The sequence below is a fragment of the Aspergillus brunneoviolaceus genome, assembly GCF_003184695.1.
Source record: "Aspergillus brunneoviolaceus CBS 621.78 unplaced genomic scaffold BO95scaffold_9, whole genome shotgun sequence".
NCBI lineage: Eukaryota > Fungi > Ascomycota > Eurotiomycetes > Eurotiales > Aspergillaceae > Aspergillus > Aspergillus brunneoviolaceus.
Genome location: NW_020290739.1, coordinates 1 through 62,006, shown reverse-complemented (window position 1 = coordinate 62,006; position 62,006 = coordinate 1). Strand labels below are relative to the sequence as shown.

At 54.1% G+C, this 62,006-nt stretch overlaps 22 protein-coding genes across 22 annotated transcripts in view; 10 read left to right on the top strand and 12 right to left on the bottom strand.

Annotated features, from left to right (window-relative positions):
* BO95DRAFT_381691 (exoribonuclease II) overlaps positions 1-1,589 on the top strand; it is a 3,552-nt gene extending 1,963 nt beyond the window's left edge. Inside the window, exon 3 of the mRNA XM_025583373.1 lies at positions 1-1,589. This exon is cut by the window's left edge and continues 1,212 nt beyond it. Coding sequence (XP_025445932.1) covers positions 1-1,459 — 1,459 coding nt within the window. The 3' untranslated portion in view covers positions 1,460-1,589.
* Positions 1,534-4,022, bottom strand: BO95DRAFT_381689 (acyl-CoA synthetase). The gene is made up of 5 exons (XM_025583372.1): positions 3,628-4,022; positions 3,246-3,556; positions 2,231-3,171; positions 1,916-2,148; positions 1,534-1,838 (listed from the first exon to the last, which is right to left on the bottom strand). The coding sequence occupies exons 1-5, from the start codon at positions 3,962-3,964 to the stop codon at positions 1,798-1,800; spliced, it is 1,863 nt and encodes a 620-aa protein (XP_025445931.1). The 5' UTR covers positions 3,965-4,022; the 3' UTR covers positions 1,534-1,797.
* Positions 4,023-6,048: 2,026 nt separating this feature from the next.
* BO95DRAFT_439329 (BolA family protein) lies at positions 6,049-7,139 on the top strand. Its single transcript, XM_025585712.1, has 2 exons — positions 6,049-6,628; positions 6,787-7,139. The coding sequence occupies exons 1-2, from the start codon at positions 6,246-6,248 to the stop codon at positions 6,959-6,961; spliced, it is 558 nt and encodes a 185-aa protein (XP_025445930.1). The 5' UTR covers positions 6,049-6,245; the 3' UTR covers positions 6,962-7,139.
* A 495-nt stretch (positions 7,140-7,634) lies between these two features.
* Positions 7,635-9,313, bottom strand: BO95DRAFT_283734 (syntaxin). Its single transcript, XM_025581671.1, has 5 exons — positions 9,096-9,313; positions 8,862-8,964; positions 8,320-8,789; positions 7,985-8,264; positions 7,635-7,927 (listed from the first exon to the last, which is right to left on the bottom strand). The coding sequence occupies exons 1-5, from the start codon at positions 9,099-9,101 to the stop codon at positions 7,866-7,868; spliced, it is 921 nt and encodes a 306-aa protein (XP_025445929.1). The 5' UTR covers positions 9,102-9,313; the 3' UTR covers positions 7,635-7,865.
* Positions 9,314-12,626: 3,313 nt separating this feature from the next.
* On the top strand, positions 12,627-13,633 carry BO95DRAFT_283540 (uncharacterized protein). The gene has a single exon (XM_025581670.1). The coding sequence runs from the start codon at positions 12,948-12,950 to the stop codon at positions 13,473-13,475; it is 528 nt and encodes a 175-aa protein (XP_025445928.1). The 5' UTR covers positions 12,627-12,947; the 3' UTR covers positions 13,476-13,633.
* Positions 13,634-14,225: 592 nt separating this feature from the next.
* BO95DRAFT_283525 (peptide MFS transporter) lies at positions 14,226-16,428 on the bottom strand. The gene is made up of 3 exons (XM_025581669.1): positions 16,274-16,428; positions 15,820-16,151; positions 14,226-15,764 (listed from the first exon to the last, which is right to left on the bottom strand). Exons 1-3 carry the CDS (start codon positions 16,306-16,308, stop codon positions 14,383-14,385), a joined length of 1,749 nt encoding a protein of 582 aa, XP_025445927.1. The 5' UTR covers positions 16,309-16,428; the 3' UTR covers positions 14,226-14,382.
* A 3,130-nt stretch (positions 16,429-19,558) lies between these two features.
* BO95DRAFT_283519 (uncharacterized protein) lies at positions 19,559-20,761 on the bottom strand. Its single transcript, XM_025581668.1, has 3 exons — positions 20,076-20,761; positions 19,744-20,021; positions 19,559-19,665 (listed from the first exon to the last, which is right to left on the bottom strand). Exons 1-2 carry the CDS (start codon positions 20,446-20,448, stop codon positions 19,810-19,812), a joined length of 585 nt encoding a protein of 194 aa, XP_025445926.1. The 5' UTR covers positions 20,449-20,761; the 3' UTR covers positions 19,559-19,665; positions 19,744-19,809.
* BO95DRAFT_439324 (eukaryotic translation initiation factor 4E) lies at positions 20,657-22,238 on the bottom strand. The gene is made up of 3 exons (XM_025585711.1): positions 21,740-22,238; positions 21,605-21,676; positions 20,657-21,545 (listed from the first exon to the last, which is right to left on the bottom strand). The coding sequence occupies exons 1-3, from the start codon at positions 21,929-21,931 to the stop codon at positions 21,075-21,077; spliced, it is 735 nt and encodes a 244-aa protein (XP_025445925.1). The 5' UTR covers positions 21,932-22,238; the 3' UTR covers positions 20,657-21,074.
* A 496-nt stretch (positions 22,239-22,734) lies between these two features.
* Positions 22,735-23,746, bottom strand: BO95DRAFT_439322 (Mpv17/PMP22 family protein). The gene is made up of 5 exons (XM_025585710.1): positions 23,565-23,746; positions 23,439-23,493; positions 23,249-23,354; positions 22,884-23,189; positions 22,735-22,834 (listed from the first exon to the last, which is right to left on the bottom strand). Exons 1-5 carry the CDS (start codon positions 23,573-23,575, stop codon positions 22,791-22,793), a joined length of 522 nt encoding a protein of 173 aa, XP_025445924.1. The 5' UTR covers positions 23,576-23,746; the 3' UTR covers positions 22,735-22,790.
* Positions 23,747-24,071: 325 nt separating this feature from the next.
* On the top strand, positions 24,072-25,421 carry BO95DRAFT_439321 (40S ribosomal protein uS5). Its single transcript, XM_025585709.1, has 3 exons — positions 24,072-24,380; positions 24,566-24,823; positions 24,882-25,421. The coding sequence occupies exons 1-3, from the start codon at positions 24,114-24,116 to the stop codon at positions 25,137-25,139; spliced, it is 783 nt and encodes a 260-aa protein (XP_025445923.1). The 5' UTR covers positions 24,072-24,113; the 3' UTR covers positions 25,140-25,421.
* A 1,612-nt stretch (positions 25,422-27,033) lies between these two features.
* Positions 27,034-29,315, top strand: BO95DRAFT_283474 (cytochrome P450). Its single transcript, XM_025581667.1, has 4 exons — positions 27,034-27,608; positions 27,670-27,704; positions 27,762-28,562; positions 28,621-29,315. The coding sequence occupies exons 1-4, from the start codon at positions 27,218-27,220 to the stop codon at positions 29,140-29,142; spliced, it is 1,749 nt and encodes a 582-aa protein (XP_025445922.1). The 5' UTR covers positions 27,034-27,217; the 3' UTR covers positions 29,143-29,315.
* Positions 29,316-29,664: 349 nt separating this feature from the next.
* Positions 29,665-31,633, top strand: BO95DRAFT_507983 (uncharacterized protein; the record flags this gene model as incomplete). Its single annotated transcript, XM_025591278.1, has 5 exons — positions 29,665-29,767; positions 29,869-29,935; positions 30,005-30,312; positions 30,421-30,970; positions 31,059-31,633. 5 exons carry the CDS (start codon positions 29,665-29,667, stop codon positions 31,621-31,623), a joined length of 1,593 nt encoding a protein of 530 aa, XP_025445921.1. The 3' UTR covers positions 31,624-31,633.
* Positions 31,634-32,002: 369 nt separating this feature from the next.
* BO95DRAFT_439318 (opsin family protein) lies at positions 32,003-33,992 on the bottom strand. The gene is made up of 5 exons (XM_025585708.1): positions 33,511-33,992; positions 33,387-33,453; positions 32,799-33,286; positions 32,605-32,739; positions 32,003-32,552 (listed from the first exon to the last, which is right to left on the bottom strand). The coding sequence occupies exons 1-5, from the start codon at positions 33,642-33,644 to the stop codon at positions 32,471-32,473; spliced, it is 906 nt and encodes a 301-aa protein (XP_025445920.1). The 5' UTR covers positions 33,645-33,992; the 3' UTR covers positions 32,003-32,470.
* A 358-nt stretch (positions 33,993-34,350) lies between these two features.
* On the bottom strand, positions 34,351-39,313 carry BO95DRAFT_450235 (isoleucine--tRNA ligase ISM1; the record flags this gene model as incomplete). Its single annotated transcript, XM_025587999.1, has 3 exons — positions 34,351-37,384; positions 37,720-39,187; positions 39,250-39,313. The coding sequence occupies 3 exons, from the start codon at positions 39,311-39,313 to the stop codon at positions 34,351-34,353; spliced, it is 4,566 nt and encodes a 1,521-aa protein (XP_025445919.1).
* Positions 39,314-39,841: 528 nt separating this feature from the next.
* Positions 39,842-43,447, top strand: BO95DRAFT_479345 (putative kinesin family protein (BimC); the record flags this gene model as incomplete). The annotated part of the gene is made up of 1 exon (XM_025590102.1): positions 39,842-43,447. The coding sequence occupies one exon, from the start codon at positions 39,842-39,844 to the stop codon at positions 43,445-43,447; it is 3,606 nt and encodes a 1,201-aa protein (XP_025445918.1).
* A 269-nt stretch (positions 43,448-43,716) lies between these two features.
* On the bottom strand, positions 43,717-45,126 carry BO95DRAFT_439314 (uncharacterized protein). Its single transcript, XM_025585707.1, has one exon. It carries the CDS (start codon positions 45,048-45,050, stop codon positions 43,878-43,880), a length of 1,173 nt encoding a protein of 390 aa, XP_025445917.1. The 5' UTR covers positions 45,051-45,126; the 3' UTR covers positions 43,717-43,877.
* Positions 45,127-45,219: 93 nt separating this feature from the next.
* BO95DRAFT_283291 (anaphase promoting complex subunit 11) lies at positions 45,220-46,019 on the bottom strand. The gene is made up of 2 exons (XM_025581666.1): positions 45,776-46,019; positions 45,220-45,711 (listed from the first exon to the last, which is right to left on the bottom strand). Exons 1-2 carry the CDS (start codon positions 45,915-45,917, stop codon positions 45,479-45,481), a joined length of 375 nt encoding a protein of 124 aa, XP_025445916.1. The 5' UTR covers positions 45,918-46,019; the 3' UTR covers positions 45,220-45,478.
* A 262-nt stretch (positions 46,020-46,281) lies between these two features.
* Positions 46,282-49,547, top strand: BO95DRAFT_450231 (thiosulfate sulfurtransferase; the record flags this gene model as incomplete). Its single annotated transcript, XM_025587998.1, has 3 exons — positions 46,282-47,261; positions 48,176-48,333; positions 48,391-49,547. 3 exons carry the CDS (start codon positions 46,282-46,284, stop codon positions 49,545-49,547), a joined length of 2,295 nt encoding a protein of 764 aa, XP_025445915.1.
* Positions 49,548-50,500: 953 nt separating this feature from the next.
* Positions 50,501-51,398, top strand: BO95DRAFT_283225 (RPEL repeat-containing protein). The gene is made up of 3 exons (XM_025581665.1): positions 50,501-50,759; positions 50,834-50,934; positions 51,028-51,398. Exons 1-3 carry the CDS (start codon positions 50,611-50,613, stop codon positions 51,204-51,206), a joined length of 429 nt encoding a protein of 142 aa, XP_025445914.1. The 5' UTR covers positions 50,501-50,610; the 3' UTR covers positions 51,207-51,398.
* Positions 51,399-51,508: 110 nt separating this feature from the next.
* BO95DRAFT_354558 (translin family protein) lies at positions 51,509-52,503 on the bottom strand (the record flags this gene model as incomplete). The annotated part of the gene is made up of 3 exons (XM_025582217.1): positions 51,509-52,148; positions 52,216-52,233; positions 52,316-52,503. The coding sequence occupies 3 exons, from the start codon at positions 52,501-52,503 to the stop codon at positions 51,509-51,511; spliced, it is 846 nt and encodes a 281-aa protein (XP_025445913.1).
* Positions 52,504-52,849: 346 nt separating this feature from the next.
* On the bottom strand, positions 52,850-55,913 carry BO95DRAFT_439311 (glycoside hydrolase family 2 protein). Its single transcript, XM_025585706.1, has 5 exons — positions 55,531-55,913; positions 54,525-55,475; positions 54,047-54,477; positions 53,762-53,997; positions 52,850-53,716 (listed from the first exon to the last, which is right to left on the bottom strand). Exons 1-5 carry the CDS (start codon positions 55,662-55,664, stop codon positions 52,937-52,939), a joined length of 2,532 nt encoding a protein of 843 aa, XP_025445912.1. The 5' UTR covers positions 55,665-55,913; the 3' UTR covers positions 52,850-52,936.
* Positions 55,914-58,794: 2,881 nt separating this feature from the next.
* Positions 58,795-61,263, top strand: BO95DRAFT_428478 (putative C6 transcription factor; the record flags this gene model as incomplete). Its single annotated transcript, XM_025584846.1, has 3 exons — positions 58,795-59,018; positions 59,053-60,190; positions 60,244-61,263. 3 exons carry the CDS (start codon positions 58,795-58,797, stop codon positions 61,261-61,263), a joined length of 2,382 nt encoding a protein of 793 aa, XP_025445911.1.
* Between the last annotated feature and the right edge of the window lie 743 nt (positions 61,264-62,006).

Here is a 62,006-nt window from a genome sequence, read left to right as displayed (position 1 = left end):
ATCAGACGACACTTTCTGGATTCATATCCATGTTGCCAACCCCACCGCATTCTTGGATCACGAATCGAGCATCATCAAGCGGGCCGCATCTCGAGCCGAGAGTCTTTACGTCCCTGAGCGTAGTTATCCCATGATTCCCGACTCCGTGACGCAGAAACACTTCAGTTTGGGCCCGAACCGTCCCACGCTCACATTCAGCGCCAAGATGAATCTCCAGGGCGACATTCTGGACACTAAGGTTGCAAACGGTACGATTCGGAAAGTAACATACATAACTCATGACCGACTACGCCGCATCTTCAAGCCAGACACCGAAGCCAACGATAGCACTCAGAACCTATCCGTGGGAGGAGAATTTCCCGAGCGAATCGCTGGTCGTAAGGGAATCACAGAAACGCTTACTCCTGAGGATGAGGAAACCTTCCACATTCTCCGTCAGTTGATGGCGGGCTGGCGTGAACGTCGTCGTGAAAATGGAATGCTGGAATTCCACTACCCGCCCCGAGTTTCCGTTTCCATGTCAGTTGGCTCCGTTGCTCTACCGCCGCGAAAGCTGGAAGCTACCGAAGGCCGCTATGTCCTGGGCGACCCGGTGATCCGACTCCGCCATCACAACATCGACCTACAGGCGGTCCGCGACGATACGACCGACAACCTGATCTCTCTTCTCATGAACTTGGGATGCTGTGTTTCCGCCTCCTGGTTGTCGTCGCGCAACATCCCCGCCGTCTACGACGGCACCCAGTACCACCCTGAGTATCGCAAGCTTACGCGGGAGAACATAGAACAAATCGGCGGCCAGGAATGGCTGAACCTGGCCTCCCCCACGGGCATCTCGCTCTCCCGCCCCATCCGGCACGTCTCGCTCGGCCTCGACGCGTACGTCAAGTCCACCAGCCCGCTCCGTCGCTACAGCGACCTGGTAGCCCACTACCAGATCGAGGCAGCGCTGCGGTTCGAGCATGCCCACAACCGTCGTTTGGACGCCGCCGCCGCATCCGAGACGGAAGGCCGCTCCGTCCTCCCCTTCTCCGCGGCCGACGTAGACCGCTGGCTCGCGCGGTCCCTGTCGTTGCGCCTTCGGCTGCGCGAGTGCGAGCGCGCCTCCATGCAGTTCTGGGCGTGTCTGCTGTTCTTCCGCGCGTTCTACTTCGCCGAGTCCCCGCTGCCGGCGACCTTCCAGTGTCAGATCAGCAAGCGCTATGATCAGGCGGACCTGGCCAGCACGTTCCAAAGCAGGGGCTGGAACGGCGTCCTCTCCGCTTTCGGCGTCCGGTGTCGGGTTCTCGTGCCCCCCAGCATGCCGGACGCGGACCAAGTGGATGTCATGAGTCTGGTGGAGGCCAAGGTCACGCTTGTCGATATGGACCGGATGCTGGTCGTCGTGGAGGCGACCCGGTTCATCTGTGGCTCGCCCGCGCAGTCAATGTTGGGGGCGTATAGACCTACCATGGCTTAGCGGGATGTGTGTGTGTGTGTGTGTGTGTGTGTGTGTATGTGTACAATCTGGCTTCTGGGTGTATATTGTTTCATGCCATTGTGCACCATGTAAGATACATAGTATACCATATCTCTCTCTTATTTTAGCGACGTCGGCACAACTGTCTTTTGGAAGTACTCTGTAGGTGTATTTGCGTAAGCGATATCCACATGCTGGACAACATTCTATAACAGTCAACCACCCGGAAACTCGGTACAGTAACATTCCCTGCATATTCAAGTATATTCAACCGTGAGCCCCACGTATGCTCTGAGGGAGATATACAGCCCAAAAGCTACCTAATCAAACCCATCAACTCAAGCACCAAACACCTCCTTTACGAGCGTCTTCTTATTGACTGCAACAGAATTAGCCACCGCCCTCAAGAAGAAGAAGAGAAACAGGAGAACAGAGAAGATAGAACTGGGGACATACCCTTGCCCATGGCATTCCGCGGAATAGGTCCACTCAGGACCTTCATCTCCTGCGGCAGCTTGTAATTCGCCAGCCGATTCTTCAGGGCGCGCCGCATGTCCATGGCGCCCCAGGGCTTACCGTTACGGCCGCCCGTGTTCGCGAATTCCGGGTTCAGCACCACCACGGCTGCGACCTTCTGGCCCCATTGGTCGGAGGGGAGGCCCACGACAGCAGCTTCTGAGATTTGAGGGCTGTGCCGCGCAGCAAGAGGGGTTAGCGTGGGGAGAGGGGGAAGACTCAGACCAGGGTTGGGTAAAGGGGTAGTATACGTACAGCGAAAGCAACTCGCGCTCGACCTCCAGGGCGCTGACCTTCTCGCCGCCGGTCTTGATGATGTCGACGCTGCGGCGGCCCTGGATGAAGTACATGGGGCCCCGGGCCCAGTCGCCACTGGCGCCGGAGCCGGCGCCCTCGACGAGGCGGCGGGTCGCGACGTCGCCCGTCTTGAACCAGTCACCCCGGGTATCTTCGGCGGGCACGAAGGACTCGCGCGTGGCGGCGGCGTTGGCCCAGTACTCCTGGAAGATGGTGGGCCCGCGGAGCTGGATCTCGCCCTCGCGCTCGCGGCCGGTGCGCGGGTCGATCTCCTGGCCCGGCCGGATGACCTCGTCCGTGTCCGTGTCGACCAGCCGCGCCTCCACGGACGGCAACGGCCAGCCGACGCTGCCGTCGACGCGGTCGCCGACCGCCAGCCCGCAGCTGATCGCCATCCCCACCTCCGTCATCCCGTAGCGCTCCAGCAGCACGTTGCCGTCGCTGAGGGCCTGCCACGCCTGCTTCGTGGGCGTCGGCAGCGCCGCGGACCCTGAGATGTTCAGCCGCAGGTTCGCCGGGCGGATGGCCGTGCGGGCCGCGGTTTGAACCTCCGGTTCGAGGGTGGGGAAGGACGAGAGTAGGCGGTTGTAGATGGTCGGGACGGCGGTGAGGAAGGTGATGATCTCCTTCTTCTTCTTCTTCTTCTTCTTCTGTGGGTCAGGCACCGACTCCGGAAGGAACGGGGCGGCGAGCCGCTTCCACACTGCGTCCGTGTTGAACGGGAACATGAACTCGATGGACGAGCCGGCCAGGACCGGCGTCACGATCGCGTTGACCGTGCCGTGGATGTGGTGCAGAGGAAGCAGGTGGAGGAGCCGGTCCTGCGCGGTGTACTCCCATGCTTGGAGGAGCGAGGCCGCTTGCGCCGTCAGCGCGGATTGCGGGATCAGGACGCCTTTCTGCGCTGGTGTGTCAGCACCGTCCCTTACTTTCTTGGAGGAAGAAGATGAAAAGGAAAAGATAGCTTCCGTACCGGTCGGTTCGTGGTCCCGGAGGTGTACAGCATCATCCCACCGCGGGGTTGCTGTCCTGTAACGTCTTCCAGGGTCACCGACGAGGAGCCCAGACTCGTGGCTCCCACTTCGATCTTCTTCTTCACGTCAAGGATGGGTTCCCGGTCCAGTCCGGCGTTCAGGACGTCCTGGGCTTTGTTGGCGTACTTTTCCGTGGCCAGCAGGACCTTGGCCTGCGAATTGTCCATGATGTACTTGAGTTCGCCGACCGGGAAAGCAGGGGAGAGGGGGAGGGCGATCGCGTCGCTGGCGAGGATCGAGAGAAGCGTCACTGCCGTCGCGGTCAGTTCAAGGACCTGTTCTCAAGTATGCGGAGAGGAAACAGGACAAGCCGAACAGTACCTACGTAGTCGTAGCTGTTCTCCGCCAGGAAAGCAACCCTCTCCCCCGACAAACTGCCATGACGCCCTCCTCCAGATTGTATGAGTTGCTCCTTGGCCTGTAGGACATCTGCGACCAGGTTGCCGTACGTGAAGGAGCGAGACGATGCGCTGTGGACGACCGCCAGGTTGGATTGGTCGTGGTTCTGGAGGGCGCGGAAGAGAGGCAGGTTCGGCAACGAGGCGAGCGATCGACGGCTTGCAGGTGTCAGGCCAGCTCGAGCGCGAGCATGGCGGACCAGACGGGGAGAGGCAATTGAGCCCCGCGACAGGACTAAGATCAATGGGCGGCCTGGCATGATGAAGCTTGGAGAAGCATGCAGTGCATGTTCAGGAGTCTGGGTGAAAGATGCTCAGAAATCACGAACTGATGTCATTTTCAGAAGAGCTCCCGCGGAGGTTGGCGGAGAGTCGGCGGTCTCGGCGCTGCGATAAGACCCTTTGCTCCGGTTATCGGCGGTTCCCCATGTCTGGAGCTTCGTCCGGGGAAGCGATCACGTGTATCCTTCTGGAACTATAAAACAGTTAGATCTTCGATTTGTATAGGTCGCGGAGCGTCCGAAGCCTTCTACGAGGAAATACGGGGGAGAGAGTTACCCCTCGCTGGATTATATTTAGAACGAGCTTGAGTCTAGCAATGGCAGGGGGAATAACCTCGACTTTAAGGTGCACTAAAGATCCCTGAACACAGAATCACGCCGCTTTCCCTTGCACTTTTTGGTCAGTGGCTCGAGTTCGAGCCGTTTCTTTGCCTTTCTACCTTTTCCCTCTTTTTAAGACATGGCTTGCAGGCAGGTGAAGTGGGTTGCGGTGAATGAAAGGAAGGAAGGGGTGTTACAGGAAGGTGGATGTTCTCGGATTCTGCAGATGAATCAAGATATGCTTTACTTGCGGATGATGATGGGGTATTCGAGAGGGTATTCTCTCTCTCTCTCTCTGCCGGGAGAAAATAGATGAATTCGAAGACGATAGGCTTGGGGCACGTCAGGATTACATACATTACGGTGGGTGGGTGATCTTACAAGTGTATACTAGAGCAAGAAATCTGAACAAAGCCTTTGAGATATCACCATCTTTACAATGCCATCTACCTAGACAGTGTCGGTATCTTATCTTATCTCGAGAGGTGGTCTCACCAACAGTAGAAGAGGCCATCTGCCTTGCTGCAGCAGGAGCGCAACCAGGATAGTGAAGTCGAATAGATGATTGCCTGTTGCGCACGTTTATAAGTCTTTATATTATATAGGGCTATACTTCATAGCTTGCGGCATGAAGTAGGTGTGGTATGACAAACACCTACCCACAGCCTTGGCTCACTGTCAGCGTGTCAGTGAGATTGCATAGAAGCAAGTGTTTCGTCCCACCTGGGCCCGTTAGCCTAGCCTAGTCGCACCATCCTGATCTTGATACTTTCTGTACAGCAGCGTAAATCTGAATGCTTGCAAACACAATCTTGTGTATCCAACTGAAGGCCTTGCGATCATGGCCGATGGCTATCTGCAGCTCAATGGCGGGCTGACGCTGCATCACTGGCGCGTCACTGGGCGCATCACCAGCCTGGCCTGGCATTCGTCAAATAACCAAATAGCCACCCTAGCCTGTATGTAGCAGTAACTTGAGGAATGTCGACAGATCTGGTACATCCAGGCAGCTTAAACGGCTAGGCTTGCGATAGTTCTTTTGTCGTAGGCTTGCTGCCATTAGGATTGACCTTCAAGTAGGTTCCTAAATTTACCACCGCTCACCAGACTGGGCCTTTTCCTGAGATGTCTGCCCAATGAATGCTTCACATTGGAGCGCTGAAATACATCAGTGACGGGTGGGAACCAGCCATACTCATTCTGGAATGCTTGCTGCGGAAGACTGGCGGTGCGAGTGTCCTCGATGTATGACTGTCAGCGAGGTTAGCGAAGTGCTCTGTTAGTTAACAGCCAACCAATCCGTAGCCCGGGGGCACAATAAAGAACACCAACAATACTGCAATCCAATTCTCCTGCATATAGACCCCTACGAGCCCGGGACCTTTCTACTTCTTATTGAGGGCAGACTGCTCTTGAATGCTCGAAAATAGGATAAAAAAAAGACAACAGTCTTGACCACCGTTTGACTGTGGGAACCATTGCCCTGTAGTTTAGAGTCTAACAGACATGAAGACATGAAGCGATGCGATCAGGTTGGCCATTGACTTGTTATAGGCATGGTACGATGTACAGCAGGTGTACAATAGATTGAAAGTCCGCGGAGACACTGCACTGCACTGCAGCACCCCGCTAATCCCAAAGTAGCAACGCATCAGCCTGCCGCGGGCCCGGCCAATTACCGCCATCGGATTCTCAGCGACCCCCGGTACCATCCACTGACTGCACCAGTTCAAATGCGATTAATTCCATCCCGCTCCAATTGAACCCTCCGCTCGACACAACAACCACACCCTCCATCAGTTCCACTGCATAGATCTCTACAACCCTCGGCCCATTCCGCCTCTACTCCGCCCAGTCCTCCATACCTCAAGCAATCCCAATCTCCCACCTCAACCCCCCACGGCCCTCACCTCCTCCGATCCAAGAGAACAAGAAATCAATGCTTCTCCGCACCACCCGCCTCCCAGGCCTCCTCCTCCGACCTACCAGCTGCAGCCGCCAGTTCTTCTCAACCACCGCCACCGCCACCGCCAAAATGACCTCCAACACGCCAGTCGAAGACCTCATCCGCGAAAAGGTGAGTCGCCCTTCCCCCGAGCCAACCGTGCCTGGCACCCCAAAACCTCCAACCTCAAATCAGCCCACCAGAATCCAATCCCCAATCCCCCGGAACCCAACCCAACCCACCCACACTAACGGTATATCCCGCGAACAGCTAACAACAGCCTTCACGCCCACCACCCTCTTGATCCGCAACGACTCGCACAAACACGCCCACCACGCGCCCATGCGCGACTCCACCTCCAAGGAAACCCATTTCCAGTGAGTCTCGGCCCCAGCCCAGCCCAGCCCAGGCCATCGAACATCGAACATCGAACATCGAACATCGGACATCGAACATTGCCAGATGCCAAACCCCAATCCCAAAGCCCCAACCCCGGAGAAAATAAGCTCAGACTAACTCGAAACTCTGACACCAGCGTAACAATCACCTCCTCGTCCTTCGCCTCGAAACCCCAACCCGCGCGACACCGGATGGTCTACAGCTTGTTAAAGGAGGAGATGAGTCGGGAGGGCGGGATCCATGCGCTGCAGTTGCGGACGAAGACGCCGGAGGAGGAGGGGCGGGAGCGGGAGAGGGCGGCGGCGCAGTAACTTTCCTATCAGCAGCATTGTTTATGAATATACATCATTGGGACGGTTCAATTCGGAGGTAGGTAGGGTTGGCGGGTGGGGGTTTCGCAATAACATAATTTCCAGTATGCACATACTCTCGCATGCTAGACATACATGCATGGAACATTTGATCAGTCAACGAATCTACTTACAACAGCCAAATAAACCAACAAAGGGAAGCATCATTATTATTAGGATAGTCGATTATTACGTAAAAAGGATTGGGACAGTGATGGTGGTAGTGGCGGTGGTGGTTTCTAGCGCCCAACGAACCAAAGGCACACACAACACACAACACACAACACACACAAGAACAACAACTCTATTATATACACTGCGATTAGCCATCCTGCGCGGATCCCCTAGCACCCCCCGAAAGGGGAGCGACAAGGGTCGAGTTTCATCATCAAAGGCCGCATAACGCCCCTCCCCTTCAAAGACAGATAGTTAATACCACCAGCCATACAGGCCACACAACATGGAAGCGAAGACGCAGGGCACGAGAGGGAAGAAGCGGAGGGGCCGAACGGAGCATAGGGGACCGCAGAGCGCAGTGACGGGCGTGCTTTTTCAACCAGAGAATCAGAAGCAGCGAAGAAAAAGAAGAACAGGGTGGTATTCCAACAGAAAAGAAGAAGTAAAAAAAAAGACTCAAAACTGGAAATAGCAATCGGCCCCGTGATTGTCCAGTTGTCCGCAAAAGCACAAACCTGGACTAGGACAAGGGGCGCGATCAATGGATTCGTTACAGCCTGGCGTAAAAAGTGTGACAACGGGATCGGTCATAGGGATTTAAGGATCGACGTGAATAACCGCATCGATCCGACCCAAGTCGGCTGGTTCGAACACGGCCATCGGATGTTAACTTGGAACGAAGCCGCCCTCATTTCTTGTTAGCTTCGGTGACACCAACGGCTACACCAACGACGATGGCGATGATGAGGACTGGAGACATGTCAGCTGCGTCTAGAGCAATGATTTCGGCGATGGAAAGCTACTTACTGACGACCAACAGGGCGTACCACTTCCACTTTCTTGCCCGGCGAGCGCTGGCAATGGCTTCCGTGATCTGAGTGTTGGCATTGGCGACGTTTCCAGCAACGTTCTCGGCGTCTTGGCTGATCTGCTCCACAGCAGGCTCCTGCATGTGAACCAGCTCTGCGACCTCCTGGTACAGTCGGCCCAGCTCGATCATATCCTGCTCAATCTTGCGAATAGCGGCCGAACGCTCCAAGGCCGCCTGTCTGGCGTCGTTGGCCTGTCTAGTACGGCTACCAGTAACCTAGAGCACTGATTAGCGAGTCATCCGGAGCAATCGCGGACAGGGCCCACCATACCTGGAAGCTCTGCTCCTGGCCCAGCAGCACACTGTCGACACCCTGCTCGATCTCTTCGGGAGTCGCCTCGGGGTTCGCGATCTCGTAACGTCTGCGAACCTGCTCTCTCAAGCGCTTCTGGAAGTCGGACTGGCATCGCTGGTACTGTTCGATCTCGCGACGGAGGTTGCGGCTGGTGACGTCGACCTGCGTCTGGACGCGGTTGTCTCCGGAGCCCGGGGTCTGCTTGATCTTCTTCAACAGATCACGGAGGTAGCGGAAGCCGTTGTTGATCTCGTCCTCAATGTAATCCAGAGTCTGGCGGGCGACCTGGTCCTCCTTTCCAGTGCTGGAGTCGAGCATGGCATTCTGGGCGGCGGCCAGCTGACCCTCGCGCTTGGCCTTCAGGTCCGCGATACCATCGTTGATCTCCCTGCACTTGTTCAACAGCGTGGTGGCGTCGGCCGGCTGTTCCGCGATCGCATTCATCTCTGGTGGTGCGGAGAGCTTGCGTTAGAAGACTGGTTGTTTCGCATGACGGGTCCGAGCTGCGGCGCGCTTACCGTAGGTGCCGTTACCCTGGCCCTGCTCGACGGCATTGGCCTGGTCATAGGGGTTCTGGTTGTAGCCCTGCTCGCCATAAGGGTTGTACTGGCCGTAGCCACCCTGATTACCTCCGTACTTTGTTGTTCACAGGTCAGCAATGAAGGTCGAGGTGCGCATGAGCTCAAGAGTCAGGGGAGGGGTAGCAGCGGCGGTCGCGGAAGGTCGTGACCATGCTTTAAACGGAGACATACACTCATTGTGATATTATTTCGAGGCTATGTATATTTGAGATGGAAGTTTCGTAGTGATAGCGTCACTGGGAGTTATCTTGCGGAAGAGTCAAGTCGCAGGCTCGAAGGGACCAATTCGCAAAGCGATCGGAGCTCGGGTCGTACGGGAAACGACGACGGGGGTTAATAGCGCGATCGACGGTAGATAGGATGAGGTGAGTTCGTTCCGACAGGGAGGAGGGGTGGAGACGAAGGAGGGCGTGTAGGAAGGACGAAGGTGGGGTGAAATGAGGAAGAGAGGTCGTGGATGAAATGGACGTTGGAAAAAGAATAGGCAGTAGTTTTTGAGTTGAGGTAAGAATTGAAGGGCAAAAAGAAAGAGTGACGGGTGAGACACACACTGGCGGCGGCTGCTGAGCCACGGGCGCGGAGGCGGTTTGAAGGAATGACTGATGGTTGGTTTGGTTAAGGATTGGATGGCTTGGAGGGCTCAGAGGGCTTGGATGGACGGGCTGGATGGCTCTGGCCCGCAGACGGCAATCTCGACAAAAAACAACAACACGCACAAATTCAACCAGAAAATGAAGGTAAAGAAAAGAAGATCAGTTAAAGGAATGACTGAAGAGTAAGGTGGTTAAGTTAGTTAGCAGAAAGAAAGGTTTTGCTTCAAAACAGCAGTCTCCTCTTCTTTTTCTCTAGGTCGGTCACAGACTCACAGGTAAGTCAGGGGGTGAAATCTGCGCCCACTGCAATTTTTCGCCCAATGTATAATTAGTAGGGGGGGCCTTCCAAGCTACTGCACAGACCAGTGGACGATCCTCGAGTCCCCTTTTCCCTCCCCATGAAGCAGGAGGGCAATCAAAACAATAATCTAAGTTGAGGACTGGTGAAACAAGGGAAGGACTGAGCTGCGATGGGGCTAAACGGCGGGTTCGAAGTGCAACAACCGGTGAGGTCGACAGATCGGATCTATGGACTAAGTACTGATCGGGAGGCAGGCAATCAGGTAGTCTCTATACCATAAATTTCTCTGGTCATATGCAGATAGGGATTGTAGCTTGTTGACCCGTGCAGCTCCAATCCAGATGTGTATGTGCTGCACTCAAGTTCCGGGCGCCAAAGTGGAAGATGACGGCGCTCTCTCCAAGCCCTCGCGACCAATTGAGCCCTGGAACAAATTACTACTACAAACAGCCCCAATGCTTGAGTGAAATGTTTTAGCAGTCCAGCACTGCGCGGACTCTATACCCACTACGTACCACACACAGTATACTCAAAAGCATATTCCCCGTCCAGCAGAGGAGGGGCAGGAACATTCTGCACGTCATTGACAGGACACCAACTCGATTATGCTAGAAGAGCTTGAACGGTCCTCCCCACTCTTGGCTGGCCCGAACAGTCAATTGGAAACTACCGTGTCAATTGATTAACTACTCCGTAAGTTCCTCAAAAGACCATAAGCAAAACCCTCGCAGACCGCTTCTCTGCGGACACAATTCCCCACAACCAACAGGCGTCTCGAAATATGAAGTGAACCATCCCGTCAAGTTTCACCCATCATCCCACAATGCAGTATTGTGTCGTTTGAACGAGATGCGAGTCAGGTTCGCCTCAGAGACACTTTCTTGCGTTATCTCCGCCACCATCAGTACCTTTCCACCAGGCAGGCAGCTCCACAATCCCCGGAGACCCTGTGGCCACTGGCCTGGTTTGTCCGCACGTCAGAGATGGTCACCTATAATTAGCAACCCAATTCCCAACGTGCAGCCAATCTCGTAGGTTGGAGAACGAGTTCGCTGAGTGTGGTGGAGTGGAGGGGCACTGCCCCGTTGTAGTTACTGTACACCACTGACAACTGGACACGCCACATTCCCTGGTGACTTCTAGGTGGCTCAGCAGTCGTTGTGGCTGGAAGACTTTCGCTTGTTCATACTACCATCTCGCTTGTTATATTGAGTACTGTACAATATTCTCTCTGCCAACTGTATCCACTCATAGAAAACACATCGACATCGGCAAGTATCTCGTAGATCACGATCGGCCAACTATAACTTCCGGCTCAGTAACAAGTTCCCTTTCTGCTCATCAGGTATAGCAACCGGTGGAGAACAAATCCACGGCCAGAGACATGCTTGTAGGCCCAATCACAATCTGAACCGAGATCTCTCGCTCATGACAACAAAGCCTAGGAAATCAGTACCACTAAACTACTACCAACAGCACCGTCCACACCACCATCTGATTCCAGCAACCGTGCATCAAAGGGCCTAGTACCCAGTATGCCATCCAAAGCGTAAATCACTACACGTGAAAAGGAGTGCAACACAGAACCTGCAAGCATGGCCACCTTGCATCTCGAATCTACATATCTGCATGCAAGGATCCACCAGAATGCACGACGGGAAATGAGAGCCCGAAGCTCTGGTCTCCATGCCACAGGGATTGCAGATTCGATCTGCTCAACTGCTAAACTAGGGCATCGCTATGGGATAGACCCTGCAGTGCTCGAAACTGCCTTGGACTTCCCTTCTTTCATATCGAGATTCACACACTCATTCATCTATAACCTCACGACTAACAAAATCGTGACCGCTGTCAGAAGTACCCGAGCAAGCAAGATATAAATGGCATAGGCATTCTCTCAGCGAATCCCTTCGGTCTTTGCCTGGAGACTAACTGAACGAGTAACTTACAGACGAGACTCATCGTGTCATTCTTAGAGAACCCATGTAAAGCGACTGACTGTATAGTTTTTTTTTCAGGTATCCCACGGAGTAAGTATCTCCCAAATTCCCGAACAAGCAAACCACTCTTCAAGCAGGTGGATCTGCGAACACACGTTTGAAGGGAATTTCAATATAATTTGTGATATTCAAGAAGCTACTTATACTTGACATATGACCCATGGCTACCGTCTATACAGTCACAGCCCGCGCAACCGAACACCTCATAGAGCACAACCGTAAAGCTTAAGCGCCCCACAATCATAAAAATCGGCTCTGATCATCGTATGAACCCTATATCCAACGATGGAAATCGTAGACAACCTCTCAGGGATTTGGGTTGCAGGTTGCAAGGTTGCAGGTGACTGCTTCAGATCAGCGTGCTGCAGGTGCCATCTCTCTTCAAGTACTAGCTCTAGTATCTCTGCGAGCAAGCAGCTTTCCTCTCTACAAGCCTACATCGAACAGTCAACTATCTCCAGCCGAAATCGCATGGCCAAGGACCAGGATTAGAGCGAATATGCCCCTACGATCCCGATATCCGTTGCAAAGACCTAGACATCGTAAGCACTACACACTACACACAGCCATACAATACAATAGTTCCAAGAAGTATGTATATTCTCTGCACTCAAAAACTTCGAACAGCCTCTTCCACAGCCCGACGGATCAGCGGGTTATCAAACACCTTTACCCAAGACCTCACAATTGACAGCTAGACTCCCCCAACCAAATTACACCCGTGCCTGCGAGACGAATCCATCAACACCCATTATAAAATCTGGACAGGCCAGCCAAGAACCAGCCAGAAAATCCACCAGAAGTATCACCAACCCCAGTAGGAGAGGGCGGAGGTAAGAGTCACCGTTCAGGAACGGGCCTCTCCAGACCGAGCACAGCGGCACAAGTCCGAAGCCACAGACCTACAACCCGATACAGCATCTACAGCAGTCCAGTACAAATGCACGGCATCTCTGAGGCATGGAGGGAGGCCGGATAGACCCAAGCCAGCCAAAAACAGCAAGCATGACCAGCACCGTGGACACTTGACTCATACATCACTTGCACGAGTCCCGTTCTACGAACCCACAAATCCCAGGTACGGTGCCAGAGCACCCACAACCACAACCATAACCACATCTACATCCACATGGTGTGTGTGGTGGACATCAACATCCTCGTGGTGTTAACAACGGTAATCCACAAGAGAGACGTCCCAACCAATGCAAATCAATCCGATGCAATACAATCCAAACCCAGAACCAGAACCGAACCGAACCCAGACCCAGAACCACAGCTTTCTAGAAAAAACAACCCCCCACCAGAAGAACCAGAAGCAAAAAAAGAAAGAAAGAAAAGAACAAACAATCCCATGGAACCTATCTCGAACGCCCAGCCTTCCAGTAGACTAGTACTTCCAGCACTCCCTCCCACTCCCAAAGGGAATACTAGCTTACTGTGTAGTCTAGTCTACCATCCCAGTCCGCAGAATTTCCGCCCACCAGCGGAAAGAGCAAAAAAAGAAAATATACTCCGTACTTCGTCCGTACTAGGTATACCAAAACCCCGACCCGGAGATTCCCGAAATTCTAATCCGTACCGCTACCATCCAACCCAATATCTTCCAGCATTGGGAATGAAATCCTCACCATCATCTTGGACTACAAACACCACTTAAGTATATGTATGCATCATCGATCCCAACTATCAAGAACATCCAATGATTTCAATTAAACGATACTTACCTAAAAAAATCCCTCCATGGTGGTCCGAGTCAACCTGCTGAGTACAACCTACAACAGCCAAGAGCAAGAGCAAGAGCAAGAGCCGCACCAGCCAAACAACACATAACACTGCTAGCAGTCCAGCGCTGGGGCACCCAAATTGCAACTTGCAAAAAGCAAAAAAGAAAACCATTACCTAACCATGAGCAATGCTTATTATGCAACCACAACCGCAATCCCACCGCCAAGCCCTCATCTCATGATAAGACATGGGCCCCACTGCACTTACATTTGTCCAAGTCCAACTGCACTGCATCCATCAGGTGGCGCCGTGTTGGGTCCGCGGAGCCAGTCAGGCACTGTTCCGGAAGCGAATAAGCTGGGAAAGGCCCCCGGGCCCAAAATGCCAAGAGATGCTAAGACAAACTACTGCAGGGACGGGGCCGGAATGGAAGGAACAAAAGAAAAAAAAGAGAGGGCCCCATCCGGATAGAGCGGCCTCTTCACTGAATGGGTCATGTGGTCTCACACTGACGCGGTTGAGGTTGAGGCGATACTGGCACAAAATGTTTGAGTAAGTGAAATAAGAATTCTGTATATGCTAACTAGAATCTATACTATATAGTGTAGTAGATAATAATGAAAAAAAAAACGTCAATCCGTACACCCTGCATATATACACACATGGGGTCGTCATACCGCATCTGCTCATCAAAGGGCTGGGACGCGAGCCTGCGCGAGATGATCAAGTATATCACGTTTCAAAAAAAGATCAAAACGCCATCCACGAACATCGCAAAGCTAAACACAAAAGAATTATGATACATTAGAATGGGGGGGGAGGGGATTCCGATCAGGAATCTAGTTGTGCTCATCCTTCTTCTGCTCCTGCTCGATGGGGGCAGGAACCTCGGGATCTTCCGCGTCCAGGGCGTTCATCTCGTCCTCCTGGTCGTTCAGGTGGTGGTAAACCATCCAGAAGATGATACCGGCAATGAAGGAGGCGCAGGCCAGACCGACAAACATCCACATGATGGCGGGGTCGAACGCAGCGGGCGTCAGAGCCTCGGCAATAGCGGAACCGAACGCGTTGGTGAGCAGGTACATGGACTGCACGAACGACTTCATGGACGGAGGCGCCTTGGTGTAGGCGTACTCCAGACCGGACACCGAGGCGAAAATCTCAGAAACACCGATGAAGACGTAGGCAGGCGTCTGGATCGCGATGTGGACGTGGTTGCCAGTGGCCGCACCATCAACGATGGAGGCATCACAGAGGGGCTTGCCGTAGCAAGGTCCGGCAGAGTAGATCAAGTGCTGGACAATGGCCGCGTACATCATAGCAAGGGAGGCGATGACGAATCCAACGGAGATACGGGTGATGGGGCGGAACTGGATGCGCATGCGGCGGAGCAGGGGGTAAACAAGAGTCTCCAAGACCGGGATGAAGACAATGACAGAGATGGGATCGAAGTTCTGCATCAAGTCGTTGGGGATACCGTGGCTCTCCATCTCACCGGCCTGGGTGACGAAGTTGCTGGAGAACTGGCCGTAGACAACCCAGTAGACGGGGTAGAAAGCGAACACACGGCATGCGACCAGGGCGCGCTTGAGCTCATCAATGAAGTGATCATCCCAGGGCAGATCGGGTCGGTTGCCTCCATTGGTGGCTTGCCAGCTAGGCTTGGCTGCGTCCATGTTGCGGTTGACGATCATGATTCCCAGAGCCTTGAAAGCATCCGTGATGATGGAACCCTGAGGAGGACGGACCACGTAGAACTTGCGGCCGAAGATAAGGACACCAGTACCGACGGCAAACATGCACAAGCAGAGCAGGTAGCCAGACCAGAAGCCGATGTACTTCTCCATGTAAGGCGTGGCGATCAGGGACAGGGAGCCAATGTTGATGCAGGCGTAGAAGATCATGTAAATGCGCTGGATGGTCAAGGCGGGATCGATGATGACCCGCTCACCCTTGGGGGTCGTCTTGATCGCCATCTTCTTCCGCTTGTATTGGTCGGCAATCAGAGGAGCGACGTTACTCTTGATACCGCCGGTGCCCAGACCAATGATCAAGATGGAAACAATGAAGCCACCAACACCCGCTCCATGGGAGAGAGCAGTGGGGATAGACGTGCAAACCAAGATAAGGAGACCGACCAGGTAGATGATACAGAAAACCACGATCGTCTTGTACTTGCCCAAATATTGATCGGCAACAATAGCACCAAGGATGGGAGTAACTACGGACCGAGGTCAGTAAGAGGAATGAGGACGGACCGAGCCAGAATGACTAACCATAACACCAGAACTGGAAGAAAGTGGTCAGACCAGTGGCACCACGTTGGCCCATGCCAAGGGCACCACGACCCTGACTGCCATCGAGAGGGCGTTGGATGTAGTTTTGGAACATGCCGGACATTCCGTAGTAGGTGAAACGCTCGCAAAGCTCGACAACAGCGACGAGCCAAGCAGAGACGGGCAGATGTTCGGCGACATGACGGAGGGTTCGGACCTCTTCCTGGTTGGGTTCCTCACCATCAGGAGTAGCGTCGAGAGCCTTCTCCGTCATGTAGGCCTTCTCGTTCGAGGTGACCTCGGTGATAGTGCCATGGCCCTGTTGGAACGGCCTGGAGCATGACATGTTAGTCTCGAGACGGTAGGGCAATGCTTGATGACTCAGCAGGCGCTGCGCTACATGGCAGGCGCACAGAGACACAAGACAAGAATAAGAAAGAAAAGGAGCACATACTGAGCAATATCAGCCTCGCGATCTCCGGAAGACATGGTGGCAGAGACCAGGCAAGGGAATTGGTCCGACAGGAACGGTCGCAGTAGGGCAGATTTCCACAGGAAAGAAGACAGAAAGACCAGCGTTGAGGAGGGAAACGGCCCTCACCTTATATCTCCCTCGACGGTCGACGATATAGGAACAGTAACCGAAGCGGACCCATCTTGTCCCCGAACCAATGGCCGCTAGATAGATAGAGGAGAGACCCCATCGGAGGGTGGAAAGGAAGGCAAATGGCGACGGCCGAGGCAGGGGAGATGCCGATGTAACCCCAGGCTGAAAGCAAAATGTTGATATGACAAGCAGCACCAAGCATGACCTGAGACAAGTGGGAAAGACGTTGATTGGCTTGTGGGGGGAGCAAAACCCGGCTGCAGTTTGGAACGCCAAGAAGGTCGGGCCCTGCCGGTGAGTGCGGAATGTTTTTTTCTTTCCTCCCTCGAACCAAATTTCCACTTTTCCCTCGTGGCGAAAAACAGTTCCTCTCGCAGTTTTTTTCCCACCCCTCGCTTCCAGTCCTTCCCTCGCCCACTCGAGATCATTGCCTGTTTGAGCTTTGTCTTGCATATCATCCGATTTTTCATGGTTATGCGCCACCACCCCTGGCTGGCCTTTCAAATTTGCAGAGAATCATAGTGTCCGATGAACTGACTGACGGACTGCATGGCCAGCCAGCTAGCTAGCCGGCCTAATCAGGACCCGGGAATTCGTTTCGTACAGAAAAGTGATCCAATCTTTCGTGCCGTCGGTTGGACCACCGCAAGCGGAACATGTTAGGTAACATAAACACTTTTAGCTGTAGGCTAGCAGATAAGCATGGCGTGTCTTATTCGTGACTCAAACGGAGTTGGAAGGAAACTCCGCCGCGTTTCTCAAAGGGCGCAGAGGGCGCGCGCGCTGACTGTGGCCACTGGCCACCTTTCGTGCGTTGGAAATCTTGTTCCCCCGCCTGTCCATGCGAGGATCAGCACTCAGCACGATTGCAACGTCGGGCTTCCCCGCGTGTGGTGTGCGAGCAAATGAGTCAATAGCTTGTGACCTATCATCAGTGCATCACAAATCAAATCAAGTCATTCGACAGGAGCAATGCAATCGCCCTTCCGAGATATCCCTTGTGTCTCTGTAACAAGCAATGCTTGTCTCAGCCCACAGCTGTGCTTATTTCTGCTGCCTCCTCTGCCTCTCCCTTGCCCTCAAGCCGTACAAGCCGTAATCGGAGAGTTCGCAATGCCATTGAACCCATTCCGCGTAGATTAGGCGATGTTCTCGAAGGGGCCGGCGAGTGGAACAGAGTTATCGTCTATGGGGGAGCCGACGGGGGAGCCGAGGCGTCGGCAAATCCCCAGCTTAGCTTTCCCTTAAGATATGGGGATGGAGTCGGAGAAACATTGCTCGTCTGATGAGTTCTGATCGGATCATTGCTGTACAGGGACTGGGCGTTGTTGACGACGATCGAAGGCTTCCTCATTGGGGTATGGTTCCATTCTGATCGGCTCCAGCCGCCAGGGCAAAACCTGGAGAGAGACATCTGTCCATCGTAAGACACCTTTCTTCCTTGTCCTATTCGTCTTGTCCAAAGATATATGAGGTCAGTGAGGTGTCACGGGTGTTCTGAGGTGGTGAGGGGAAGAAATGCTTTTGGGAAGCGTTCCTTGAGAGCGCGCGTGGGGTGGGGTAGTGTCTGTTGAGGTTAAGTACCTGTTCAAGGTCCGACTTCGCCCTCGGAAAGCCTTCGGCCACCAACTGGTTTGGTAGTGGTCAACACATCCCCCTGGCCATGATTCTCACCGCTCGACTCATGACTCGAAACACTCGCTGACCTGGAGACATAACAGTTCATATATCAAAAGGCGCAAAGCCTCGAAGGGCGTGGCCGCCTCGTTTTCGTCCTCTTATTCGGCCGTTGGCGCGCTAGACTCCAAGGCAGAAAGGGCTCCGATCTTCCTCCGATGCCTTTAGGGATGGCGTGCTAAGCACGACCGGGCCAATCAAGCCGACCCTGTTTATGACTCGCGACGGCGACATTCCGTGAGAGTGTTGCCAAGCGGAGAGTGACTCAATCAGCGACCAGCATCTAACGTGTATACGATAGGCGGAGGCCTCTTGGCTGGACTGGGCGGCGGCCGTGATCGGCTGGATTTCCCGTGCTGATGATCTGCACGGTTGCTATTCTGAAGATGCTCCCTCCCAACTCAAGCCATTGCGTTGCACCTTTGCGAGATAGTCGGAAGGGGACCACAGTCTGGGTTCGCAGGACAGTGTGGATCGGACTTCTTAGCCGGCTGTTCGTATGAGGGGATCAAACTCTGATAAGGCCAAAGCAGGCCAAACTCAGCCTGCCATCATAAAACTCGAGGCGTATAAACCTCAAGGCGCAATGCCAGTTTTCATTTGCAGTGAAAAAAGGCTCCTTACCAAGCATTATCTGTGACCTTCCAAGCCTTTTAAAGTAGACGATCATATCTTGTCACGGATCCACAGTTCCGCGCAGGGGTGGATAAATGGTCAACCGTCGGGCATTAATTCGCTCGGAATATGCGGAAGCACTCCTGTTTTTGACCCAGTGCGCGTTTTTATCGAAGGAAAAATTGGAAAAGCAGGCAGCAGAGCTTCAGGGTGATGAGGTGGATGGCTATTCTCGCAGTACGGTGTCGAAATCGTAACTCGGAAGGCGCCATCTCAAGCTGTGCCTGTGACTAAGGGCAGCGTGACGATGATCCTACTGGTCGACAAGATAACAGCATAGCGGGCGGGCATGCATTCTAGCATGGCTGGATTGGATTTGAAACCAATTAAGCCCGCCGCAGGTTCCAGCTGTTGCTTATGGTCCATGAAGAAAACGATCCACCGTAGTTCCTTCATATGCCATCCATCCATTGACTGTAACTCTCAATGTTTTCCCTCTTTCTGCTTAGTCTGCTCGTGGCTGTCATGCCAGAACTTGCCAAAGAGCACATATCTATTATGATATGACATCGAGACCTTCGTTTCATGGGTTCATGAAGGGCAGTATAGATCCTTTGGTAGTTTCACCTATGATGATTCTCGCCACGACGTATAGCAATACACGCCAGATATCCCTGAATCCTTCACACTGGGGACCCCTTGATTAAAATGTCAGCGGGATGCGGTTTTCTCTCGTCCAAGACAGCATACTTTTCAAGAGAAGACTCGATTTGCAGATTTACAGAAGGAAGCAGCTTAGCATACCACAGAGAATCACAACAGAAGACCACATCTACCAACACAACCACAGAGACAGAGTGTCCACCTTCATTATCCAAGCAAACACACAGGCACCATAAGCACTTGTCTCCGAACTAGCCACCCCAGAGCCACCCTTGAAAAGACATCTATACCAACCAAAGCAGATCAGTAAAAAGCCCCGCCCTATCAACACACCACAGAACAAATTGAAGAAACTTACTTACCAGCTCCAGGTTAGACCCTCCCTTTTCACAGTCCGCGAAGCACACAGATATAGCAACATTCAGAAGTCAGCATCTACTGAAGCCCACCACCTCCAAAGCAGGAGAATAACTTACCCTTTCGTATTTGGAGTCTTGTGGCCCAGGCCCAACCCAACCACCCGTCCATAGGCCCGCGAGAACTTGCAAGTGGAAGTCTGGAGGTACGGCAAGCTCAAAGTTTTTTCCAGTGAGCCAAAACCTGCTTGCGCTGTCACGAACAGATGCTCGATCCGGCACAACTTACGAATAAGAATAGACCGTTAGCGACCGGGGACAATGTTGGGGTCACGTACCTGTCTCGGGGGTGGTAGGGGGGAGAGAAGATGATAGGAAGAGAAGGGGCAGAAAGAAGGGTAGGGGAAGGTTGAAAAGGATAGAAGGAATGATGAGAAGAGAATGAGAAGAAAGAGGATGAGAAGAGGGAAGATGGCAAGAGAAAGGATGAGAAGGAGGAAATTGGAATGATGGTGGTGGAAGAGAACGAGAAAGAAAGGGAAGAAGATGAATGGGTGGGTTGGGCAGTGGAGTGAAGAAGCCTGGAGGGAAGATGTTGTGGGGGAGGACTGACGAGAAAGGTGCTTTATGAATCCGAGGGACTCGACATGATGATGAAAAGCAAAAGGCTGGTGGGTTACTGCCCGGCCTGGTAGGGACACCGACGCTCATGGCGCCTCATTCATTCACTTCAAAATTTCCTAAACAGGAAGTCACTATCAAGGTCACTCACCCCACGGGCAGGACCGCTAACCACCTCCGACTCCAGTTGTACTCGCTACCGAGCCCTACTTGACCCGTGCGGCATACAGCAAGTTGGAAGAGGAGGTCATCCACATTGGATAGCCACCGAAAATAAAAAGAACATCTGTACTGTACTGTACTCGGTGTATACACGGCCCGCATTGAGGTTTTGTCTCGATAACGGAGCTGAAGGACAGCAACGTCACCATGCAAGCAAAAATCAGACAGGTCAAGTAGATGCAGCAATTCAAATCATTTTCTTGTATTCTCCGATCCCAAGAGGGACAACACTGAAATTTAACAGAATATGGTATAAACCTCGTCAGAAATACGTCTTGAGGAAAAGAGCTGCAACCAGATCATCGCCTCACTGCGAAGTGCTGGCAAGCCAGTTTGGAATATGTCTCCTCCCACAGGCAATGCCTTGTACTGATCTTTTCCCTTTCGTTACCGCGCATCATCACGGAGCCCTTTTCCATTAATCCATAGCAAACAAGCGAAAACCACCGCGTTATGATATCATAAAGCCAAAGCGACACAAGCTAGCAGGCGCTTCAGACAACAAACTTGGCCTTGGCTCTCGTGCTGCCGCTGTGCGCGCTGTCTGTGTGTCCGGAGAACTCAACGGCATCCGCCTCCTTGAGACGGAGAACCTCCTTGAAGCGGCGGCCGATGGCCTCGAGGATGTCCTTGCCCTGGGCGGGCGTACGGGTGTTGTTCTTGTCTCCCGGAATGGCCTTGCCAACGGTCCGTGTCCACAGACCCACACGGTAGAAGCCCTTGCGTACGTTCACGACGACGCCCATAACCTCGCTGTCGCCATCGCTCTCGAGAGTCTCGCCAATAGCTGCCAGCTGAGCGTGCAGCCACAGGTCGTCAATGGGCACGGAGCGCTTGTCCTTGAAGGAATATGACCACTTTCCGCCGTGCTTGTTCTGGGGGTCCTCCCACTCCGGTCTGACGCCCTTCTTGAAAAGGTGGTAGTCTGCTTTGAGGCCCAATTCGGAGGTCGGCGTGATGTTGTTCTAACAAAATCAGTTAGCCGGAAAATCCCACTTAGGGCACAGCACGCGACATAACGTACGTAGATTCCCCAGAATTCCTCGACAGAGTTGAAAGTCACAACCTCCTTCAGAAGGTCGTTCCAGTTATCGCCCTATAACCACGGATGGGTCAGATGAATGTTGAACGCAGTCGATCGAGTCGATCGGTCCCTTACCTTGCCACTGGGGGGCTTGGTAAACCAGAGGGTCCACTCGTGCATCAAAGGATGCTTAACGTTGAAGTTTTCGGGGTCGTGGAATACTGTGACGGAGTCACCGTTCGTCTTTTCGGTCTGCTCGGCGGCAGCGACGGGGGCGGCATTCTCATCGGCCACGGGTGCGTGGCCGTTCTCAGCGACGGCGGCCATTATGGTAGAGGGAGTATGAGGTGAGGTAAAGTTCAAGGTGGATGAAGAGGGTCGAGCGGCGGGGTCGGGTTGATGAAGAGGCGAGGGGTCGTCGGAGGGGAGAGAAAAGTGCGGATGGCAAAATTTGTTGTTGTGATGAGAGGCCGTCAAAGGAAGGCGCAACTCGCGGTAAGAGGTGTATGTGAGGTAAGAAGGGAAGACGCGCAAGTGGTTGAATCAGAGTTGAGCGTCTGCTCCAGGCAGAATCACGGCGAATGTCGTGGTCGAGACTGTATGGGGAAGATGGCGGAAAATCCCAGCATCAAGTTTTGATGGTTTGGAGATGCCGCAAGGTCGGGACCAGAGTGAAACTTTTCCCTTTTGGGCAACCCTCCCTTCCAGACCTCTAATAGGCTGCCGCCGCCCAACCCAGCCCTAATGATGATATCTTGACAGAGAAGTGAGGTAGGTAGGAGTCACTCTCAGCAAACCATAAAAGAAGGTATTTTGCACTCTTTAGTTAGTCAAGTGACTCGTAGTATTATATTTTTCCTCTTTGCAAGGCTTTAAGCCCACTTCATACGCACAATGCCACAGGTTAAATAGAGGCAACGAGCCTGATGATAGACGCCTGCGAAGTTTGGATATGGATAGGCAGCGTTCTCTGCCCTCAATATGTGTAAACACTATATGAGTTTCATTTCTATTCGGTCAAGCTCGGTCTCGACACATATTTTTGAGCAGATCTAAAAACAGTACTACTAAGCCAATCCAGGAACCAGGAAAAGAATGAGTCTAGGGAACTTGGTATTAAAATGTAAAGTCATGGATTCGAAGGGTATCTATAGTTCAGTGCTAATCAAGAGAGATCTTTGTCTAATCATTTCTCGCCGCTATTGATCAAGCTCAACAAGCAGTTCCAGCCTATTGTTCTGGTCAGTTGTTGCTCGGCCAGAGATAGAACACTACTTACCCAAGCTGACCAGGTTCACGACCAGGACACGGTACTCCAAGGGCACTATGGCGAAGTTGACACCTTGGACCATGGGCCAGATCGTAAGGTTCGCTTTGTAACTGGGGACAAAGCTGCTGCGCAACTTCTCCATTGGGTCAGAGCCTTCCAAGATGGCCATGGACGACAAGAAACATGTCAGGTGAGTGGGCGTGAAGAGTAATTGATCGGCAGCGACCCGAGCGGCGGTGGTAGCGATGGGGTTCTTAAGAACAACATGGCGTTGTAGAATGCCATACCAGGCCGTGGCAGCCGGGCCGAAGATTGCTTGGGACCATTAGAAAAGGAACTTGTTAAAGACAGCAACGCCCATGGCCAATTCTTACCACCTCCATACAGAGCCATGCGTGCAGTTCGTGCCATATCGTGCTTATCGAAACCTCGGCGATCAACGAGCTGCTGAGCAAGGACATCTCCACTGCCAAACAAGACCTGGTCGTCAATGGAGTCAGCGGAGTCAAGAGGAAAGCGAGTAATAGAAATTGTTGGAAGCGGAACAAGACCAGGAAGACATACAAAGCTGGTGACACTGGCGGTCAGGATGGGCTGTTTGGCCAGCTTCGCTTGGTACCTGAAGCGGATAAGTCAGTACAAGGCTGGAGGTACATGATTGACCGAATCCTCAATGTAGGATCGACATACCACCGCAACATCTTTGTCTAAGATATCGATGGGGGTATTTTTAAGAAAATACACAGAAAGGGATTGGCTAGAAATGATGTATGCGACCAACGAACAAGATGCTGAAGAGGAAACAGAAGAAGGTGGGTTGCTGGCATAAACTCAGGGAGCGATGATGCAGGTATAAGTATCTGGTCGCAGACTGCCGCTGATAAGGGAACAGGAACAACAGACAGCTCCAACACTCTAATCCACCCCCAGGGTAAAAACCAAGCAAATGCGCGACAATCCACGCCACTCTGGGCGGCTATTGGAGAGCAGCAGCTCGCGACGGGGTAACCCACTTATCACATGATGTACCCGGACGGGGCTCCGATCGGGTTGCCCAAAACGGCTTATCACGTAGGGCATAGGGCTCCGGGCTCGCTTAGCGCACCCGCCCGCGAAATTTCCCTCCGTGCCAAAACAGTTGTGGATAGCGAGAGAAAAGTCAACTCGACGTCGACAACCCCTCCCACGACACCTCCTCTCGCCCCTCCGACCCTTTCCCAATCGCCATAACTATACAACATGGCTGACGCCGCTCCCCGTGGACGTGGAGGATTCGGATCTCGCGGTGACCGCGGTGGTGACCGTGGCCGTGGCCGTGGCCGCCGTGGACGCCGTGGTGGCGCGAAGGAGCAGGAGAAGGAATGGCAGCCCGTCACCAAGCTCGGCCGTCTCGTCAAGGCTGGCAAGATCACCAGCATGGAGCAGATCTACCTGCACTCCCTGCCCGTCAAGGAGTACCAGATTGTGGACTTCTTCCTCCCCAAGCTCAAGGATGAGGTCATGAAGGTACGAAGCGAACGTTCAACCAAAATCACCCGGAATATCGACGTGGAAAATTTTCGAATCGGCGCATGTGCTAGGAAGTGGACGCGCAATTGGATTGGATGCGGGATTGGGAATTGGACAATGTCGAACGGGAATTGCTGCGGAATGGTCAGGTGCTGACGGTCATTCTTTCTTTCTCTTCGCAGATCAAACCCGTCCAGAAGCAGACCCGTGCCGGTCAGCGTACCCGCTTCAAGGCTGTCGTTGTCATCGGTGACTCCGAGGGCCACATCGGTCTCGGTATCAAGACCTCCAAGGAAGTCGCTACCGCCATCCGTGCCGCCATCACCATCGCCAAGCTGAGCGTTCTCCCCGTCCGTCGCGGTTACTGGGGTACCAACCTCGGTGAGCCTCACTCTCTGCCCGTTAAGCAGAGCGCCAAGTGTGGTTCCGTCTCCGTCAGAGTATGTCGCAATCGCGCCAGTCCGACTCGAAGCAACCCGTTGACTAACATGAATCCAGCTTATCCCCGCTCCCCGCGGTACCGGTCTCGTTGCCTCCCCCGCCGTCAAGCGTCTCCTCCAGCTTGCTGGTGTCCAGGACGCCTACACCTGCTCTTCCGGCTCCACCAAGACCCTCGAGAACACCCTCAAGGCTACTTTCCTTGCCGTCGTCAACACCTACGGCTTCCTCACCCCCAACCTCTGGAAGGAGACTAAGCTCATCCGCAGCCCTCTTGAGGAGTTCGGTGATGTCCTGCGCCAGGGCAAGAAGTACTAGGATAGTGCTTTGATGGGATAAACTTGCATGATTGTTTTTTGAATCGAACTATTTTTTCTACGGACTTCAAAAAGTTGCTCTTTGGCTGTAGGATCGGAATTCTGCACAGATTACGACTTTCGCGCCTACCTACGCTAATTAACGGTGTCAACGGATGTAATGATTATAAGGAGGAGCTTCGAGAACTTAGCGCAAGGTCAATTTAACCTCCATTTTCGCCAGTGACTACCGGGCGGTTGATATGGTACGGTGCGCCCACTATCTACTCTGTGTACTTCTACGGTCTCGATCTGGAAAGCAAGCATTCAAGTGCGGAGTAGATAAAAATAGAGTAAAAGAACGCATTACGAAGACTAGATTTGGCCTGACTGTCCCTTACTGCCCCTCGGACTCGGGATTTGCTATATGTGACGTCGCTAGGGGTCGGGCCAGCGCCGTCTGGTGTTAATGCCCATGTGCTGCAGAGGCCCATTCATTCAATCGGCCCAGAACTAGGGCGAATAAGGTTGTCATCTAAGCCTGATCCACATGAGAGGTTCAGACGCATTGCTCATACCCGGTTTTCCCTGCGCGCTCGCTTCGGAGCACCTAGCACTATCGGTGATACTACATATGTTCTTGAAGTTCCGTATCCAGCTTCTTTCTCAACAACTTAATGACTAGGTAACTATTTTTCTACCAATTCCAGCCAAAGGGCGTTGGTCCTCACACCAGAAGAGTAGAACGCCATCGATCCGCGTGTTATACATCTACATACTAATCAGAACACCATCAGGCAGTAGATCTAATTGCCAGACTTCAAGCCATAACGAGGACTGTCGTTAAGCCCTTCCGTATGCCTACTACTGGGGAGTGACTTGGCCAACCCATAGCCTACTGTTCTCTGCATGTTGAGTGGAAATTCAGCTCGTGGGAAAACATACATCATGAGAGCACTTGTCAAACCCTCACCAGAGCTCCTCTGCTCCTCGATCTGGCTCTCGTCTATCTCTCTTACGAGATTGGCTTCAGGTAGGACTTTGCAAGTACAACCTATATCTCCTATCAACATGAGAACAAAGCATTCAGTTCGTCAATCTCTCCCTGCCGGCTGAACTCTCCTCGCCGCTGTTGGTACACGTGCATCCCAGACTGCTTATCCGCTTCGTGGGTCCCCGCACTTGGAAGTGGTGTCAACTATACAGTCCTCCTTCACTTGACAAAGCCGAGAAAAGGAGATGACGACCTCAAATGCCCGGGTATTGCCTGAAAACTTTGTCTGGTTGACTATTAGCCGTGAGGTTATCATAGATGGATGCTGCAAAACCGCCGGAGATATATTTCTGGAGGGCGGGGATGCACGGTCACATGATCCTCTAAGTTTTGAGTCTCCGGCACGGTCGCTCACTGTAAGACGACCCACAACTTTATTCCAGCTTCTGAGTTACCTCTGACTCCTGAACAACCCAAGCCTATGCGATTAGAGTCCGCCACGAGGTTGTAGTATGTCTGCTCTTATGCATGTCGAGGAGGATGGCATCTCATTGAAGTTATTGTCCGCTAACTTATGCCTAGGCTCGAGCACTGGCGACATACTGTGGAGCCGGGCATCGCCAGATCCCCACATATTCTGGTCATAGCGTTAAGTTGCCTGCTCTCCAACCTCATTTGACCAGTCGTTCTGGCGAGCTAATCGTGAACCCCGGTTGAAGAAGCTTACATGTAATCTAGTTAAAGTAGGTAGGTAGTGTTAGCAAGGGTGGCTGGTGCAGAGCCTGATACCTAATACCTGGAATATCATAGGCCACCTCAGTATGACAACAATGACTTTCTCAGTGCCAATGTAACGGAATTCCATCCACTGTAGCGAGCGGAACAGGCTTCATGTCTAAAGCACATGTCAACCTGATCTGGCACCTGGGGAAATAATGATCCGCGTGCACTGGGTTGTGAGCGGAATGTGCCTGCTCGTGGGGTAAATTCCCCCTTAGGAACTTCTCAGAACAATAGCCATTGTCACCGCCTCTCTTCCATCCGCAAACCTCTGTCACCGGACGGCATCAACAACTCGCAGCAGAGGAAGGTCAACAAGGGCTACGATGATCTGGTCCACGGTCATCCTCGGTCTCCTCGGCCTGTACCTCGCTGACCGTCTACGGGATCTCTTCAAGCATGTCCGCGTCGCGCAGCGCTCGGGGCTTCCCTATGTCGTGTCTGTCTTCTCTCCAGGCATCGTCTCCATGGCTTTCTTCGATACGCCCTGGTTCTCCTATCTGGTCGAAAACTGGTTTCCCGCCCGACTGGCAGATATTGTGTACGATACCCTGATCAATTATCGCTGGAGGGCCAGGGATCGACAAGCAAGACGATATGGCGATGTGTACTTGCTTGTCTTCCCGGGAGGCATCTTCTGCAGCGTCTCCGATGCGGCGGTGGTTTCCCAGATCGTCAACACTCGGCAGAGCTTTACAAAACCAGTCCATCAGTACGGTGAGTCTTTTCCCTCTCACTCAATTGTGGGTATGTGCTCACGAGGCTGATGCTCCTCCAGCGGTGCTGGACATGTACGGACCAAACGTCGTCACGGTGAGTGCGACACCACCCTTTGTAGTCACACATCATGCCCATGCTTATTTCAAACAGTGTGAGGATGCAGAATGGACACACCATCGTCGATACACGGCAACAACCTTCAACGAAAAGAACAATGCTCTTGTGTGGGAGCAAGCTATAAAGCAGAGCCAACAGCTAATCGAGTACTGGCACGAATCAAGACCGAACGAGACCAGTGACAGCTTCGTGGCGACCGACACGAGACAGGACACCCTCAAGCTCAGTCTCAACGTCCTGACTGGTGCCGGCTTCGGTGTAGATCTGCCGTTCAAGCCCATGCCCCAGCATCTGCTCAAGGGCCCGGATGACATCTTCAAGGACAGCACCCCGCCCCCGACTGGGTTCGATTTTACATTCCGGTCAGTAATGTCCTACATGAACGAGCATATCAGCACAGTTGCGATAGCCAACAACTTGTTACCCAAGTGGATCCCCAGAGCGCTGGTCCCCTTCTTCAGGCGAGACTTTGCGGCGCATCGGGACCTAGAGGTGTATCTGCAGAGGTTGGTTGACAAGACCGAGCGAGAATTGGAAGACACAGACACAGCACACCACCTGGTGCAAGGAATGCTTAATCCGCGAAAGTCTCAGGACCAACAGACTTTGACAGACCGGGAGGTTATCAGCAACCTGCATATTATCACCATTGCGGGACACGAGACCACGGCAACCACGCTACGATTCGCGTTCCTGCTCTTGGCTCTGCATCCGGACGTCCAGGAATGGATGTATGAAGGTCTGGCGGCCTCAACCAAGGGGGAGTCTTCTGACGCTGGGACCTGGGACTACGGCACTATGTTCCCTAAACTGGTTACCCCTCTATGTGTCATGGTGCGTACGGCCTCAAGCCTGTTTCTTTGCAGCGGATAGCATACTGACCTGCACCTAGCTGGAGACCATGCGTCTGTACCCGCCCGTCGTAACTGTCCCGAAGTGGACGGGCGACTCAGCAAGGAAGATCCGTTATCGTGAGGAGGATTACGTCCTGGAGCCTCGCCTGAACATAAACCTGAACGTAAGCAGTCTTCACTACTCGGAAAAGTACTGGGGAAGCGACGTCAGACTGTTCCGCCCACAGCGCTGGGACGTGCGGAATGAGGATAGCTTTCTAGCCAAGAACGCGGGCCTACCCGGTGTTTCTGCACCAGGGCTGGAGTATCCTACCATTCATAAGCCGGTCCGAGGTGCTTACATCCCGTTCAGCGATGGCATGCGCGCGTGCCTAGGGAAGAAGTTTGCGCAGGTCGAGTTTGTGGTTGCATTGGCCGTAATCTTTTCAGACTATCGAGTTGAGCTGGCAGACGATAGCAAGGAAGGAGTTCAGGAGGCCGAGAGGTCATTACGAGAGTGCACTTCAATCCTGACGTTGGCTTTGAGGAGAAACATACCGCTACGCTTCCGTAAGCGTTAGTGGTGGTGCAACGGGATGCTGTAATGACTAGTCCTTCTGTTTCAGAACCATCTTATCGAGAGAAACGGCGCATGACAAAGAGACGGCCGCAGGCAATGGAATTCTCTCTTGTCAGCAACGTCAAGGATAATCATTTGTACGCAGTGGATCCTTTCTTCCCGTTCCTGTTCTTTGTATTCCGTCCAAAATGGCATTGGCGAGCATGTGTTCTTTCACTAAGCAAGCTACCACCAAAGAAAAGAAACATACTATGAGAAGGGGAGGGGATGAAGCCCCACAGCTCCACTCGACCAGAGACAAACAAAACACCCTCGACATGGGCTCCCAGTGTTCCAGGCTGTGTGTTAGTCGTCCATTGCATCGTTCCCAGGTGCCATATTTCACTGCGCTTTTCCCCATCTTTCACCCAGCTAGCTTGCGCTGCCTCTCACAAATCGCCCACTCTCTCCAAGCCTTACCCTTTGAAAACGTGCAATTCCCAAGCAATAGCTCACCTCATTCAATTCTGCCCCGGCCAAAGCGATGATAGAACACGCAGCACACTGGCAGCTTGCACTGCTAGGCGCGGAATTCTGGAACGACGTGGAGACGAGAAATCAGCCTGTCCACGACCTCATTGATACGGGTCAGTAACGCGGGTCCCTTTGCTAAGAACTGACCTATGATCTATGAAATTCTCGTTTCACACAGCTACTAACACGCTCTGAGGATACTCTCTCTCTCCAGTACATGACCAAACTCTCCATACCCGTTTCCCGTTCAACCTTGTTAGTGAGGAAAACAGCCGTGCCAGGTCACTTACTGCCGGAGCTGGAGCTGGAAGTGCTGGTGACAGAGCTCCTTCCCCGGACGTCGTTGAAAGCAACAACACTTCTTCCGATTCTTCAGACAAGCCGCGGCGCCGTCGCCGCTACAGCATGAGCGACGTATTTACCAGAAACACCGCATCCAACACCCCAGAATTGACCCTGACCATGGCCGGATCGCGCAAGGTCGAGCGTGCGAAGCGTTCGCGCTCCGAGAGCCGGACTTGCTCCCAGGAGCAGCAGACACCGCAGCAGCAGCAGCAGCAGCAGCCTCAGCCATTCAGCCGGTCCTCCAGCACAGCGTCCAGCAGGAACAACCAAAGCACCGCCTCGCTCCTCCGCTCCGCGCTCCAGCGCTTGAGCCGTAAGAGAATGGGGTCCGGCGAGGAGCAGATGCCGACGCCTGTGAACTCAAAGACTGCCGCGGCCGGAGAGGTCGGACATCGCTCCCATCCCCAACCTCAACAGCAAGCGCAGCAAGTACAGCAAGCCCAAGCCCAAGCACAAAGCCTACCCATCGTCTTCTTCACAGCCGAGCAAGCCACCCCGACCAACCCGCTCCTAGAATTCCGCGGCGGCGCGACCTGGGCTCGATTCCCGCGGAACCGACGTTCATTGGGGATCGATGTCTACTTGCCTATCGACAAATCCCAATCTGCTACCGCCACCACCGCCGCAGCGGATTCCACAGCGCAGACCGAAGAACAGACAAACGGAGAAGAGGAAGAGGAAGACGAAGACGAAGACGAAGAAGAGGTAGAAGAGCGCGTTGAGGTCCTGCCCGTGGAGCAACTGTTCCCGCTCATCCATTTCCGGCACCTCCGCTCCCTCAAGATCACCGGCATGGTGCAGTCGTACCAGAGGTACATCTGGCAAGCGGCGTGGCTGAACACGGGCCTCGAAGAGCTGGAGCTCAGCATGGTCTGCCCCCCGCGCCTTCGCCAGTCCTTCGCTGGGAACTGGCCGTACATCAAGGGCGGATGGACGATGAATCCCACCCACTACAGTGCCCCTGTCTACTAGTACGACCCCCATTCCCAGTCCCCAAGTCTCCATCCCCCCCTAACCCCTATCACCTAAACCAAACCAACTAACTGAATAATCCCCCAGCGGCACCGGCGCCGGCGCCCTCCCGCGCACCATCGGCGAAGGCGAATACCTGGACAAGATCGCCCTCGAGAAGGCCAAAATCTGCGCCATGGTGCAAGGCCCCACGCGCAACCGGCTGTCGATCCGCACCCTGACGCTGACGGGCTTCGTGATCGACGCCGACCCCTTCCTGCTCTGGTTCGACGCCACGCGGCTCAAGTGCCTGCATTTCAAGGACTACTGCGTCGACGCCGGCTTCTATCTGTGTGAGGCTATGCACTGCGTCTCCGTGCTGTATCCCCGGCTGTTACTGGTTGATGAGGAAGGCCGGGAGGCCGTCGTCGCGCGCCGGGTGAATCTGCGGAAGGAGTTGAAGGTCGTGCAGCTACGGGGTGGACGGAAGGTTGGGGAGATGGCGTACACTGGGCCGGGGTGTTTGGATAGGGAGATTCCGGAGGCGGTGGGGGTGGGGGTGGGGGTGGGTGTGGGTGGTGCTGTGCAGGAAGAGGAAGAGGAAGAGGGGGCGGAGGGTGCTGATGCTGCTGCTCCTGCTCCTGCTCCTGATCCTGCTTCTGCTACCGAGTAAGCGTAAAGGAACAGAAGGACTAACTTAGGCCTAGGACTTTGTGTGTTTCAGGCAACTCACTACCTTGATTTCTTACTGAGCGAGCGCGGCGTCCTTCCTTGGGGAGTATGTTCTTCTGATTAGCTGCGTTTCTGCTCACCATTCTCTCATCTTCAGATGATCTGACTGTTTTCTTTTCTTTTCCTTTTCTCTTCATGAATTGGTTTGGCGCAACGGAGTTCGGAAACTGGCATGGCAATGAATGCAAGAGCGAGAGAGAGAGATTGGTAATGTCTAATGGTGCGAATACTGGGTTTAACTGGAACTATGGGACCTGGTAATGTGTAATCTTAATGCGATAAGTTATTTGAAATGAAGAAAAAAAATATGATCAATGAATGTCAACTCTTTACACTTCAAATCCCAAGTTGGTGATACTGTAACGGCAAGAATCCGAGGTCGAGTATGATACTTGGAAGAACGAGACATTCATATCAACCTGGCTGGTACAGCATGAAACTTGGTTACAATCAATCGCTTGGTTGGATTATTTCCACGGCTCCACCCCCAATTTCGAACGACAATGATCATCATAAAACATACAGAATGTTCGTTCCTTCGCTGTCCGACGCCCCCATGGTAGCAGCATATTATCCCGGTTCATACTTCGATCCTCCGTCCACAACAGTAGAACCATCAGTTCGGAAACATAAAACGATACGTAAAGTCGTGATGCCAGGCAAACACGCCCAGCGTCCAGTCATATCACACCCCTCCTGTTCACACTGCCTCCCAGACCGAAAATTCCAGCGGAACTTTCCATCAACACCTGTCACTCTCCTTGAGATACATACAAGTCCGTCGCAATTTAAGCTCCGTTATCCTCACCGATACGGATGGCGCCCTCATTGCCGATGCCGTTGGACCAGAAGCCGTCCACGTTAAGGGTGCTGCCGTTCTAATTAGCTATTGAACACACCGGGAAAAATAGCAAGCACCTACATTCCCGGAGCACTGTCGTGCGCAATGATCAGCCAGTATCCGATCAATCCCTGGGAGAAGATATCGTAGATGGCAAACAGGATAGTCTCCACGTCGACGTTGATCTTCAGAGCCAAAGCGCCCGCGGCGATAGTGCTGTATGCATTCTCTATTAGCACATACACTGATAAAAGGTGAACTCTCGTAAGACCTACACAGGGAACAAAACCTTCACCAGCAGAGTCACGCCGGAGATGGTTCCGAAGAACTTGCGGGTCTGGTTATCCTTGTTGCTGGCGGCGCGGGCCCCGTTCACGCTGATGTGGTACACGGTCGTCAGGTATCCGATGGCACTGATGGTGAACCAGACCCAGCGGCGCGAGGTGTGGCCGGCGAAGGTGCCCAGCAGACCGGAGCCCAGCATGACGAAGTCGGCGGCGATGGCCACCAGCAGGTGAGCCCCGGGAAGACCGGACAGCAGACTCAAGCTGATCAGGCTGAGCGGCTCGGTCAGGAACCACAGCACGTAGCGCAGCCACAGCACCTGGCGGAAGTAGTCCTGGTGCGTGTTGGGCACATGCTTGTTGTGCAGCTTGACGGTGTCGACTTTCCAGGTGATGCCGCCGCCGGTGGCGAGGGCGAGGTAGATGATGAAGGAGATGGTGGCGGAGAGGGAGACGAGGGTGTGGAAGACGCGCTTGCTCTGATTTTTTTTGGTTGAGTGTTAGTGAGTGACTCAAATGACTTTAGGGATGTCGAGATGGCTTGCGGATACTTGGGGTGGAGGTTCTTAACGAACTTACCAGTGGTACACGAGCTCCCAGAACGTAGAACACCAGGGAAGACAGGGCCATGAGCACGGTGACGACCCTAGTAAGAGCGTATCGTTAGAAGCTGAGCTTAAAGCTTCTATAGGGAAAGACTAACCATAATGTGCGTTTGCCAGTATCGTGGATCTCCTGGAAAATGGGCTCATTGCCTGGGACGACGGTGGGGATGGGCGCCACAGTCGAGGTCGGAGTCACCCCCGGAAAAGTCTCCTTGAGGAAGGTCTCAATCATCGTGAAGACGTTTGGCAGCTGGCAGTCTGATGACGATGATGATGATGTTGTTGGTGATGATGATGGAGGATGGATGGATGGAAAGCGATAAGTGACGGTTATCGATAAGAGGATGCGGGGGATAAAAAGACAGTGAGAGGAAGGCGGAGGTTATATACGAGGAAGCAGCAGTCCAGCACCAGCCCTTTTTTTTCATCCTTCCTGAAACCATTGCAAGCAGCAGTCGTCATGCTGACCTCGCTGCTGTCGTCATGGAAGTCGAGGTTGGAAGAAGGAATCCAATCAGAGACCATCGAGACCATCAACAGGGAGGGGGAAAGGTGTCACAGAGAACCTTGGAAGTCATCTTTTAATCAGCAGCGAGCTCCGACTCTCCGACTGGTGGCTCCAGGGTTGTTGCCTGATTCACGTTACCAGCCATTCATTGACTGTCAGGATTCAAGGGACTCTTTTGAGGTCCATGACGTTATCCCCATCACCACCAATAAGCGCTGCAGAACACCAGCTACGCGCAACCAGGATTCCCCGCAAGACCGATCTAGAATGGTCGCTGTGACTTACATAAGGTATGGTTAACTTAGCTAAGATACTCCGTACTATGCGTACGGTTTTGAGTGAGATGCTAAAATTGAAGTACACAGTAAACTAATAATACAGTACAGGAATCCACCGCAGGAATCCGGGAATTGATCAAGGAACTGACCACTCACACCTCTGCAGTCGCAGCTGCAGCTGCAGCGTCCAGTTCTTGCACGACTCCCTCGCAGCGATCGCACACCGTCTCTTCCGCCGCTTCACTCTCCGCAACCACATAGCGCCAGCACCGAGGACATTTACCCGCCTGCGGACTGTACACATACACCGTGCCCTTGGCTCCGCTGGGGAGCTCATATTCCTCACTGTACTGCCATTCCGCCTGCGCTATCGACTCGGGGATCGGCTCGCCATGAGCACCGAGGCTGACGGACGACACCACAAAGAAATCGGGTAACTCGGTCAGATCCCGGTGGAACACCGACGCGGGCGTCGAGTCTTCGGGAAGGACGAGGTGCACAAACGACTGAAGAGAGGAGCCCAGCTGCTTCTGGCCGCGGGCCTTCTCTTGGACCGCCTTGACCACGGAGTTGACGGCGGCCAGCTCCTGGTAGTCGGATTCGAGACCCTCGTTCTGCCATTCCGCAGCAGGGGCTGAGACAACGCGCTGCAGAGGATGCTGGCTCTGCGTCTTGATCGCCTCGGGGGTGTGCTCCCACGTCTCCTCCACAAGCATGGGGGTGATGGGCGCCAGGACTTCCTGGAGATTTTGGTAGATGTGGAACAGCGTCGTCTGCGCCGCACGCCGGCTCGCGCTGTTCTCGCCGTAGGTGTAGAGCCGATCCTTGATAGCCTCCATGTAGAAGGCCGAGAATTCCTGATTGGCCCAGCGGTTGATCGCATTCACGGCCTTGTAGAATTCAAAGTTCTGGCCGACCTTCCGGCAGATCAAGACCATCTCAGACAGCTGCTTCAGTGCGATGCGGTCCACTTGTTGCAGCTCATCGTACGGGACACGGTGCTCGGGGCGGAAATCCGACAACGCACCTAGCAGGAGCTTGAACGTCACGCGGTATTTGTGCAGGCTGGTGTGCACCGTCTGGAGCACCTGCTTTCCGATCACTACGTCGCGAGTGTAGTCACTGCTGGCGGCCCACATGCGGAGAGCATCCGGCCCAAGGGCGTCGTACACCGGAGCCTGGTTTTCGGCCTGCTTCTTCCCCTTGCCTTTTCTCGGCTTCAAGGGTGGCAAAAGCGATCCGTCCATGATCGCATGCGGCAGCATCACGTTGCCAATGGACTTGCTCATCTTGCGGCCTTCTTCATCCAAAGTGAACCCGTGGGTGATGAGGTGCTTGAAAGGCGCACGCGGGGAAGCGGTTTGTCCCGAGGCAAGCTGATGAGCGACGAAGGTGAGAAGCCCGGACTGGAACCAGCCCCGGTGCTGGTCGCTCCCTTCAAAGTACACGTCTGCCGGGCGACCATCCTCACGGTAAGGGACATCCACTTCAGACCAGCTGGTGCCACTGTCAAACCACACATCCATCGTGTCGGTTCCTCGTCGATAACCCGGACCAGACGCGTCCTGAAGCGATAGTGGAATCCACGCGTCATCGTTGGCTTCATCCGTCCACCATGCGTCAATGCCACGCTCCTCGATCACCTTCATGATATGAGTCACGCTATCCTTCGTGAGCACGGCCTTGCCAGTGCCCCGGTGATAGAGAGCAGGAATGGGAACGCCCCAGGCACGTTGACGAGAGATGCACCATTCGCTGCGGTTCTTGACGAAGTTCTCCAAGCGTTGCCGACCGGAACTCGGAACGAAGTTGACGTCGTCCAGCGCTTCCAAAGCGTGGCCGCGAATGTCGGCCACGTCGGCAAACCACTGTTCTGTAGCCCGGATGATGATCGGGCGCTTCGACCTCCAGTCGTACGGATATTTGTGCTCGTAGTTATGCTGAGTGAGAAGTTGACCTTGAGATTCGACGTATTCCAGCACTGCCGCGTTACCCTCGTCGAGGACGCTTTTTCCGCGCAGCCGCTCGGGATCCACGGGCATCGCCTTGTCGGTGAATCTGCCGTGATCGTCCACGGGCGCGAAAGCGGGGATCCCACGAGAGAGACAGGCTTCGTAGTCGTCCATACCGTGACCCGGAGCGCAGTGAACCAGTCCCGACCCAGAGTCGGCCGTCACAAACTCCGCCGCGATGATCGGCTGCGCCTCCGCAGCCGCTCCCTTGAACAGAGGTCGATACGTAGTCTGATCCGCCAGCTGAGAACCGAGAATCGCCGGCACGATGACCGACAGATCCTCCTTCAGCGCGCTTTCCAAGTATTCCAAGCGCGATTGCGCGATGAGCAGGTGGCCGTGCGTCTCCGACTCGACGATCGTGTACTCGAGGGCCTCGTGGACCGCGATCGCGGCGTTCGCCGGGAGCGTCCACGGCGTCGTCGTCCAGATCACCGCGCTGACCTCCTTACCCTGGAGCAACGGATCCTGGGCGAGATGCGCCGGGATCCGCGCGAGCGGGAACTTGACCATCGCCGCGGTCGACACATGGTCATCCTTGTATTCCAATTCCGCTTCGGCCAGCGCCGTGCCCGTCGACGGGGACCAGTAGACCGGCTTGAAACGCCGGTAGATGAGCCCCTTCTCGACCATCGCCCGAAAGATGCCCAGCTGCCGCTTCTCGAAGGCCCGGTCCATCGTCTTCCAGTGGTTGGCCCAGTCGGCCATGACCGCGAAGCTCCGGAAGCCCTTCATCTGGGCCTTGACCGTCTTGTCCGCCAGCTTGCGGGCGGCCTTGCGGATCACCGCCGCCGCGCTGACGCCGTCCGCAGTTTGGAGCTCCTTCTGCGCCTCGAGGGCCTTGAGCTCGATGGGCAGCCCGTGGCAGTCCCAGCCCGGCACAAAGCGCACCCGCCGCCCCAGCCCCAGTTGTGTGCGGCAGATGATATCCTTGGTGATCTTGTTCAGCGCGTGGCCGACGTGCAGTTCGCCGTTCGCGTAGGGAGGTCCATCGTGGAGCACAAACGGCCGGTCGGCCGGGCGTTCACGTTCTTGCCAGGCGTAGAGGTCGTCGGTGCATCGGCGCAGGTATTTGGCCTGGTCGGCCGGTGTCACGCGCGCGGGGAACGTCGACTTGGGGAGCTTGAGCGTCGACGACCAGGACCGAGCGAGCGTCCGTGGCAATTCCGCCATACTATTGTCGGCTCATATCCCGCCTTTTTTTGGGCCAGGTTGGGGGTTGCGAGAAAAGGCTGTTGGAGGGTTTCGAGTTCGATGGGACTGCGGACTTGGGAAAGCTCCGGTGCGGGTAATCTACAAATTACACATACGGAAACTTTGGTGGGTTCAACCAATCAAAGCATTTATGTTAAGGTCAAAAGTGTATTGTCAAGCCTACATAAATACCGAGTAATACCCGCCCGCTGCTTCCAGCATGTTGCTAGTACCTTAGTCATGTGAAAATGGAATGAAAAACATGTAGTACAAGGCTCCTTTGAAACGCCAACGCCTTCATGACTCGGTCAGTACAATGTCAGGCAGCTCACCGCCCCGTTCTTCATCACCTCAAACAACAGGCCCGGAAAACCAAACAGCTCTGTGTTTCCTAGACCTCCATCATTGGCCTCTTGCCCGGTCCTCTGCCCCTTCCCGGTGCTTTCTTCCCACCCGCCTAGGAACTCGACACTGCTTTCCGGACTGTCGCCCCAGCCCCGGTTCAAGATCATGGGTCTTTGCAGGGCACGCTCCTCCGCGGCATTTGCATAGGCTCCCTTCCAGACCGAACGCAGTTGCTCCGAGATCTCTTCGTAGCGAGTCTCAGATGTGAGGGCGTCGTCGGCTGGGTTGTGGATGATCTTCCAGCGACTGCGACGGTGTCGATTGAATGGATACGAGCCTGGCACGTTTCCATGCAAGATGATCTTGGTCACCACCAGCTGGGAAGACGGCGAAGGCGGGGTTGGATCCGGGAGGTCGGATCCAGGGAAGGCCGGGCCCGATGCGGTAGGGTACGAAATGAAGGCATCAAAGCCATGATGGAAGTAATTGAAGAAGCACTCGCTCGGAAGAGAGGATGGGTCCAGCGTGGGAGCCTGGGAGGCTTCGTCATCCGAGTCGTCGGTCACGCTATTATTAGACGAATGATCCAGGTCGGTGACATCGATCCCGCGCCCCGAGGATGGGCCCATGTGCAGAGCGTCCTCTCCAGCGCTACGGCCTGCGGCGCGATGGATGGCTATTCTGCGATCGTTCTTACGGTATATTGCATCCGGCGGTCCGAACTCGGCAATCAAGTCCTGCGAAGTGGTTTCCGACAATGTTATTTGGGCCGGCGGGGATGATCGTCGGATCGCTTCGATCTTGCCGGCCCCAAAAATCAGGAACTCCTCGATCTCATCCGGGACGAACTCCCTGCTTTTACCGACCAGCGCTGGGGAACGCGGGTACTGGGGCTGCTGGGTAAACAATTTGTTTCGAGCCTCCGGCCATGACGAGCCTTGGAAAATGGACATCGAGGTTGCGGGTAATGCAGCCGATGAAGAAAGCAATGCTACAAAGTCACACTGGTCCGACCATGCTGAGTTCTGGAGCGGAAAGGAGAATGCGACGCCGGGATAGGATAAGACGTAGGTACCATACGGCGATTGAGGGCTGTCGGGAGGTATGTATTCTCCAGGGTAAGAGGGACCAAACAAACGATTGTAGATGTGGCGAAAGTTGGGCCCTTGCTGCGTGACGGAGGGCTCTTGCGGTTTGATGCCTTTCAGCACCTCCTGGTTCTTGTAGACGAGGGTGATCTTCGAGAAGTCAAGCACTTCGATCAACCGCAACCTCTGATCTGGCCCATCGAACCGCAGGCGTAGACCGCTGGATGGAAGTTGTAGCGTGACGGGTTTCCGGAGAGGTTCCGACGACGAATATGCGATATCTATTGCGGGGTACGTCTGGGGATGGGACTTGACGCGGCTGAGCACATTGTGGAGGGAGGCTCCCAGAGCTATACAGACGCAGGTTAGTGTTGTTTGAAACAAAGATAAGGGTTTGACATGCTTATGAAACCCAGCCCTTTTCCAGGGTAGATCTGAGCTTGTGGTGAAGGCCTGGAAGAAGAGGATGAAGTCATGATGGCATATGGACCAACTGCATGCTGAGGCGGAGACGGTGAGTGAGGGGCGGATCGGATTAGTATATGTATCTTTGAAGGTGTTAGAAGGTGCGAGCTGCACCGGAGCACAACCACTGAAATTTCAAGGTGAAGCTAAACAGATTTCGTGTCAGAATAAGCCGAGTATTAATGTAGAAACAGAATTATTCCACGAGAGGAACAATAATAAGGACTCAGCTGTCAGGAGGAGCATGGAGCGGGCGATGAGCGAATGCTATCATGTGAGATGGGGGCATGACGAGCAATCCCGCCGGCACGTGGGCGGTGAACCCGCTTTGTTTACATTTTCCGCTTTGAGACGGGAAATCAATAACAGCGGATCACTAACCATAACCAACCGACTGACAGCACCTCCTGAACCAGATTCGCCGACCACCGCCTATGTTGGTGCGCATTCTTCCAAGCGATTCTGCAGAGTTAGCTTGAGGCGCGACTACTTTCATAGATCACGGCTGTATCACCTTGGATAATATCATCTAAATCATCATGGCTGGCCCCCCACGGCCTGCCTCAGGGCTGCCGACCAGACGAACAGCGACAGCGACGCGCCCGACCACAAGAAGACTCGGCTCTACGATGTCAACCACGGACAGAGCGGCATCTCCAGCGATCGCATCCAAGGCGCCCTCATCTAGTGCATCGCGTGCGACGAAATCAGCAGTCGAACCTGCTAGCATTACCGCGAAACGCAAAGAACGAGACTTCGAGCGCGAGATCAACGAAGATACGAGTATTCATGTCGTCGTCCGGTGCAGAGGCCGGAATGACCGAGAACTCAAGGAAAACAGTGGAGTTGTAGTGTCCACGGAAGGCGCCAAAGGACAAACCGTGCAACTGTCGATGGGCCCAAATGCATTGGCCAACAAGACCTACACTTTCGACAAGGTCTTCTCAGCGGCTGCGGACCAAATCACCGTCTACGAGGATGTTGTGATCCCGATTGTCAACGAGATGCTCGCTGGCTACAACTGCACCATTTTCGCGTACGGACAGACCGGAACCGGAAAGACTTACACCATGTCCGGCGACATGACCGACACGCTGGGCATACTATCCGACAATGCCGGTATTATACCTCGTGTGTTATATTCATTATTCCACAAGCTGCAGGACACAGAAAGTACTGTCAAGTGTTCTTTCATCGAGCTGTACAACGAAGAGCTCCGCGACCTGCTTTCGGCCGAAGAGAACCCCAGACTGAAGATCTTCGAAAATGAGTCAAGGAAAGGCCACAGTGGAAGTACGCTTGTACAGGGAATGGAGGAAACGTTCATCGACTCTGCGTCCACCGGCATCAAACTTCTCCAGGAAGGTAGCCACAAGCGTCAAGTTGCCGCCACCAAATGCAACGATCTGAGTTCCCGGAGTCACACGGTGTTCACCATTACCGTGATGACGAAACGGACAACGGAGTCTGGCGAAGAGTATATTAGCTCTGGAAAGTTAAACTTGGTCGATCTGGCTGGTAGCGAGAACATCCAGCGCAGTGGGGCGGAGAACAAGCGTGCGGCAGAAGCTGGTCTTATCAACAAGAGTCTGCTCACTTTGGGCCGGGTCATCAATGCCCTGGTCGACAAAAGCCCCCACATCCCCTATAGAGAGTCGAAACTCACTCGCCTCTTGCAAGACTCACTTGGTGGAAGAACCAAGACATGTATTATTGCGACCATCTCGCCGTCACGCAGCAACCTGGAAGAGACGATTTCCACATTGGACTATGCATTTCGGGCCAAGAACATTCGCAACAAACCCCAGATCAACTCCACCATGCCGAAAAAGACCCTCCTGCGAGAATTCACAACTGAGATCGAAAAGCTAAAGGGCGAGCTTATTGCCACGAGACACCGGAACGGCGTGTACATGAGTGTTGATGCATACGAAGAGATGACCATGGAGAGCGAGTCTCGCAGGATTGTTAACGAGGAACAACGCGCGAAGATTGAGTCTATGGAGTCCAGCCTGCGCCACAAGGTCCAGGAGCTTTTTTCTCTTACGAGCAATTTCAACGACCTCAAAAAGAACAATGAAGAGACACGGAATGCACTGAAGAAAACGAACGATGTCCTCGAACAAACTGAGATTGTCCTTAAGGATACCAAATCGCAACTTGAAGAGGAAGAAATTCTCCGCAAGGCGCACGAGGATACAGAGGCTCACCTTCGCGACATTGGGGCTGGTCTGCTTTCCACCTTGGATACCACTGTGGCGGACATCAATGGACTTCACGCGAAAATCGAAAGAAAGACCAATCTGGACTCCGCCAACAAGGAAGCCTGGCAGGTGTCTGCGGCCGAGGTTTCGGACGTGACCCAGGTGGTCGATTCCAGACTCGAGGATTTCCAGATGCAGCACTCCGAGCTGGTGGAGGCCATGTCGAACAAGATCAACGAGTTCGTCACGACTGAGATTGAGAACATCGAGTTGAACAAATCGCAGCTGCTAGAGACCAACGACCTTTTTGACAAAGCCGAGCGGGAGGCCCATTCACAGACATGCGCTGCCCATGACGAGATGAACGAAGTACTTGAAGAGATTAAGGACCTGCGTGAAGAGGTCAAGGGTAAAGTTGGTGATGGCCTCAATGGTCTGTCTGCCGCTGCTGCTCGCATTTCCAAGGAGGTGATCGGCGAATTCGCGGATTTCAATGCCCAGCTCCATTCATCTTACAGCACCCTTGGAAAGGACCTCAAATTTGTATTTGAGGAAATGGTGGCTCAATTGAACGGGCAAAGGATGGAGATCAACAAGCTGAGATTGGAACTTCAGGAAGCCAATCAGAAAGCCGTCGAGGCGAATCGCAAAGTCTCATCGCATTTGGCACAGACTCTAGAAGAGGAGAATGCAAATGCAGAGGCTGAGCGTGATCTCCTGCTTTCTCAAGTGAAGTCTCTCATCGAAGACTCCCGCCAAAGGCAGTGTAGCCGTCTCAAGGGCAGGATCGACACGATGCGTACTGAGCTCTCTGCTTCGGGTGACTCCTTGGAGCATGCGACCGCCCATTATGATCGCCAGGTTGATGAATGGGTTTTCAAGTCGGAGCAATTTGCTAAGGATGTGATTGCCACTAAGGACGAGATGAAATCGAAGATGCAGAGTGACTGGGAGGTAAGTTTTGACTCGCGTCATTCCTCTCCAAAAATATCAATACTAATCACCTCGCAGAGTTTCGAACAACGCAACGCATCTATTCACAAAACAACTGAGGCGGTGCATGAAGAAACCGTTCGAATCGTTGATGCTCAGATGAAGAATATGAGTAAACAGATGGAAGCTTTGGATGACTTCGTAGCCAAGGCACGCTCTCAGAATGGTGTTTACCGAGACGCCCATCTTTCAAGCCTCCAGAACATGTCCTCCAACGTGCACGAGTCATATGACTTAGTCCACACGCAATTGTCGGACTTGGGCAGTCGTCTTCAGGAGCTGCAGGAAGGGGCCATCCAGCAGCAGACAAATCTACACGAGTCTGCCATGCCGTTGTCAGACGATGTGAGGAAGTCGCTCTTGGAGCTTCGCGAACACATTCAACGCCGAGCATTCGCGGAGTACGTTGCGACTGGCATCACCCCCAAGAAGCGTCACTATGAGTATCCTGCCGACCTGCCTCGGACTGAGGCACATGAGAACATCAAATCAAGGTTGAGGACCTCTAGGGAGTTTACGGCTCTTCCATTCAGTGGCGAAGACCGAATTTCGGTGCTTGATAGCTCCCCTGCCACCACACCAGCGAAAGGATTCGTTTTTCACGACGCCGAGGACGAGGTAGGATCTCTACCACCCAAGACCACTGTCACACCTTCCAACAGCGGCCTTAGGGAAGTCGATGCAAACGTCGCCGCCAAAGGCCTCGTAGCTAGTGCGGCCGATGACAAGGCCACGCGCAAGTCCTCTATCGTGACGGCTGATGCGGACTGTGATGGTGCAGAGCAGCCGCCTCCCAAGAGACGTTGTTCAAGCACCACGACCGCTGACGCCAAAATACCTCAGAAATTACTCAACCGGAAGATGGCTGGAATCATGGAGGGCCCAGAGAATGTACCACCGGTGGAAACCCCGAGTGGCAGAAGACTTCGAAATCGGCCTTCTCCTTGATCTTATCACGTTTTGTTTTTTTCGCTGTGCGGAAGCACACTGCTCGCTTGTACGTTGCGGCAGGCATTTTGAGATACCCCTGGTCTTGGCTAAGATAAATCTGGAGACGGTATTCACTTGTTTTTGTTTTGCATTTGTTTGTTCGCGTTTGGAGCATTGTTACTTGCGGGCTCTGCGATGCCTGGCGTTTTGTTCTCGTATAGGGTTCCCGCGGGATGAGAAGATACCCGGGTTTGACGTGATAGAATTCTACAGTCATGGACTTCAAAGTTGCATGATTCCAAATTCGTAGTGTTAAACCCGAGTAGATGGGTTGAGGCCTACCTACAGCTGAGCAGTGACGCCATACGCTAAAATGCCTCTCGCCGAGCCGGTATGTTTTCCAACCCAAAAGGTATCTTAGTACCAGGATGTTCCATCGGCCAGACCCCTATAGTCCCATCTCTGGCCCAGCGGTAGCGTCCTCAACCAAACCCTGGCCATTCTCATGCTGTCCCTGCTCCACACCATGTTCATCCATCTTCCCACCCGGGGAAGACTCCACCTCTGCATCCTCGATGTGCTCCCCCAGCCCGCCCGCCTCAATCACCAACCGCAGCTCCGCCAACCGCTTCGCGAACTGATCCATCATCTCCTCCAACCGCTGACAGCCCCGCTCCTTATCCCTCTCCTTGCCCAGCAGGTTATTGATCGGCAACCCCGCGGTGCCCCGGATCTTCAACATCAGTGCCCCGTTCGCCGAATGTCCCTGCCCCTGCGACGGCGTATTATTCGTATTATTCTCGAACGTCGGCGCCGGCCCCAGCTGCGCATCGAGCACCTGCCACGCCGGCGACAGACTATGCGCCGAAGTCACCACCATCGACTTGGCGTCACCACCCCCTGAGGCACCGTGATGCGGCTCCTGCTGCGGCGGCGGCAGCGGCGACGTCGCCAGCATCTCCCCACCAGCAGTAGCAGCAGTAGTATTCCCGGATTGCTCTTTCATCTCCTCCGTCCCCAAAGCACCGGGTGACGCATAGTCCACGTCGAGGATCACGTAGTGCTCGCGCACCCCTGGGATGGAATCCGGTAGTAGAGAGGGTCCTTTCTCCTCATCTTCGTAGGTGTTTTGTGCCCCTTCTTCTTGTTGTGGCTGCTGCTGCGGTCGACGCGATCGGGTCTTGTTGTTATTGTGGCCCTTTCGGGTATTGGGATTGTAGGCGAGGGTCGGATCGGATTCGCTCTCCAGCGCGCGGAGGGTGGCTTCGGTGACGATGTCGGTGTCGTCGTCGGCGAAGATGTAGTGGACGGTTGGGTGGTGGTATTCGGAGGTGTTGGCGTCTTCGATGAGGGTGAAGAAGGGTTGGAAGGCGGACGTTGATGTTGGTGGGAGTGTGGGTTGGTCGGTGAGGGGGGCCGGAGGGATCGTGGCTGCTGGTGGTGGTGGCGGTGGGTCGGGGATGTTTTCGAGGTGGTGTTGTTGCGCGGTTGGCGGTCGGTCGATGATGCTTTGGGGTCGGGAGGTTGGGAGGTGGTTGTGGTTGGCTGAGATGCGGCGGATGGATTGTTTGGATGGGGAAGAGGAGAGGGGGGACGGGGTGGTGTGTTTTGGTAGAGACATTTTTGGTGGGAGATGGAATTAGGGTGAGAAGGGAAGGAAGGGCGAGGCTACATCATGGTTGTGGTGTATGTTCGAGGGTGACTCGGGATAGCTCAGGGTCGTATTGAAGTGAGTATCGATCCGATCTGGGGAAATTGGCTGCGATCGAACGATTGGCTGGGTTGCGCTCTTATCGATAAGGCAGGATAAGACCGGTCAGGTGATCCGATCGCCGATTGTAAATACTCGGCGCTGCTTGGGATGATTGCTAGGATGGGGTATATGTACATGAATGAGGAGATGCAGAATTGCATATAACAATGAGTACCTAATGAAACCAGGTAGAATGGAATGGGTATCGTAGTGGCTGAGCCTGTCAACGCCTTCTTCGAATGAACAGCAGATGGTCATTCATCAGCTATTGTTGTTGTTCTTGTTGTTGTTCTTCGTCATTCTGTTTCCATTCGAATTCTGCACGTAAAGCCTAAGTGCATATTCAGAAAGTGATGCCATGATAGTGACTTACTCTGTCGGCACATGGGACAGAGTCCCTTGGAGGACTCTTGCTGGATCCATGTCATCAAACAGTGCTGGGTTCGGTCAGTAGTGTCTCGCTTGCGCCATGAGGACATTGGGATCCGCAATCGCACCATATGAAAGGAATGGCCGCATTTCCCAAGCACTGGAGTCCCGCATCAGTGAGGTTAGAAGTGTCTCCAATAACGGGCAGGAAGAAGAGATCTCACGTAAAGAGCAATCGTCGCCGGGAAACTTGCAGGTCGGACAGGTACCATCGAACTGGACGCGGCAAATACCACAGACCTCATCGTCGGGCATGTCCCAGCGCCAGGTCGCGACGGCGTTCCACTCTTTGATAGTGACCTTCATGATTAATTTGGGCTTGAGCTTGTACTTGGGCTGGACACCAGACCGAAAGTGAGGACGCAGACGCAAAACTGGGAGGAGGAAGGAGAGTGGAATCGATACTAGGTAAGCGGGATTGTTTACCCGGTTGATTTTCACATGGTCGGCCGCTCTCCGCATCGGTGATAGGAAAGGAAGTCAACTAACTCATTCTCATTCCAGTCATTCCTCCTCCTCCACTACTCCGCACACACACTCATCATCAACCCCTCTTCATCTCGTTTATCATTTCCCCTGCTCTAGCTGGTGGATGAATAATCCCACTTCCTAAGTCCTAACCGGCATGTAAATACCCTCTTGCCTCCACTTCCTACCTTACTCTCTCAATATGGCTTTCGCAACCCTTCGTAACTCTATCCCTTCACCGACTCGCCTGATCCGTTCGACCATGTCGTTCTCACAACAAGCGCGCCAGCAACTCCAGAGTCGCCCCTACTCTTTCGCTTCATATCTGGTAACTCCTAAAGAGTTGGACACTGCTTTGAAAAAGAACCCAGCTACAAAGATCTCAACCGCCCCACGCGTAGTCCCTCTATGCGCCGCCTGGTTCATGCCAAACGACCCCGAGGGTCGCAAAGGTATCGACATTTTCCGCAACCACCGCATCCCCGGAGCTCGTTTCTTCGACCTCGATGCTGTCAAAGATCATGAATCTCCATACCCGCACATGCTTCCCACCGCTGAAACATTCGCCGAAGCCATGAGCGAGCTAGGTATTCGCCGGGACGACGAAGTGGTGGTCTACGACTCCGCGGAGGTCGGTATCTTCAGCGCGCCTCGTGTTGGTTGGACCCTCCGAGTCTTCGGACACCCGCGGGTCCATGTTCTGAACAACTACAAAGTGTGGCTTGCCGATGGTTTCCCCACGGAGACCGGAGAGCCCCAGCAGCCTGAGAAGACCAACTACCCTGTCCCCACGTACGACTCCAAGCTCGTGATCCCGTACCGGGAGCTGAAGGAGATCGCCAAGGAGCACAGAAAGGAAGGTGCGAAAGAAGTGGAGATCCTTGATGCACGGTCCTATGGCCGCTGGGCGGGCACCGACCCTGAACCGCGCCCGGGCTTGTCTTCAGGGCACATCCCGGGCTCTAAGAGCCTTCCGTTCCAGGAGTTGCTGGACCCCGAAACCAAGACGTTCCTGCCCGGGCCCGAGCTGCGCAAGATTTTCGAGAGCAAGGACATCGACACGAGTAAGTCGATTATCAGCTCGTGCGGCACCGGTGTAACGGCGACTATCATCGAGACGGCATTGGCTGAGGCGGAATACGGCGAGCCAAACCTTCGGAGGGTTTACGATGGGAGCTGGACGTGAGTTTTGGAACCCTTTCTTCTCTCTTCAATGGCTTATTTGCTGACCCCGGCGATAGTGAATGGGCACAACGTGTTAAGCCCGAAGAAGGTCTGATTAAGAAGACGGTCTAGACAATGCGACTGACGATGGCCCAGCCCGGTGCTTATTATCCAGAGTCTGAGATATTATTATTGGTATGAGGTGGTGGTTTTTTCTTTCTCTCAATTGTTCTAGCTTGTTCGAGCGACAGCACATACCAGGAGATTACTCCAATTCGAGTCATAAACTGTACGCAAAGGATGAAATGTCCCGAATAGAAGACTTGTGTGTAATGGTGGCCATGAATGATTTCAATTAAGGGGAGTCAGAGCTTAGTGAGTGACTCTTACTAGTCAACTCCCAGTGAGCTTGTCGTAAGACTGAGGTCAAATTGCATAAATACTACCCAATTCTCGTAGACAACAAACTGATAGTCACGGGCGGCGCGGAATTATCCTGCGCTTAGTCAGGATGCCGACGAATCCCGCGGCTTGGAGTTGATCCGCTGCTGAAGGTCCTCTCCTCTCTCTCCTCCTTCTCACTCATCTCATTGCCTCATTAATTCCTTACACAATCGTTTATTCGGATCGCAAAATGCTGCAGATGACCGTTCTTTGTGAATTAGGATTGCATTGTAAGTGAAACTGTCAGCCCTTTCGACGCCCTGCGAAGTCGGGGCCACACCCCCCCCCCCCCCGGGACGTCCACTACTCTCTCTGGCTGCGAGCCAGGGCCCCCACATTCCCATATTCCTCCGCCTCCATTAATCCTAATTAAACCTCCCTCGCTGGATCCAGCATCACGCTAACCACGCCTGCGGCTCGGTCGCAGTCGTCAAAGCTAGCTATTTGGTATAGGGCCGTTGTGCCGTGCGAGTATCTTCATTTTTAAGCAACGCGACCTGTTCTGTCGATCGCCGGAGGGCAATTATGACGACCGGACGCAAGGTCTTCCACTGCGCCGTGGATGAGACGGCGTTAACCACCAACATCAGCGAAATCAAAAAATGGACGACCAACGGGGCCATCACTCTGATCGTGCCTCTGTACAGTAAGTCGAGCGGAGTTCATTTACCTTGACGGTTACTGATCTAGTGCTCCTCCTCAGCCCTTGAACGCCTCCATGCACTTAAGAGAGCGGGGTCGCAGGTCGCCATCAATGCCCGCGAGGCTGTCCGGTTCCTCGACCGGGTCACTTCCGGCAAGGACAACATTTCTTCCGAGCGGGTGGCTTTGCAGGGTCCCATGGAGCAGTACGAGAACTGGACGGAGGCAGAGAAGTTCTTCCTGCCCGAGTTCGAGGAGGATCCGGAGGCGAACGATGGACTCGTCTCAAACGGCCCGACGGCGCACCCCGACGAAAAGAGTAAAATATCCAAAAAAAACGGCGCCTCCCCGGACGATCTCTCTCAGATGCTACTCAGCAAGTTGAATTTCAAAAAGGAACTCGACGCAGTCTCGAACACGTCCAACGGAACCCACAGTGCACCCTCCCGCCCGTCTTCCCGGAGCTCTCGGACCAGCCCCGAATGTGCAAACTCGCAGGTGATAACCAACGAAGGAGGATCCAAGGACAACAAGACGAAGCGCGCCGAGGGACATCGCCGTTCTGCGTCTGGGTCGGCCATCCCCACGGTCCCGCCTGTGCTCAGGCCGCTGCTCAGCGCGCTGCTGTGGCGACTGCACCAGGGGCCCGATGCTTCGAACGCCGCCAAGACTTGTATTCTGATTACGAACGATCCACAGACCCAGCTTTGGGCCCAGAAATTCGGCATTGGGGTCAAGAACATTCATCAGCTGCGAACATCGATTCAATACGAAGAGCGAGAGTACAAAAACCGATGCAAATATGTCGAGAAGACTCAGGCGACGACCAGCGAACCGAAATCGCTTCTTTCCTACGAGGATGAGAGCGACGAAGACGAGCTCGTCTTCGTTCCTCGCGGCGGTCGGGGCAAGGGAGCGTCGCGCGGCGGCGGCTCTCGTGGGGTCAACAGCCGCAAGGCGCCTGTCGTCAAAAGTGCAGCCCCGCCTGTCGAGGCGACTATGGAGATCCCTACTCAACCTATCGATCCGAATTCGTTTAGTCGTTCTCTTGGTCCCACCAAGCAGCCGCCCACGGTCGACCTTAGCACTCAGTCGGGAGCCGCACGGGGCATCGCGGGTGCGTCTCGGAACCATGCCAACAACCGCCGAGGCGCCTCCCGAGGCCCGACTCGTGGTAGTGGTAACAGCCGGGGCCGTGGGAAACTCTGGGTTCCTTGATCGTATGGGCCGGTTCGTCAATCATACGACGGACGAATCGCACGTTTTCCAATACCGATGAAGACCGACGCGGTTGTTACTTGAAGCAACAAAATTGAGTCCTTCTGCCTTAGCCGGGCTGCCTTTTAGTTCGACCTCTGTCGATTTCGACTTGACTTCATGGATGAGGCGAATGGGTCCTGGACAGGTGGCATGGCATCCGAACTGGTAGACGAGATCTAAGCGCTTAGTCTCGAGAGAGCCTACAACGATGACCGCTCAGGTGGTAAGGGAGCTGTCGGAGAACCGGGCTGCATGTTGGCCCGACTTCCTCTGACGAACGTCTCGAGATTCTGTTGAGGCTCGTAGCTGTCTGGGTCCATCACTTTTGCTTTAGTGGGAGGAGGCGTTTGCTTTCATTTTCCCTCCTAGGACTTTGCTGGTAGGAAGCCCGGAGCAAAAAGGATTAAGTCCGGAGGAAGCTAGCTTTTCGACATGTTCTACTCTGCAATTACGAAAACAGATACAGCAGTTGCTCTTCGCTTTACGATCGATTTTGTGGGCATATTTTGGGCTGGTGGAGGGGTTGTGTTGGTGGTGGGGGAGGGGGGAGGGAAGAAGAGCAGGCCAAAAATACTCGGAATATTTATCAAGGTAGCTTGCCAGACAATATGAGTTATTGTGACATCGTATCACATTGTATCATGGGGGGGGGGGGGGGCTTGAAGGAGTAGGGAGTATAGCGATCTCTCTCCACATATGACATCGTGCGCCACCAGTTGGCTGGGCTGGGCTAGGCTGGGGTCCCGTGGATCGGCCTGCCACTGGGCCATCACTTGACCTGACCACCAGTACCACCCCATCGATCGCCCTGACAACAACAACCTACGAAGCTGCTGGTGATCCTTTGACTTGTTTGAACTGGTGGAAGGGACTAGCTAAACTTATTTATACCTCGGGAGGTCCCTTAGTTCTTGCAGCCGAGTACTCCACCAATTTCTTTAAAGCACTGCAACAAAACAGCACTTGCTTAGTTCTGACCATTCCCATCTATATCATCGGAGAACATACGTCACACCTCACCATGGACACCAGCGCCAGCGCCATCGACCAGACCCCTCTCTCCGCATCCCCCACCGAGCGCCGTGATTCGCTCGAGAAACACCTCCAGCATCGCCCGGACGTCCAGGACCTGAAAGAACGACACATCCTCCTCGACACCAATGTGGCTCCGTACGTGGCTGGCACCCACCAAGAAACAACAACTCTCACCGTCCCCTCCCGCCCTAACATTCCGTATCAAATAGATCCCTCCAAGCCGCCCACCAGGACCTCGCCCGCCACCGCACGGCCGACGACCTGAAGAAGCACCTCGAGCACCGACCCGACCGCGAGGAACTCGTGGAGCGTGAGTCCCACCCCCTACCCCACAGCCCTCTAGCGTGGTGCAATGTATACTCGAACGTGGGATGATATGCTGATGTGTGTGTGTGTCGGGAAGGCAACATCCTCCCCTCGTCGACCGCCGCCCCCGCCCTGCAAGCCAACGCCCGGGAGCTGGAGAAGCACATGCTGGCCGATCATCTGGACCAGAAGATCGGGGCCCGGCCGGCGCCGGATGAGCTGATCTCGCAGGGGATCCTGACGGAGGATGAGGATCCGCGGTTCCCGACTGTTTAGTTGGGGGTGTGGTGCGGATGTGGTATGATATGATTGATGCTGGATGGCTGGATGGCGTTTGTTGAGTTTAGTTTGTATTTCGCTCGTGTTGATGTTTGTTGCGGGCGAGGCTGTACTGCAGCAGCAGGTAGTGCTAGTGCTAGTGCTATTATTATTAATTTATCCTTCGTATTGTTCTGTTCATACCCCTACACTACAAATTACTCCTTTTTTTGTGTCCCAGTAACCCCGACTATAGTTCTAATCCTACACCACCACCATCACCCAAGCATCATGTATCATACACCAAAGACAATATCCCCTCAATCAATCAGATAAGAATCCCCCCCGAAATCCGGCCTCCACCCCTTGGGCCGCTCACTCCCGCGCACCAGGATCCCATACGCCGCGCGCTCCACCTTCTCCACAGACCCCTGCATCACCTCGGTCTTGCGGCCGATATCCCGGAACATGGCCCCGGCATGCCGTCGCGGGATACTCAGGAGCTCGATGGCCGACCGCATCGCCCGGAGATCCACGACGATGGCGGTTTGCTCGGGGCGGAGGTGGATTTTCTTGCCGTCCCCGTCCTTCTTGCTGGTAGTACCATGATTTGCACCCTCAATCGTGGCCGTTGACAACCCCGTCACCGCAAACCGCATCACCTCCCCCGTGAGATCGAAAACCCCCATCAGGTAATCCTCCTCCGTGAGCGGGATGCCGTCCGGCAGGTGAGCCCGCACTTCCGGCATGGTGATGAGGGTCTGGGTGGTCAGGTAGTGGCGGAAGGAGAGCGCTTCGATGAACTCCTGGATCGCGCCGCTGAGTTGGCGCTGGTAGCGGTGGCGGTGCAGGGTGGCGAGGTCGGGGAGGGTGGATTCGAAGAGGCGCGTGATTTGCGTGAAGCGGTGGGTGGTTTCGGTTGCGATGGCGGGGGGGAGGGGGGAGGCTGGGGTGCGGATTCTGGGAGGGTTAGGGTCTGGGTGGTGATTGGGATTGAGGTAAGGTAAGGTAAAGGTAAGGAAGGTACCGTTGGAGGGAGAAGATTCTGGTGATCGGGTTTAGTGTTAGTTAGTGTTTGTTTTAGTTGAGAGGGAGATTTGAGGGAAGGGATGGGGAGGAGTGAGTACATCTTCTTGCTGAGAGCTGTGATGTCGCGGCTGGTTTTGATTAGGCGCTCGCGTCGGTCGTGGTGTTCGTCTAGTTCGTTGCGGAAGGTTTCGAACATGCTTTGGATTGAGGCGGGGGCTGGGGCGGCGGAGGTCATGGTTGCGGGTTCGAGGGGTTGGCCGTCCCAGGTGCGTTTTGTGCCGGCCATGGGAGTTGGAGGGATTTGAGGGGTTGTAAAGGAGAGGGAGGGACGGGATGGAGAAGGAGGGGATGCAACGCGCTCGCCGTCGATGTCATTTCTGCGGTGTGGGGCCTTGCTGCTTTGGGGTGATTCGGCTTATCTGATAAGATTGCTATCGCTACAGTATACTTTTGTGAACGATAGGAACATTTGGATACTGAACAGAGCTTGTCTTGGAGAGAAACCACACTGGGAAATAGATGGTTGTCGATCTTTTTGAGTTATTCTATTGAGGTAGGGAGGGGGAGCAAAGGAGCCCCCCTTTCACAGGCAGTCGTCACAGGCAGAGTAGGATTGTTCAATTCAAGCTGATCATGTTCAACGAGACATACGATATCATCATCGCACATTAGTGACTTCCTGACTACCTACAGTCAAAAAGTCTCTGGCACAATCATCATCAGTGATCAAGATACTTGTACTTCAGCGAGTCACCCCCCTTCAATCCCCGGACCGTGACAGTCTGATCATCACCGGGTATAATGTCCATCGCGCTGTCGCTGATCTTGACTCCATCCCGCTCTTCAAACACCAAGCATTTCACTGGCTTCTGCGCGCTGATCTTCAACGTCTGCTGCTCAGCTGTCTCAGAGATCTTCTCCGCCACAAGCCCCCGTTCCGAGAAATCGAGGTACTTGAACGGCTGAGGCCAGTCCACATCCCTTGCGACAATCTGCCCGTCGACCCACAAGCGGGCAGCCAGCACGTGTGGCTCGGGATACTCCTTATAATCAATCAGACCGTCCAAGATAAGGTTGGTGGTGCCATTCGGCTGGATGGTGATGTTCTCGTGGACCACCTTTTCCCTAACCTCCTGACCATCGTTGATGGAGAGGAATCTGAGTTCCACCGTTCCTGTCCTTTCCTCCTGAGCGGAGCTAACAACCCAGAGCTCAAACTTGCTCGTCTTCGGAGGCTGGGCATGCGTAACGCTCCAATCATGGTGTTCGCGTCGGACACCCACAGCCAACGGAGCCAATACGCGTGCCACAGCGTAGAATGCCGGCTTGGGTCGCAGGAAGTAGTCCACAATAGCCCATGAGATAGTCGGCCAGCAATCGTTGAGTTGCCAGAGCAAAGCACCGCCGCAGTGTCTCTCATCGCCCCACTGCCGACGCCACCCTCGATACCCGAACATCATGGTCTCAGCTTGAACAACTTGCGTGAGATAGGTGTAGGTCTGGCTCATTAGCGCGGGTTACCTTGTGTGGCCGTGGGATCTCACCTCCAAGTCTGTAGCTGTCTTTAGGTTCTCCACCAGGTATGTAGCAATACGCCGCTCATGTCCGTCAGCTTTGTTGTGGAAGTCGAGGACGTGCGACTGCGGGTACTTGTCTTTCTCGTGCTCGACGAAGTGGTTGATGGTCGATAGGTGAGGGAATGCCTCCATGCCGAACTCACTGTTGAATCGTCCGCCCAGGGTATCGAAAATCTGGTACTTTTCCTGCGTTCCATGCCAGACTGTACTTGGTCAGCAATTAATGCTACATGTGCGGGAAACGGGCATTACCATTCCACTGATGCATGTCGCCTACTGTCGGATCGGACGTTTTCTTGCCATCTCCCCATGGGCTTCCGGGATGATAGAATGTCCGTGGAGAGTGTTTATCCATCACCTCTGGAAGCAGTTTCTCGTATATGTACCGAGCTGGAAAGTCCGTCTTCAGCCAATTCTCGGGGTTCTTGTCCTCGAAGTCATAGGTCAGACCTGCCGACTCTTGTACTTGGTAGTCCTCGTTATTTCCAGCATAAAGCACAATAGACGGATGATGTCGCAGCCGGCGCACATTATAGGCGGCTTCTTTTTCGATCGACTCAAGCAGCTCGGGCCAGGTCGGGTAGTTGCCGCAGCCGAACATGAAGTCCTGCCATACAAGCACACCAAGTTCGTCGCATGCTTCGTAGAAATTGTTGTCTTCGTAGATACCGCCGCCCCAAACCCTGTTGCTGTAAGCAAGACTGAAATGTATCCGCATGGGCCAACCTACCGAATCATAACTTGGCGACCAGCGACCATAAGTTCAATCCAGCTCCGATAGCGCTCACGGGTAATGCTGGGCAAGAGGTTGTCTGCGGGGATCCAGCACGAGCCACCACAAAAGACGTCGACTCCGTTGATTCGGAAGAAGAACGACTTGCCGTGCTTGTCTGGCCGCTGAACGACCTCTGCCGTTCTTATGCCAATCTTTTTCGAGACATGATGCAGTTCAATCTGATCCTTCTCCAAAAAAACAGAGACCTCGTACAGATTTGGGTCTCCGTAACCATTTGGCCACCAGAGGCTTGGTTGATCGATTTCGAATGTCACTTTGGCGACCTTGTTGTCGGGCGTGGTGACCTGCCGAGCAATCTCCTTACCATCTTTATTCAAGGTGAAGATGGCTCGAAAGGAAGAGTTCTCTGTGGCATCAATCTCGGCGTAGGCATCAACCTGCGCATGCCGGTGATCCGCAGCAAGATCTACGTCCGTCCAGAGGTCCGCGATTCTTGCCGAGTATACTTCCAACCGAACGTCTCGCCAGATGCCCGCAGTCATCAGCACTGGGCCCCAGTCCCAGCCCCAGTGATACTGAGCCTTACGAACGGCTAGTCGGGCCGGATCGCCGTTGAAGGAAGCCCAGTTGTGCTTGGGGTCCTGCTCTCGGAGCTCCTTGGCTCGCAGCATGGCACAATCAAAGTCGATGAGAAGCACATGATCACCCTCGGCCTCCAGGGCTTCGGTGACGTCAACGCGATGAGCTAGGAACATGTTGTTGCTCTCGAGAATGATCTTATCGTCCAGTCTCACCGTAGCAAAAGTATCCAAGCCGTCGAACGCCAGAACGACCCTGGATCCAGCAGGGACGGTCGGCTTTTGGAATACATGTCTGTAAGACCATGACTTCGCATTGACCCATCTTGCCTCGAGCTCATTGAAGCCAATGTAAGGGTCTTGCAATCTGTGTGCTCCGCGTTAATACCATGCCAAGAGTCCAGAGGCTGATGATGGCACACCTTCCATTTGCCTGTAAGTCCTGATGAACGACAGACGGCACGCTAGAAACGGACATCCAAGCATCAGATGCCTGTTCGTCGCTATCCTTGAAGGACCATCCGGTGGTCAGAGGATGCTGAATGAAACTCGCCATATTGGAAGCCAAGGAGGGGTAATGACGAGTCAATGGCAACAATGCGTGAAAGCTCAACAAGTGGGAACCGATCGATGGCCCTGTGAATGCTTTTTGGCAACGAAGGGGAGACTCACACTCTTTGTATCTTGAATCTGATATCTAATGGTTTCAGATGCCATGAGGGAAGTATAGAGCAAGGGAAGAGCTCCACGGAGATATCTCCGCATTCCACGTGCTGTCATTGCCTAATCGGGCAATCGACGGGCGGCTTCTCCTCCTTTCCCAAAACAGTCTTCCCTCTTCCACTCAGTGAGTGCTGCCAGTGACTCGGGAGTCCCCAAGTCCTACACTTTCGCACTCAACATCCTGAACTGTCTCACCATCACCCGTCAGTCTTTGAGTTTCAACACGGCTCATCGTCAAAATGTCTCAAATGAGCCAAGTGATGGGACAATGAAGTGATCAGACAAAGAATATCCCGAGCGCTGTCCGAGTCAGTGCAAAGACACGACCGACAAGAAATCCCTCCCGTCTTGGGAGGCATATAAAGTGACTATTCTCTGTATCTCGAACCATGCTCCTCTCACTGAAACCAATCCTCGACATTCCTCCCCCCTACTTTACTGCTTTAGGTGCGGATGATGCTCCACGCAGCTGTGGTTGGTCTCCCGTCTGATCGAATCCTTCCCTGTGCTTGGAGATTCTTGTTCCTGACAGCCCTGAAGATCACTAGTTAAACTGAACGTAAATCCTCTGATCGGTGCTGAATCACTCTCGACCACCTTAAACCTGGATTCAAAGCGAACTTGTACCCTCACCCCATTGCCAAATAAGCGATTTTCTCTGCCAGAATCTCATTGGTTGGTACGCCGGTCACTAGCCCGACCATTGTCGCTTAGCGAAACGAACGACATTTCCAGCAGCTAATTGCAGGACCATGGGGTGTCAACACTCTCAACACTCAACAGCCGGGGCAAGTGCCTCGGTTCTCACTGTGCTTCCGCCCTTCCCGCCTCCCGTTGCTTCCACAGTCATGCCGGGGTACCTTACAGGAAATGGAGACAGGTTCCTCCTTGGAGCGCTAACCATTCGATGCGGCATGTGATGAGTGAGCAATTTCGCGCTCTTGGCGTTCATCGCAATTAGCCTGATCACTTTTGCCTAACCAATGCGGGCCACTCTGCGTCGAGTCTATTTTGCGATTGGCTGTCGTCCTCGAGTACCCCAGAATCCGTGTCAAATCACACGCACCTCTGTCCAGAAGCGTCCTAAGTGGTGTGAAGCCGCTTATTCTATCAACCGGCATCAAACTCGCTTGGAGCAACCAGATGGGCCAGGAAATGCTCTGAACTGGGACCAAAGTCTATCACCGCTTTTGCCACTCATGAATGCAAAGCTCTAAGATGGAGCCGGGAGCCCACGGACCAGTTGACTTACGGGATTGGACATAGGCGACGGATTCTAAGCGGCGGTGCGCCAACAGACTCCGACCCCGTCATGGGGTTTAATTAAAATAGGGTGTCCAAGCCGGTCATCCTATGCGGGGTCAGAGCTGCAATTGGCGGGGACAGATTTCCCAAAGAGTCAGACCCTGCGAAGGTGCTGGAATGAGAAATTTCTTGAACCCTGCTATTATCGCCTGCGCCGTCGCGACAGGAAAAACCCCGTCAGATTCTGACAATGGACTCAGGAGCAGTAAGCTCGAGCAGCACGGATGAACGGAGGCTGTTGAATCGGGTATACACCAACCACTTCCGATGGAAATCGCAGTCAGACGCAGTTGGTCTTTCTGCCTATTTGTGGTTGTTGCTCGGACATCGAGTGGCGCCACCCCTGTTGGTTTAATATATTGATGTGCTCCGGTCTTCATCAGCCTGCAGAACTGTAACGGGGTTGGCTGCCCGCTAGGCGATTAATGATTGTTTGTCCGGCTCGGGGTTGAGTACCGTGGAAGGACTGTCAGCCCTGACGTGGGTAGATGCGGGTGCCCCCAAGAACGTGGGCGAATTCGTGCGTCGAACGCTTACTGTGGTAGAGCCCGCGATGTTTGCGCACACAGGGCTGTTCCTCAGGTGACCTGGAGAAGGACCCCAGCAACCCACCTTCGAGTTGATGTGTTTTCCTTTCGGAACTGGAAGGACTTCTCACGGAAGGAATTCGGGGGCTCATCCATCACCCCCTGATAGGTGGAAGCACATGGCTCAACATCGAGCAGAGTGCATCGTAGAGAGGGGAAAGCGCTAACAGGAGACAGATCCAAGGCACCGTGAAGAACAGACCCTTTGGGGCGAGAGTTGGCGAGCCTGTAGTGGGATTGAATACATATTGGTCGTATGTAACCCTGGCAGCCGAGCCTTTGATATAGGGTCAAGCATGGCCGGTGGACGAAGGGTCCGGGGTTTATGACTGGAGTAGCCAGTCAGAACCCACGATGCATGGGATGCCGATTCTTCCCCAGACATGCAGAAGCCTGACAGAAACGGCCACTTCCTGCATGATGGATTTAATCAAAGTGGAAAATTGCGGGGGCGTCGCCAGAGCCGGACCAGTGAAGAAAAGAAATCCCGAAGGACGATCGCTTTTCAGGGACTGTGTTGGGCAGGCACTGTGGTGGAGGGAGGGCGTCGTCGGTTCTTGGAGGAGGAGAAGAAGGAAGAGGAGAAGGAGGTGGTGGAAAATGGAAAATGTCGCTTGATGCTTTCTCGGGGGCTGATGATCGCTGTTCTCCGGCTGCTAAAATATACGCCTCGTGGTCCGACTCACCTTGCCTGCCCTTGAAGATATATTGCAACACGTTTTTCTTTTACTGTCGATTTTCCCCGCCGACCTTTTTCAATCCAAGACAGTGGCGACTGCAAGTGAACTAGGCTATTTTCCATGCAGTAATTCACTGGGGCCCCTCATCGATGATCTGATTTCCACACCCTCCTACTGCCACTCATCACTAGCAGCAAACAGGCTATCCCTGCCATCTGTTGCATCGAAACTTGCTAGTCTTCCTGCGACCGGTTGCCAATGGCTGTTTCTAGCTGACCACGCTACCATAGAATGCCTTGATCGTACTATCGTACTATCAGTCTATCAGTCTATCAGTCTACCTGTCTATCAGGTCTTCCACCAAGAATCTCTAATCTTATCGTCGCTAGCCATGTTCCACACGTTTGAAGGCTTCGAGAACCCCGGACTGTCGAATCCGACCCGGGGGCGCAATCAGCGTCAACCCTCCGTTGGCCGTCGAGTCACCACCCTTCGGGCTTGCACGTCTTGCCGGCATCGCAAGATCAAATGTGATGGCGAAAAACCATGCGAAGCATGCAGGTGGTACAAGAAGGCCGATCAGTGCCAGTATTCCGACCCTCGTCCGTCGCGCAGGTGTGTTTTGACTTTCTTGTCTGGAAGACCACAGAACACAAAATAACCAGCAGAGTTGCGGATGCAGACACGTGGAGAAACTGTCGACTACATTGGACGAGTTCCGCGGGGTGCTCGAGAAGCTGTTCCCCGGATTCCCAGCTGAGACCCTGGTGAACTTGCCACGCGAGAAACTACTAGACTTGGTGGGCAAGGGTCCATCGCATGTGCAGACGCAGCCGCCACATCCAGCCTCCCCGGCCACTTCTGCATCGGCCGAGGCCCACACATCCCCGGCTTCCAGTGAGGATGGCAATCTCGAGTCCCTCCAGACCATCCCCGACCACACCAGCCCTCTACGCCCGCTGAGAACCCCAGCGTTTCCGAGTGGCATCTCGGATGATGTCAATGCCTTGTCCCTGTCGGCTCAGCAGCCATCCTCATACTTAGGTGTGTCTTCAATACATGCGGTGCTCAAGGTCATCGTATGGTTGGACCCTGGATCCCTCACCCACCTTTCACGCACTCCAGCCCATGGTGGTCGGAGAGGATCCATTGACCTCTCTTCTTCTCCAGGCAGCCAGCACTGGCCGGTCCATGGGTTCCAGCCGCGCCTCGCGACGCCCGAGTCCCGACGAGCGTCGGAATCCCAATTGCTGGACGCATACTTTACTTACGTTCAACCCTTTGTGCCATTGTTGGATGAACCGGTCTTCCGCGAAACCTACCACAGTGGGAGGCGGAGCGATGAACAGTGGCTGGCTTTGCTGAACATTGTCCTTGCCCTGGGCAGCATAGCAGCCTGTCCGGCGCATGACACGTCGCATCAGACTTACTTTCTGAAGTGTAAGGAGTTCGTTAATCTGGAGTGTCTGGGCTCTTCGCAGTTGGAGACCATCCAGACCCTGGGTCTCATGGGGGGCTATTATCTGCATTACACGAGCCAGCCCAACCTAGCATATGCGATCATGGGGGCCGCCTTGCGGATGGCAGCGGCACTGGGCCTCCACAAAGAGCTCTCCGACAGCCAGACTGGGGGGAGCCGACAAAGACAATCGTCCACCGACCAGAAGCGCCGCGTGTGGTGGTCGCTGTTTTGTCTGGATACGTGGGGGGGGATGACGCTCGGGCGACCCAGCATGGGCCGTCTGGGGCCGACCATCACTGTCAAGCTGCCACATTATCGCGAAAAGGTACGGTTTGTCCTATTCCAAAGACATGCAGGATAAATACTGACAGTTGCAAGGGAAATGTACTGGATATTCTACCCCTCCTGGAGAACGTGCGCTTCTGCAAGATCGCCACTCAGATCCAAGAAGTGCTGGCGGCGTCGCCGCTGACCAAGTTCCATGAGATGACGCAGCTGGACAGCCAGCTGCTGGAATGGTACGAGAACCTTCCCTATATCCTCAAAGACCACGAGCCGTGCTCCGAAGCCATCGCGTTCACGCGGACGGTGATGAAGTGGCGGTACTACAACCAGCGCATGCTCCTGTACCGGCCGACCCTCCTCAGCTATGCGATGCGGCGGGTTCCGTACATTGTGCTCCGCTCCGAGGAGCGGCTGGCGATCGAGCGGTGTCGCGAGATCGCCGAGATGACGATCCAGGACATCGCGACCAAGGCGCAGGACCATCAGATGTCTGGGTGGAACGCGGTCTGGCTGATCTTCCAGGCGGCCATGGTTCCGCTGCTGGGCCTGTTCCTGAACGACGGCACGGTGGACGACCCCCGCGCGACCGTGGAGGCCTGCCAGGCGCAGGTGGAGACGACCATGCTCGTGCTGGCGCGGCTGCAGTCGTGGAGCCCCACGGCGAAGTCGACGTTGGACGCGGTGTCGCGCCTGTTCGAGGCCAGCAAGCGCAACTCGGCCTTGCTCAGTGCCGCCAGCAGCATCGACAGCGGCAGCTGTTCGAACCTCTGCGACGGAGGAGGGGGGATGCCCGGGGCGGCGGCGGCGGCCGGCGGCGGGGGACTGCTACCGCCGGGGGTCCTGGTGAGTCTGGAGAACGGGTTTTTGGATCCGTTCGACCCGCCGTTCATCGACGACTCGGCCGGGCAATACTTATGGGATTTTCTGAGTTGGAGCGACAGCAGCCTGCTGCAGGGGTTTGCAGAGATCGACAATGGGGGTGGTAGTTTTGGGGTGCTTGCTGGCCCCGGCCCCGAGGAGAGACATGTGAAGTACGGTGGAGACCCGATTCTGCTGGGCGGACAGCTGAACGACTCGACCTTCTTTGTGAATCCGGCCGCCCCATTCTACTAAGCTGGTAGTTCTCTCGTTTTGTGATGTTACATACCCTTTTTTTTTTTGGTTGCATGTGGTCTAGTCTGGTTTGCTACGTTTCGTTGGGCTATTGAGCGCTATCGGGTAAATGTATAGGTGTAGGCATGATGAATATGATATGAATGATATGAGTGACACTTCAAGATTAACCTGGAGGTGAATGTAGGGAAAGACTGAGGTCGGGACTTCGGCCCTGCACACCAGACTGGAGTCACTGGGTCAGACACGCAGGAGGGAAATGCTTGATTGTGTGCAGAACAGCGAACAGTGCGCATTAGGCTGAAGGCTGGAAGTCAACTGGCGGGAGTCGGGCCGAGACCCGCCGGTGGGCAAACGCGGGTTGATTTGATTTGTTTGTTTGACCGGGTTATCCTCCATCATCACTTTTTGGGCACGGCATTGACAGCCTGGAGTGAACTCCACGTTACGTACTACGGGTAGGGTCCAGTAGTTGCCCAGTGGATTGCGCTGAGCTTCCAAGAAAGAATTGTACGGAGTGCCGTTTAGTATACACCCAAACCACTGCACGGCCAGCCAGCCAACCAACCACAACCGGAACAGAACCACCTGTTCTCCAAGCTGCCCCTAACTAACCAGGCCTGGCCAAGAACGAACATCCAGCTTCACCACGGCACTACACACTACATGTCCACATGATACCACACCCACAATGTCCACCCCAATAACCCCTTCCTCCTCTGCCCCTCCCAAACCCTCCCCCT

Coding starts and splice junctions, on each gene's coding strand:
- BO95DRAFT_283519 (XM_025581668.1), bottom strand. CDS start 20,448: ATGAGCGTCGGTGTCCCTACCAGGCCGGGCAGTAACCCACCAGCCTTT. Junction 20,022..20,075: donor CCCTACCACCCCCGAGACAG/GTACGTGACCCC, acceptor CTTATTCGTAAG/TTGTGCCGGATCGAGCATCT.
- BO95DRAFT_439321 (XM_025585709.1), top strand. CDS start 24,114: ATGGCTGACGCCGCTCCCCGTGGACGTGGAGGATTCGGATCTCGCGGT. Junction 24,381..24,565: donor TCAAGGATGAGGTCATGAAG/GTACGAAGCGAA, acceptor TTCTCTTCGCAG/ATCAAACCCGTCCAGAAGCA. Junction 24,824..24,881: donor GTGGTTCCGTCTCCGTCAGA/GTATGTCGCAAT, acceptor ACATGAATCCAG/CTTATCCCCGCTCCCCGCGG.
- BO95DRAFT_439324 (XM_025585711.1), bottom strand. CDS start 21,931: ATGGCCGCCGTCGCTGAGAACGGCCACGCACCCGTGGCCGATGAGAAT. Junction 21,677..21,739: donor CCAAGCCCCCCAGTGGCAAG/GTAAGGGACCGA, acceptor CCGTGGTTATAG/GGCGATAACTGGAACGACCT. Junction 21,546..21,604: donor AGGAATTCTGGGGAATCTAC/GTACGTTATGTC, acceptor TGATTTTGTTAG/AACAACATCACGCCGACCTC.
- BO95DRAFT_283540 (XM_025581670.1), top strand. CDS start 12,948: ATGGTGTGTGTGGTGGACATCAACATCCTCGTGGTGTTAACAACGGTA.
- BO95DRAFT_439314 (XM_025585707.1), bottom strand. CDS start 45,050: ATGTCTCTACCAAAACACACCACCCCGTCCCCCCTCTCCTCTTCCCCA.
- BO95DRAFT_439318 (XM_025585708.1), bottom strand. CDS start 33,644: ATGATTGAGACCTTCCTCAAGGAGACTTTTCCGGGGGTGACTCCGACC. Junction 33,454..33,510: donor ACTGGCAAACGCACATTATG/GTTAGTCTTTCC, acceptor CGCTCTTACTAG/GGTCGTCACCGTGCTCATGG. Junction 33,287..33,386: donor TGGGAGCTCGTGTACCACTG/GTAAGTTCGTTA, acceptor AAAAAAAATCAG/AGCAAGCGCGTCTTCCACAC.
- BO95DRAFT_283525 (XM_025581669.1), bottom strand. CDS start 16,308: ATGTCTTCCGGAGATCGCGAGGCTGATATTGCTCA. Junction 16,152..16,273: donor CGCGAGGCTGATATTGCTCA/GTATGTGCTCCT, acceptor GTCATGCTCCAG/GCCGTTCCAACAGGGCCATG. Junction 15,765..15,819: donor CTTCCAGTTCTGGTGTTATG/GTTAGTCATTCT, acceptor CTCGGTCCGTAG/TTACTCCCATCCTTGGTGCT.
- BO95DRAFT_381689 (XM_025583372.1), bottom strand. CDS start 3,964: ATGCCAGGCCGCCCATTGATCTTAGTCCTGTCGCGGGGCTCAATTGCC. Junction 2,149..2,230: donor GAGCGCGAGTTGCTTTCGCT/GTACGTATACTA, acceptor TGCGCGGCACAG/CCCTCAAATCTCAGAAGCTG. Junction 1,839..1,915: donor GCGGAATGCCATGGGCAAGG/GTATGTCCCCAG, acceptor ATTCTGTTGCAG/TCAATAAGAAGACGCTCGTA.
- BO95DRAFT_283474 (XM_025581667.1), top strand. CDS start 27,218: ATGATCTGGTCCACGGTCATCCTCGGTCTCCTCGGCCTGTACCTCGCT. Junction 27,609..27,669: donor AAAACCAGTCCATCAGTACG/GTGAGTCTTTTC, acceptor ATGCTCCTCCAG/CGGTGCTGGACATGTACGGA. Junction 27,705..27,761: donor ACGGACCAAACGTCGTCACG/GTGAGTGCGACA, acceptor TATTTCAAACAG/TGTGAGGATGCAGAATGGAC.
- BO95DRAFT_439329 (XM_025585712.1), top strand. CDS start 6,246: ATGCTTCTCCGCACCACCCGCCTCCCAGGCCTCCTCCTCCGACCTACC. Junction 6,629..6,786: donor TCCAAGGAAACCCATTTCCA/GTGAGTCTCGGC, acceptor CTCTGACACCAG/CGTAACAATCACCTCCTCGT.
- BO95DRAFT_283734 (XM_025581671.1), bottom strand. Junction 8,790..8,861: donor CCAGGGTAACGGCACCTACG/GTAAGCGCGCCG, acceptor CCGCACCACCAG/AGATGAATGCGATCGCGGAA. Junction 7,928..7,984: donor GTACGCCCTGTTGGTCGTCA/GTAAGTAGCTTT, acceptor ACATGTCTCCAG/TCCTCATCATCGCCATCGTC.
- BO95DRAFT_283225 (XM_025581665.1), top strand. CDS start 50,611: ATGGACACCAGCGCCAGCGCCATCGACCAGACCCCTCTCTCCGCATCC. Junction 50,760..50,833: donor CTCGACACCAATGTGGCTCC/GTACGTGGCTGG, acceptor CGTATCAAATAG/ATCCCTCCAAGCCGCCCACC. Junction 50,935..51,027: donor CCGCGAGGAACTCGTGGAGC/GTGAGTCCCACC, acceptor TGTGTCGGGAAG/GCAACATCCTCCCCTCGTCG.
- BO95DRAFT_439322 (XM_025585710.1), bottom strand. Junction 23,355..23,438: donor CCGCCAGTGTCACCAGCTTT/GTATGTCTTCCT, acceptor ATTGACGACCAG/GTCTTGTTTGGCAGTGGAGA. Junction 23,190..23,248: donor CATGGCTCTGTATGGAGGTG/GTAAGAATTGGC, acceptor AATGGTCCCAAG/CAATCTTCGGCCCGGCTGCC.
- BO95DRAFT_283291 (XM_025581666.1), bottom strand. CDS start 45,917: ATGAAGGTCACTATCAAAGAGTGGAACGCCGTCGCGACCTGGCGCTGG. Junction 45,712..45,775: donor CGGCGACGATTGCTCTTTAC/GTGAGATCTCTT, acceptor GCGGGACTCCAG/TGCTTGGGAAATGCGGCCAT.
- BO95DRAFT_439311 (XM_025585706.1), bottom strand. CDS start 55,664: ATGGCGAGTTTCATTCAGCATCCTCTGACCACCGGATGGTCCTTCAAG. Junction 55,476..55,530: donor GACTTACAGGCAAATGGAAG/GTGTGCCATCAT, acceptor CGGAGCACACAG/ATTGCAAGACCCTTACATTG. Junction 53,998..54,046: donor CGACATGCATCAGTGGAATG/GTAATGCCCGTT, acceptor GACCAAGTACAG/TCTGGCATGGAACGCAGGAA.